Genomic DNA, 72,089 nt, shown 5'->3' with positions numbered 1-72,089 from the left:
ACGCTTTATGACTTGATTTTCATCAGTTTTGACCTTTATGAGCATAAACTCATAATTCTATCATGAAATTAAAAATGTTGATATTGGGAGTACTTTTAAATATGTGAACAATACCCTTTAAGTCAGGTTATATTTTATTAATTTTATTAACACTTGTTCGTGTCCTAAAAATTGATTTTTTAAAGATCGTGCTCAATGTGCGTCCTCATTACCAATCATAATCAGTGATTGCGCATAAGTACCTTCTTTTTTGAACTGGAAAAATTATTTTATTTACTTATTTACTATTGGGGAAATAAAGTCATGTATGAAAGTAATAAATGAAAGTTTGTAAAACAAAAACAATAAGTTACATTTTATCATAAGAATAGCCACCTGTTGGTAAGAGTATGAACAATATAATCCAGATTCCAGTCCTCATCACTCTGCTCCTAAAACACAAAGGTTGAAAAAAGAAAAGTTTAAAGGAAGGATGAGAGAAAGAAAAGGGAACCTGAAATTTTTGAGAACGGAGGAAGAAGGAAAAGAAGTTAAAACAAAGAAACAAGAAAATAGGAGTATAGAAGAACGGAAGCGCAATAAAGAAGGATGAAAATGGAGAATGAAGATGACTGAGATGAGATTTTAAGGAACACCAAAAAGTGAAAAAAAATCACCTTTAAAATCTTGATCCACATATCCGGTACTGCCATTGCTAGCCTGTAATCAAACCCAGTTCCCCCTTCAGTTACTGGTCTACAGAGTGCTGGCATACCACTAAATAATTTCATTTCTCTAATGCTTAAAAAGATTTTTAAATATCGAAAATTTAAACACCTAGAAGTGTTAAAAAACGTTTAACACAGCACATATCTTAATACGAACATTTGTCAAAAAATTTTTGACACTTTTAGTGTAAATTTTGTTTAAGAAGTTGTTTTATCATAGGTTTTAATGAAAAAAAGATAAAAAAAATTTAAATTAGATATTCTTGACTTTTGCAAAACATTTTGTCAAGCTATATTTATGTAAAATTCAAGCCGTACAAAATATTGAATTAGTAACCTGACATCCTCTGCAATAGTAATCCCATCCTCAAGACACTTGTGTACTGTGATAAATTAACAATATGTATTATGCACTATCAAAGCTATTGGATTTAAAAAAAGAAAATTTGAAAGAAATTTGAAAAAAAGAAGATAAGAGAAAAACGTTTAAATTGTAATTAAGGAGTCTATATAAATCTTCTATCCTTAGTGGTTTAAAACAAAATATGAAACTAAAAACTCAGTCGCAGCCAATGATTGTAGAACCAAAAACGGGCTTGAGGGTTTGTTTACATTTTACTGTGCGGTATTGGAAGAGCTTATCAACTAGAAACAACAGCAAGAATAGCAGAGGCATATGGTGTAACGGAGCAGTAAGCAGGGCAATGTTCCTAATGTTGATTGTTTAGGTCACATTAAATTGATAACAAACCCAATCCATCTCTCCTTAGTTCCAGTATACCTTGATCACAGAAAGGTATTCTCAAGTTTTCACCCCCCCCCCCCCCCCCCCCCGTTTCTCTCAGGTTCTCATACCACCTCAGCACAAAAGAACCAAAATATGTTTTTCTGTATTAGCGTATAAAAATCTTGATATATAAAATATATATTAAATGCCTAGATGGTTTGCTAGCATGAGGTAGACGAGAGCCTCTGTATCTGTATTTAATCCAAAGTATTCATTATAATCTCCTGAAAACCCTTGTCCTAAACCTCGGTTATGATAAAGCATACTCGTCACACCGTCAAACCTAAACATTTTAAAGTAAAAGATTTCAAAATTAAAAGTAATATTTAAAATAAAATTCTAATCAAATCTTAAAGTGAGTGTTCGCGAAAAATTAAAGGGGGTATAGGCTTAATGCGATAAAAAGCGTTTTGATCGCTACTAATCTTACTTCTATCTGTTGCGTCTATAAGGAGAAAATTGTTAAAGACGTCTCATACCGAAGAACGTAGCGCCCATACAAATTGAGAAAATTGCAACATACGACTTAGACCGTAAAAAAATCAATTTAATTTCAAATAAATCATTCCCTTTAAAAAACAGTTTAAAAATTTCACCTGAATCCATCAAACCCGTATTCTTCAATCCATAATCTCAGATTAGAGAGCAGAAACCTGCAGAACAGTCCAGATGTATGAGAAGAAAAAAGTAGAAAATATTCTGGAATTTGACGAATTTTAGCTATTAATCTCGTTTTTCTCTCAATAATCTAGCTTGGAAGTCTGATAATCTTTCATTTTCTTACAAAGGTTTTCTAATATTTCGTCTTTTCATTTTAGTATAGCTATATTTCATCATTTCAAAGGTCAACCCGTTAATCTTCCGTCTGTGCATTGAAGAATTTTTGTTACAATTTTCGTAAAAGTCTAGTCCTTTCTCTTCATCCTAGTACGAAATATCAGACAATTGGGAAACATAATTTAGACAAATTCAAACAAAGATATTTTTCTATCAATAATCATCAGCTGTTCTTATCACCGGATTGATGTTAGAAAAACAATGAAAATTGAGGCAACTCCAGAGTTATTTTACCTTAGTGTTTCCCAGTTAGTGTAGTTGAATAGCCTGGAGTCCCAAAGCTCGTGATTACCCCTGAAATATTTAATGAAATATCATTTCGACTTCGCATGCTTTGCAGTGTTACCAGTTATTGCCTTTACAGTTCAAATTTACTCATTCAGGTTGTCTTTATTTAACTTTCCGTAGATAAAACAGTTTCCTCAAAAACCAAAGTATTTTAAGCCGCACTGTAGGAGAAAATATATCGTTTTATACTCTAGTACCAAGTTCCACTATGGATACATTACTCTAGTACCTGGTTCCATTATGGATATATTACTCTAGTACCTGGTTCCACTATGGATTTATTACTCTATTATATGGTTCCACTATGGATATTTTACTCTATTACATGGTTCCACTATAGATATATTACTCTAGTACCTGGTTACACTATGGATTAGCCTAGTACCTGTCTGGTTCCACTATGGATATATTACTCTAGTACCTGGTTCCACTATGGATATATTACTCTAGTACCTGGTTCCACTATGGATATATTACTCTAGTACCTGGTTCCACTATGGATATATTACTCTAGTACCTGGTTCCACTATGAATGTAATACCCTAGTACCTGGTTCCAATATGGATTTATTACTCTATTACATGGTTCCACTATGGATATATTACTCTAGTACCTGGTTCCACTATGGATATATTACTTTAGTACCTGGTTCCATTTTAAATATATTACTCTAGTACCTGGTTCAACTATGGATATATTACTTTAGTACCTGGTTCCACTTTAGATATATTACTCTAGTACCTGGTTCCACTTTAGATATATTACTCTAGTACCTTGTTCCACTTTAGATATATTACTCTAGTACCTGGTTCCACTATGGATATACTACTCTTGTTTCTGGTTCCACTTTAGATATATTACTCTAGTACCTGGTTCCACTTTAGATATATTACTCTAGTACCTGGTTCCACTAATGATATATTACTCTAGTGCCTGGTTCCACTTTAGATATATTATTCTAGTACCTGGTTCCACTTTAGATATATTACTGTAGTACCTGGTTCCACTTTAGATATATTACTCTAGTACCTGGTTCCACTTTAGATATATTACTCTAGTACCTGGTTCCACTATGGATATATTACTCTAGTACCTGGTTCCACTATGGATATACTACTCTAGTACCTGGTTCCACTATAGATATATTACTCTAGTGCCTGGTTCCACTATGGATATATTACTCTAGTACCTGGTTCCACTATGGATATACTACTCTAGTACCTGGTTCCACTTTAGATATATTACTCTAGTACCTGGTTCCACTATGAAAATATCCTGCATCACTTCCATCCCACATATTCAACCCATCACTAAGTGCAGAAACAATAACTTAGAGAAGATTGAAGTTAAATATTCACAAAGGGTAAATTAGTTAAAATTGTGGTCAGTGGCTCATTAACGACCTCTTCCTAGGTGCAACTTGGTATTTTGTGGGAAGGGGGGCAGAAAAAATAGAATGGTGTAAAATTCGCGATTTTCTTTCGAGACTTTCAATCTTACGTGGTTTCACGATTTGTAATGCATTTGCTTTGTATATTTTCCTTTTTCAAATTTTTTAGAGGATAGGGGGGCTGTCTCACTAACCTAATTGCATCCCTCGACGTTTTAGACTTATTCTTTTGTCTAAAAAAAATTAATGCAAGTATTTGTAGAATTTAGATGAAGACTATTAAATGTCGTCTTAAGTGTTTCAGTATTCTTTATTTAAAAATGTTAATGTTTCGCTGCCTAACATTTTTACTGGCATGACTATGGACGACGTCAAGAAGAACAGTGAGGCCTAGGCGATGTGCTTCATCAACAAGAGCTTTCAGTTCGTCAGGCGTCCCGTACCGGGAGGAGGGGGCAAAAAAACTGGTCACCTACATTAACAAATTTGTTTTCACCCAGTTTACACAGGTTCTAAGGATAACTTTTTTATTGCATAAAAAATATTTGTTTCATTAATAATATTCTGTATTTTGTAGAGAATATATATATATATTCTCTACAAAAAAAATGGAAACCCTAGTTCTGCCCCGTCTCCTTATACAAATACTCGTATAATAATTCCTGTTTCTTTGCCTTTGATTATAAAAACACTATTTAAAGGTCTAAACTGAAGAAATAAAACTTAGGGTCGGATTCTGAAGTAAATCTGGTCTGTTTTGCACTCTTGCAGCATTGTTTAGCTTGTATATTTCACTCAATAATTGGCAAAACGTACTAGAAAAAGCATGATCTTAAAAAAGATTTCATCGTTTTATGCTCAAGATAATATTTTCAATGCTTATTTTTTGTGATATTCTACCATTTTTGGAGCTTTGAAAAAAATCACTTCATGTCTGCCAATGACATGTAGAATCCGACCTTATAGTTTTATTTGTTCAGTTTAGACCTCTATATGGTGTTTTTAAGAGAAATTGTTAGGCAAATGGGAATACGGAATTATTAGATGAGAATTTACATATCAAAACAGGGGCAAATCTCGGATACTCAATTATCTTTTTATGATGTACACAAAATATTTCGTTCTTTTCGTAATTATTTTGCCTAAGGTACCTGGGAGAACCCTCAAAGGTTAAATTTTTTTGTACAATTTAATTTATCTTAAAACCCTACATTTGACTAGTGTGATGTTAAACCTCATATTTGGATTTCTGAATGTACATAGATTGGTTTATATTTCCAGTTCCTACCTGATATCCAAAACTACCATAGTACGCATGCTCCATAATAGCCATAAGTTGTATCGTATTGTACCCTAGCTTAGCTATCCGTGGCAGTACATTCTAAAACCAGAGTTTCATCTAGTGTTAGAACAAGAATGTTGTTTTCATAAAACACAGGATTTTTCAATTACAATCTAATTTAATTTTCATTAGAAACACTGTAGATCATTTTTGAAGATATTTTATTTTAGTATTTCTCAATTGTACAAATGTACCGTTTTTGACTCAGTGTTAAAGAAAAATTAATGTATTTAAAGAAGAAGTACTTAATGAAGGAGTACTTATTGAAGAAGTACTTAACAAGTGAGTACTTAACGAAGAAGTATAAGAAGTATTTCAATAAGTATGTTAAGCAGTATTTTAATAAGTATGTAAAGAAGTATGTATAGAAGTGTATAAAGAAGTATGTAAAGAAGTATGTAAAGAAGTATGTAAAGAAGTATATAAAGAAGTATGTAAAGAAGTATGTAAAAAAGTATGTAAACAAGTATGTAAAGAAGTATGAAAAGAAGTAAAGTATGTAAAGAAGTATTTTTAGAAGTTTGTAAAGAAGTATGTAAAGAAGTATGTAAAGAAGTATGTAAAGAAGTTTGTAAAGAAGTTTGTAAAGAAGTATGCAAATAAGTACTTCTAGTATTCTTGAAGTTTTTAAAGAGTATTTAATGAAGGAGTATATTTTGTAAGAACACTAGAATAAAATTTCCCTGCGTAAAATCAGTATAAGTGTTCACTTTTCCCTCACATGAGGAAATTCCAACATGGCTCTCGTAAACTCTGCAAAAAATAACATTTTATCAAATAATCAAGACAATGATAAAGCCCTTTAGTTACCTGATACTCTTGTGTTTGTGAGGTCTAGGATGTTTGAACTTGTAACTGGTTTCAGGATTCCAGAAATGTTGAACATATGATACACCTATAAATACACAATAAAGGTTGGGAAAGAATACACGATTGATAACATTTTATCAACGATATATTCTTTTTTTTAATAAAAGGGAAACAATCGTTTCGAATGTTCATAACGACTTACAACAAATTTAACCTTTCAACGTTTTTGCTGAAAACTCATATAACAAGGAACCAAATGATTTAATCAAAACTTTACCTTCAAAATCTTGTTTTTCTCTTGGAGGTTGAAGAACATAGTTTGCCCAAGGAGAGATTCTGTCTTCATTATTCACGAGTATCTTTACTTTCTATAAAAATATTGAAAAATACTGTGTGAATAGAAAAATGACAGAATTAACTAAGTTATTAGTTGTGTATGGAAATAATAAAATCTGCAGACTGCAAAGGCATGATTTCAAAAATTACCAAAGACTAGATTCCCACTTCCTTGAAATAATATTTACTTGGCGGCCCCTGGATAAATAATATTTACTTGGCGGCCCCTGGATAAATAATGTTTATTGAATTGTCTGTTGGTAGCAGTTCATTCAAGCAATTGAAAGATTCTCATAAAACTAGCAAAATCAATCTTTTATTACAATTTGACACAAACAAAAATCATTACCGATTTGACATTTTCACTTTTGGCAGTGTCTTAGAAAGACCAATATACATTGTAGTCGAGCGCTTTAATTGCAGCAAATACATTGAATTCTCCTTTTTAATATTCAATATTATACGGTTTACCTGTAAATGTTTAATAGCCGGGGATCCATCACTGTCTGGTTTCAATACAAGCTGCCATCTACCAGATAAAATATATATCGATTAGAGATGCCATATTAGGTTTTAGATAATAGAAATCGCTCTTCGCTAAACGTGTATGGGATGCTGCTGTGTTCTTTCGAGAGTAATTTCGAGAGCAACTGTTCAATTTAAAATTAACTGACTCCATTGAATAAACTGAGAACAGAAAAATCATGCGATTTAGTTTACATTTTTTAACTATGCGATTTAGTTCATATGTATTTCTCCCTTTTTAAGATAATGTTTTTAAAGGTCGTCATTCTTAATGTGGTTTTAACTTGCTACATTTGATCAAACGTTTTTCAGCTAAAACTAATGTACCCAATTTTTAGCGTCTCAAAATGAACAATATTTTTTAATAGATTTCAACAATTTTACTTTCCTAAACTAGCTGATGTACAAACGCTGCGTACATGTATTTAGACAAGGTCATTGTAACCATTATACGGGAATTAAAGTAGTTGGAATAACACAAAACATGCAAAAAATTGGCAATTGGTATTCTTTGCACAGTCTAGTGTACACTTTAAAAGCTGTATTTGCACTACTGCCAACTGCGAATATTCAGTACCTGCCGAAATCTAGTTTCTGAAAAGGATGTGAGGTTCTATTCCACTCGTTGAACTCTCCATAAAGATTAAGGGAGTGTGCTGCAGGAGCCCACTCTAACCAGGTTATACAACCAACAGAGGGAATATTTATCTACACAAAAACATTCAACATTTATTTATAGATGAAACAGTAGATAAATAAAAAGTTAAAAGACGACTTATCAAGAATGAATGAGTTAACCATGTTTTTTTTTTATTGCGAGTTTTCTTAAAAAGAGACTTTTTGATTTATTCTATATACCTGAAATAATGGAGTAAATTGTTAGAAATAAACACTTTTTTTATAATAATAATATTGTTAGCACGGGATCGTCGCGTTGTGAATAAGTTAAAAGATAAATTTTAAGCTTGACCGAGATTAAGAATTAAAAAAAAGGGATTAAAACATAAATTAAGTTTATGAACAAGCTTAAAATTGATAAATCGAGTTATTAAGAAATGGGAATTAATTCATGAATATTGCTTAAATATAATGTTGAACGTTGTTGATCAAACTTAAGAGTAGATGTTGATGAAAATTTGGTTCATGCATATTGAGATAAAAGTTGAGATATTTTGAATTATATCAGAAAAGTACCTGTGGCCCGAACTGTTTATATCCTGAGGAAAAATTATCCAGTCCTCCTTCCACTTTTTCTATCTGAGTTAGAAAATCTTCGAAATTTCCATACCTAGAAAATGTGTAAGGTGAGTGATTAATTTGAAATATGTATTTATCATTCAAATAGTAAGCCAAGACGTAAAATGACCATTTCTTTTCTATATTTAGAAGTTTAAAAAGTTTAAAATCTGACAAAATAGATTGCCCTAAGATTGACACTTTTTTCTGAGTAGTTTAAAAATATTATGAGAAACCGTGATATAGAAAACAGAAAAATATCTTGAAAACTATACTCCATCCCGTTAACCTCTTTAACAATATTGGCTAGCTGGAAAACTTTCTTGTAATCGGTTTAGCATTACTGGCCTAGTTTATCGCTAATTTAATCATCTGTATTACCATTATAATAGCGTTAATGGCTGGCCCATTTGGGAGAAATTAATATTTTAAAATTTTACGTGCTTTTAACATCTGACTGAATTAAACAATGTCTTGCAAGTTGTAGTTGGGGCTTTATAAGAAAAATTTCCACCTTCGCCTGATCTCACGTTCATGATCCCTAAGGTATCCGTCTCTCTCCAGGAGTAGTTCTAGATCAGGAACCTGGACCTGACTAGCTCCTCCCTTCTTCTCCTGCAGGGGATCATACCAATCCATTTTTTCTAAAAATTACGAAGAAATATAATTTGAAATGCAGTTAGATCAGATGACGTATATATAAGAAGCTATCCCGATTTTTACAAGAGGATTAAGTACCATAAGAGACGAAAATGCAAAAGGGGGCGCCAAATCTTTTCCCCTCGCCCCTCCATTTTGTCTATACAGGCATAATTTGCTTCCTCTAAATTACTATTATTTGATAAAAATGAGTTTGAACAGAAATTTTTGGAAGACGACTTTCAAAGAAATCGACTAATTGTATCCCATAGTTGTACACTATGTAGTTGTGTATGGACATGATGCAGTCTATTGAGTCTATTTCATTTAATTAATTGATAAGATTTGTATTTTATCTATTTCAGAGGACCAACACATTCACATGGATTTGCTTTAATCTTGAATGAAAATATTGGTAACACTTTTTGTCGGCATATTACAAATATATAATTGCACTTTGCCATGCATGATCCGTAATTACGTATGCATGCTAAACATAATATATATATAACAGTATACCAGTCTCACAATGATCATCATCGACTCTACAATCTTTGCGGTGATCACTGATCAGCGATGAGAAAGTATCCTTTGATCTTGAAATAAACTTGAACTTCAGAACACAAATATCTACCGTTTACTAGAGAATATCACGTTTTCTTGAACATCATACAAATCTCAAAATGAAGTCGACCGCCTAGCAACACAATCTAGATCCTTATTCTTGTCAAATATCATTTGATCCTGGAACACATTTACACCGACTGTACACTAAGCAGGTTAAAAACTGTGAAAGATTTTCCCCTGTTTCTAGATCTTGATTCTGCGCTGTTGCTCAGCAAACCTCGAACTTAGAGTATTGAATTTGAGCTAATAGAGATACAGGGACCTTAATGTACTAGTTCATTACCTGTTGTAATTCAATCACATTTTAAAATTATATATATAACGTAAGTTAATGGGTATTTCTATGTATGTAATTCTCTAGAAATACTGAGGTTGCCAAGAGCTAAAGAATGTTTCTATAAACTCCAAGTACTATATATATGTCCGGTTAAACTCGTTTTACAAACGCAGTTCACATAACAGGGACTTAAAAAATAGGGGGTTGATACGCAGGGGTGCAGTTGAGAAAACCTATGAAATTTTTAGAAACATAACAAATCTTATCCTTCCCACATCAATCCTGAAGGGGGAAAATCGTGGGGCACTGGGACGTTTTGCCGTAGAAAAAGTATGAATAAAAATTGACAAGTTGTGTTGCATTGGAATACGATATTAACACATTGGACAGTGTCACAGTAAGTTATTTTTTGCCATTTGACTTCTTGTGATGGGTTACGGGTTATAAAAGAATGTTTTTTTGGATAAGGATTAGCAGGGGCGTATACAGGACTTAAGTGAGGGGGAGGCTAGATTTATTTCGGAACAAAAAAAATCCAGATTTAGGAACAAAAAGGCGAAAAACAATTTTAAGATTTTTTCCTGTTTTGCACTAGGTTTTCTTCCCCCCCCCCCCCTCCCTGAATCCGGTAGGGGGGTTCGAAGGTCCTGCCACCCCCACCCTGTATCCGTCCCCTGATGATTAGGAGTTAACTATTGGATAGATCAATGAATGAAAAGGTATTGACTTTTGAGATATGAATATTAAAAAAGATTTACAGGGTAACCAAAAATACCGGGAATAGGGTTTGTCAGGCCATTTAATGGTTTAATCTTTAACAAGGCTTGAAAATGTGCCTGGAATACAGTTTTTAAGTTTAGAGGGGGTGTAAGAAATTCAATGCTGAGGGTTTGCGTCGTAAAGCTAAAATGGATGAGAGGATGAGAGGATATGGATGAGAGGATGAGGATGAGATTGATGATGAGAGGGTGAGAGGATGAGGATGAGAGGATGAGGATGAGAGGATGAGGATGAGAGGATGAGGATGAGAGGATGAGGATGAGAGGATGAGGATGAGAGGATAAGGATGAGAAAGGGTGAAGGGGTAAGTACGGTGAAGTTTGGAGAGTTTAAAGAGGTTGATGGGTGGTCCTTATGGAAAGTTTGTGTGTGCTTAAATCACGGGGGGGACACACACAAGGACATCATTGAACATACAATATAATCTGCATAATTAGAGGTTAGGAGAAAGATAAGTAGAGAGATACAGAGTTATCCACAAAGGAGGAACCTGTAATGACGACAAAAAACTTATTGAACTTATATCAATTTTAGAGTTTTTTGGACGTCTTTCTGAATTAATGTCTTTGATGTGACTATTTAATGATTATTAAAACGAAAAAAAAGACATGTACAGCTGCTGGAAACTGATAAAATACCCTACAGTCGTCTTTGAAGTCTCATTTTTTGTGGGGTAACTCTTATTTCTTTTCAATTGCCGCATTTCATAAATTCTTCTTCTGAAGTTTTTTTTTTACTTATTATCAGTTTACATGTTACATTCGACTATTCAATTTACGTAAGAATTATGAACAAATAGATATATCACAGTTCAGACTTATTTAAATCAAAAATAGGGTTCATTATTTCTTTTCTGTTTAGTTTACTGCTCTAAGTCTAATCTTTCCAAGCTGTTAGAAATTATGTCATTTTTATCAAAAAAACATTTTTCATCGGGTACATATTCTAACTTCTTGTATTTACTTACATCCTTGATTGTTTTAATTTATCTATTATTCTATCTTTTAACCAATTGTTTTGATATAAGCGTCGCATGAGTTTAAATGCCCTTTTAAACCGTGTAAAAAATAGACTAATCAGAACTCCATTGTTAAACTTTCCTTTATAAGTCTTGTCATGGTTGGTATGTATGGTTACTAGTAAAGGTTTGATTGCTCATTATATTTATGAATGCTCTGTATTAATTTTCCATAGTTCATATACCAGGTCACCTTTTGCTAAATAATCCTTCACAACCAAACAGTCAGTTCTTCGTGGGGTCAGATGGTCCCTGCAAATCATGATTACTTTTTAAAAATATTTTAATCTTAACCCCCATTTGATCTCCTTCTCGATCCAACCTTACCCCATCATTCCTCTGGGAAAATTATAGCCTTGTCCTACCGAACCTAAAGTTCGCATAATGTTAAGGAACGTCCTGTAAAATCTGAAATAATGATATTAAAAGGTAGCAAACTTATTCATTTCATCTCATGTAAATTTGCTTATAAGTCAGATAGGTGTGAAATTGGAAGTATATTTGGACTGTATAGAGAGTATATTGAGTAGGCTGTTACATGACTTTCAAACTTCCAGTGATAATCTGGACTTAAGTAGTTCATTCAATGACAGACTCTTTCTCTTCATCAAATTGATTTCTGACGTATTTCTACACTTTAGAATACCAAATGAACAATTTTAAAGAAAACCACAAGTGTGTGGGTGGTGGACCTGCATACTGTCATGTTTCGTGGGACACCCTGTATTTAAGTTACATCTTTATAAAAAAAAACTTGTTGCGTCTGAGGCTATGATGACGACCTAAAACTCTTCCAATATATATGACAATCTAAAGATTGAATTTGATATTCTACCAAAAAAAAGTCTGCAAATAGATAAGTGAATAGGTGCAAAGAACCATGAATGTAAGAAAAAACTGAATAAATTCCTAAAGTTTACAGTGTCCATTTTATGATGCCATCCATACGAATATGACCGTTAAGATAAGTTCTGAATTATTTAGTAATCAATCTTGTGCGTTGATCGAACTATATCCGGTTGTTCCCTATACCTTATGCAAATTAGTGGCTGGTATAATGTATATAGAGCGTATGATATGATGACTATATACACAAATTCCTGATTCTCTATGTTAACAACATATATGGAGTCCCATATTTAAACTATTATAATACGCGCAGTAAGCGTATTTATCTATTCAGGATCAAGGCTATACACTGCACTTATGCACAGAGAATTATTGGCATAAGGTGTGTGTGTGGGGGGGGGGGGGATATTTATAAATTATAATGCACAATTTCACGGAGATGTATATTTATAAGAAGTATGGAGTAAAGATGAAATATTATAAAAGAGAATATTTTTGTATAAATATTGTCTACGCAGCACAATAATATTTTTTAGGGCGTATAGGTTATAGAGTATTTGTGCAGGGAGTAAATGTTCTATAGTGGACGGAGAAGTATTTGTGTAGGGAGTAGTGACTATACAGTGGAAGGAGTATATAGTATTTGTGCAGGGAGTAAATGTTATATAGTGGAAGGAGTAGTATTTGAGTAGGGAGTTATTGTTAAATAGTGGAAGGAGTAGTATTTGTGTAGGGAGTAGAGGTTATATAGTTGAAGGAGTAGTATTTGTGTAGGGAGTAAAGGTTATATAGTGGAAGGGGTAGTATTTGTGTAGGGAGTAAAGGTTATATAGTTGAAGGAGTAGTATTTGTGTAGGAAGTAAAGGCTATATAGTGGAAGGAGTAGTATTTGTGTAGGAAGTAAAGATTATAAAGTGGAAGGAGTAGTATTTTTGTAGGAAGTAAAGATTATATAGTGGAAGGAGTAGTATTTTTGTAAGAAGTAAAGATTATATAGTGGAAGGAGTAGTATTTGTGTAAGAAGTAAAGATTATATAGTGGAAGGAGTAGTATTTTTGTAGGAAGTAAAGATTATATAGTGGAAGGAGCAGTATTTTTGTAGCAAGTAAAGATTATGTACAGTAGAAAAAGTAGTATTTGATTTGAGAGTAAAAGTTAGTGAGAGAGGAGGATAAAATTGTTAAGGCCAGGAGTAAGGGTTAGAAAAATTGATTGGGTAAATGGTATGATTATATTGATATTGATCAGTGTGTAAAGATTAGATAGGGTGGTAGGGAGTATTTAATGTAAAGAACAAATTAATATTAAGGGGGAGTACTTTAATCCCTTTGAACCGATATGTTTGATAACGATGATTTTTGGAAAATTCTACACCAGGCGGGTTTTCATAAATTCTTAAATAATTAAAACTAAGATATCTCCATCACCATTTTTTATAAATATGTTTAGCAACTGATATTCGAAGGGGGTTAGGCAAGCCACATAATTTCTACTTCCAGGCCATACAGATGGTTCGGAAGAGATGATATAATTAAAATTGTTCTAGCAAAGAAAAAAATGGTCACAAAACTATGTTTACTGTTTGGTTTAGTATTTATCTTAATCAGAGGATAAAAATAAGATAAAACAAGATTAGCAAAATATGAATTATCTAACACAAAGTAGGTAATTTGAGGAGGGGAGGAGGGAGAGGGAGGGGTGGCAGATTACAGATTATGCCTATTATCGTGAATAACTTTTCTATTACATAATTTAAAGAATTTGAGATACGTCGCTGAACTACCTGCTGTCGGTTCAAATTTGAACCACTGATTCAAATTTAAATGTTTGACGCCCAAATTAACCCTATAGCGATAGGAGGGTGCCCCTGTGGTTTTTCGTTTTAACTTAAAAACGGCTTACACTAGAACGCTCAAACTTCTTCACTTTTTCAACTTCATAGTTTTAAACGAATTTTTCAAAAAAAAATTATTTTTGATGTACAGGCTAGGGTGGAGGGGGTCAAAAGGCTGGTCGGCGTTACTAAAAAGTCACTAACTTTTTTTATTAATTAAGGTACAGATCTGAAATATATGTAATTGAAAATCCTCGAAAAATGGTTGAATTAACATGTGTCACATAAGTTTTAATATTTGTCAAAAGTAAAATAAGTATTTTTCAACATTTTTCTGACATTGCATCCCTAACAATAAAGTTTAGAGGTCTAGTTTTTTTTTTATTTTAACTGGCCTTGAAAATTTCGAATTATCTGAAAGGGACTGTAAAGGAAAAATAAAAGGGGTTATAGAATGAAACCTGAGAATCTCAGGCGTTGAATGATACATTAAAGACATCTATCTGATGTTCCTTTCTCGATAAATTAATATGAAACTGTGTCAAAATTAAAGAAAATCTATATATATGAAATTTTGTATATAAGTAGTAGGTTTAAATAGATTATATTCAGCAAATATGCAAACAATCTGAAAACGATTATATCCCACAAAAACCTGAGAATCTTAGGTTTGCTCCCATTATACTTTTTTATTTTGCATTTTTAATAGATATAATTGATATCATGTTTTAAGTGTCCGTATTACGTCAAATGAACTTCCACCAATGATACTAAAGAGAATAGAATATATATTAGAGTGGAATTTAGACAATCCCTTGGTATGGATTTTGTCAGTCCCTTTCAGCCTGAAAGGGAGGTCAAAGTGTACATATCATGTAAATGTTCACAAATTGTATGGAGTAGAGTACGTTAGTACAGTATGTTCCCAAGACCAAGGTACTAATGTAAGGAAAGTTATTTCAGAGGTGTACACATTTTTTGTACTGCAGTGTACTGTATTTGGGCGAAAAAGTAAACACAAGACGGATGTCACAGCCTGACATGGAATCCATTTTCACAAAAATAATCTATGAAATATTCTGGTCAAAAAAAACTATTATGTGAATTATCAAAATTTTCAAAATTCAATGCTTAAGTGTATACCCTAACCTGCTGCCGACAACACCTCTCGCTTTCTGTCTCCAATACTAGAAATTCAGCTGACCAGCTGAGGTATGGCGGGAAATTTACTTCCAACACAATGAAGACCATTCACCAGCTCCAAGAGTTATGCAATGTTGGTGTAAACGCTGGCCTGGATTTGAAGCTTATTCTATGGACAAGGGATGGGGACGAGTTTTTTCTTTTTCTCGCCTTCCTGGATCCAAGCATTAGAAAACCAGGACTAGGAGCAGAAGATGGCGAAGTTTTGGAGGGGCGAGAAATACTCTAAAGGATGTGAGGTCCCCCTTACAGGCTGCAGGACCCTCCCAGGTGCGTGAGAGGTCCCATCTGCAGGTAGCTAGACCCCGCCAAGTGGATGAGAGTTCCAAACCGCAGGTAGCTGGACCCCCCAAGGTGTGTGAGAAGTCCCAACCGAAGGTAGCTGGACCCCGCCAGGTAGATGAGAGGTCTCAACCGCAGGTAGCTGGACCCCCCAAGGTGCACGATACAGGGTGTCCCACGAAACATGACAATAGCAAGACGACTTGAAAGTCGTCTTTGGTATTTGAATTTATTTGTGACATTTAGTCTTCTATCTACTTTAACATGTATGATTCTTGAAACAATTATCACATAAATTCTCCTAGCCCTGGCATTTCCAAAAAGTGGTCTGCGTTTTTTGTGCTTTCAATATTACCGGAGATATAAAGAGGTTGGTTCAGATTTCAATTTTGTTAAATAAAAGCAAAATTGTCGAAATCTGAACGAAATTCTTCATATCTCGGGCAATATTGAAAGCACAAAAAAGGCAGACCACATTTTGGAAATGGCAGGACAAGGGAAATTTTGTGATTATTATCTCTAGAAATTTACTTCTAAAATTAGGTTGACAAATAAACGCAGCAAATAATATCAAAAATCAAGACGACATTCAAGTCGTCCTGCATACTGTCATGTTTCGTGGGACACCCTGTAGGTCCCAACTGCAGGTAGCTGGACCCCGCCAGGTGGTTGATGAGTCACAACTGCAGAAATCAGAGTCCCCTCAAGAGAATGAAAGAAATCCAGCCCTGACTGTGAAAACCCCCTTGATGGAGGAGAGAATCTGCAGGAAAGGGTTAAGGCGCCGTTGCAATGATACAAAGTACTCAAATCCTCTTGTAAGAACCTTTCACTTCTTTTACACCCTCCTCCTTTATACCTCAGTTGGACGGTGAAAATGAACTTGATCCTGAACTTGATCCTGAACCTGATCCTGAACCTGATCCTGAACCTGATCCTGAACTTGATCCTGAATCTGATCCTGAACCTGAACAAAACAGCGAACCTAAACCAGAGCAGACCCTGAAACCCCTTATTAAAACCATTCCACCTGAGCTTAACCCGCGCCTGGCCTGAATCCTCCATCCAATATTGTGAATCCTATGTTTGGATTTTGTCAGGACACTACGTGTTCAATATTTCCCGATAAAACCACGGAAAAAATCGGAAACTATATGATGCCTGTTTTCCTAGCACAGATAAATCAATACCAGGATGTGAACGTGTACACTGGCATTCTAAGAATCAAAAAAACTAATATGTGGTAAAATTTCTTTGAGATAATTGTAAAACTTTATGAAATCTTTAATCTTTAATCACTGAAAAAATATTTAGATCTTAAAATTTCATGCTTTCAACCTCCTCGGATACTAAACAAACACTGATGCATCTATTCTTGTTTACAAAGTCCTCCCAGAGAGAACTGGTTTCAATATGTACGCACTACGCAGAGTATACGCGACCGCAATTAACTTTCCTTACATTAGTACCTTGCCCTAGACTATCCATTTCAATTTCGAATTTTTTAAATCTGTTAAATAAACTTTATAAAATGAATTAGGTGAATAAAAACATCATTTGATTTATAGTTATAACGGAAAATCATCGTTTGTAAAGTGAAAGGCATAGAGTCTATGTGAAATGATCATTGGTCNCTTAAGGAAGGGAGGGGGGGGGCACAAAATCAGACAATCCCTCTTAATACTGTGGTGTAAGCTTCAAGGGATGAAAAATATAGATGGAAACGTTTCTTAAAAAATATCTTTATTTTCATAGGATTGATACATATTGTATAATAAATTATAATATCAAATATATATTTACACTGAAGGCAGTATTAATTAAAGCTTTTTTAATGAAACTTTTTATTTATGGGCAAAAGTGAGATTTTTTATTTTTTTTTTTTTCTATAAGATGTAATTATACTTAAATGGAATACATGCGTAATTTCAAGTGACCCTCCATTTAAAGAGTGGCATGTCTGTCATAATGTGATATATATATATAATGAAACCGACCATAACCCCCTCCCCTTTCACACCTCTATCATACATCATGTTTATCTATACAAATATATTTATAAATCAATTAATTTCATGTTTGAAGATTTCACAAGATAGTTAGTTCCGCATTTCTTTTCTTATTGAGAAACCTAAACTGAAATTCAAACTGTTTTTATTATTTATAAATGTAATGTACAAAGCAAAATGTACATTTTAAAGTGTAAACTGTGAAGTTATATTAGTTTAAATGTTTTCGAAATATACCTATCTATATTTCAATTAAAATCAATCAGAATATAGTTTTGAATTAATTATGCATTTAAAAGTATTTTCTGGAAACTTTTTCATCGATTAACCATCGCTATAAGTGTTTTTTATTAATGACTTTTTAAAGTTCATTGCAAGTACTCTGAAATTTAGATGGAATTTAGTAAAGAAAAATCTATTTAAAAAAAATTGACGATGAGATAAAAAGTTTTTTTTAACTCTTTAAAAGATGTAAAGGAACTGAGTTTTTGCAACAAACTCAAATTTTTAACTTTAATATCTTCACAACCTGATGGTTAAAACCTTTGATATTTCAAACTTAGATTATTTGATCCATGACAGAATTCAAAGTTTGAAATATCAAATGTCTACAATATTGGGTTGTAAAGATATAGGGATTAGAAAATTCCTTTGAAGCCGAAAACATGGAAAATAAAAGGCTTAAGATAGAAGAAGAAAGCCAGCACTTCTTTAAGTTTAAAAAAAAATATTTTTTTTCCAAAATTGCAAGAAGGGACAGTCAACAAAAGAAGAAAAGGAAAATATGATGATAAGAAGTATAATAGAATATTTCTTTATATGATATGTACTCAATAATTTTAAAATGCATAATTTAATTTAAAATTTAAAAAAAAATAAGACTTTTTATCTAAATATTTCTACACCCTATTCAAATTTGATAATAAAATATTTTTGAAATGTCCAAAAATCGTCTCCCATGTCTTTGCTGTTGATGTCAACAGATTATTTTGCTCATATTCTCAACTTTTGATATAATTATTAACAATAAACTTAATTTACTCTTTTCAGGACGAAATAGGTTTAACCATTGATATAAAACATTACATATATTTTCCGCTATTCTTTCCCCCAGTGTTAAAATATTCAATTGAATTTCTTTCTCTCCTCTAATAATAATCAGACTGTAAGTAAACTATTTTTTTGCAAAAATAATGATCTTTGTAAATCCTTAGTTTGAAAATCTTAAACCTTTCAAACTTGTTAAAAGAGTTTCTGAAATTTCTCCCTTCGGAAAAATTACATTTACAGATTCCTTCAAAGTTTTGAATTGTAAAACATAAAAAAATGGGAAGGAAAAATCAAAAAACAAAAACAAAAAGGTATTCAGTTTATCAACGGATAGATTGGTTTCACAGTAGCGCCACCAACCTCTGATGCGGACAAGGTTAGAACTAAGAGAGGCACTTGCAATCTGCAGTCAGTCAGTCAGTCGATAGTAGGCCTTTCTGTTGGTAGCAACATAGTGAAGACGGTTCAGGCAGTATTTGTGTAACACAAACTCGCGCCCCCCTCTAGTGGAAAACTGAATTGATTCATAAAATTATTCTTTTTTGTGAACTAGAAAAAAGAAATATATGATAGTTGAATATATTGGATTGTCACCAACTAATACTCATATTTATCTATATATTATGATTTTTGCACAACAGTGTTATGTTGTATGATAAACGTCATTGCTGATCTAACCAAAGTAGTGCGTCAGGTTCAAATCTTACGCAGATTGCGTATCATAAAAACAAGGTGGTGCAAGAGAGTGGTTAATTAAAGAATGATTTCAATATAACCCCCCGGGATAATTCCCGTGGAATTAACTTGATAACAGAAATATGAAAACTTAGGCAAACCTTTATAGTAATATGATAATCTTTCACCAAGACTTTTATATTTTCGGAGAAACCGACATCAAAGACACAAAAAATTTCAAAAATTCAAAATTTAAATGCAAATTCTTTCTGTCCATTATTTATAAGCCATATTTTTGATTAAAAAAATGTTGACACATTTTAAAAATTCCAAACATGAATTCTAATCTAACTGGTTTGAATTGAACAGGAATGGCCCAGTCTCCCCCGCCTACCAGCCACAGGCTGGGCGGCAGATGCTTAATAACTGCCGACAATTTGGCGGACACTAAGAAGACCATGGTGGAGAATAGAATTAAAATGGCGGAGTCTAAAAGTAGAATGATAGATCCCACCACGAGACAGTTTGTTGTATCTGCTGAATGGAGTGCCTGTGCTCTGGATAAGCAAGGTTGCTTGAGTTTAGAACAAATATTAAAAAGCTTCTCTGCTCCAATCTCTGAAGAACACGCCTGGGCAATTATTCATCAGGTCAGTAAACGTCTGGTCTCTAATTCATTTATCTGAACAATACTCTTTTTACTATTTGAAACATATGTTTATCTGTATGAATTATATATATTTTACTAGCTTGGGAACCCAGATTTGACTGGAAACTGAACTTTCTCTCTAAAAGTCAAAACCGTCAAGTTAAAACTTTATTCAGCCTAACTTAGAAAACTCCTGTGCCTCTACTGGGTTACCCAATCAACATTTGAGGCAAATCGGTCAAGGGATTCATGAGTTCTGATCAGACATACAGTCAAACAAACAGAGACTGCAATTTCATAGAAACCTGCGAAATAATAAATTGTTCCTGTTTAATAGTTTACAAAGTAAAGAATTTAATATTTCGGTGGCAAAGTTAACTTATTGGAGAATTAAAAATGAGATTTTAAAAACCTATATTATACTTAGAATAAAAGATTTATAGCGGGATATATTTAAAGTGCTATTTAGTGTCTATAATATTTTAAAAACCTATATTATACTTAGAATAAAAGATTTATAGCGGGAAATATTTAAAATGCTATTTAGTGTCTTTAATATTTTTAAAAACTACAATTGATTGAATATATCTGAAATAGTTTTAATCTTCATTCTTTAATATTTCCTTCAAAGAAAATACATATTTGTTGTGAAATATTTAGTTGACAAAACACTTCATTGTTCATTGATTTTAAGATTTATAGACAAGTCGTCATTATCTATATATAAATTTGGCTTGTCTGTCTGTTTGTCTGTTTTGGTGTTTGTTTGTTTGTTTGTATCCAATAAACGTCAAAACGGCTGATCGGGCCCAAATTTTTTGTGGGACATCTAGGGACCCCAGGGAAGGTTTATGAATGATTAAAATTTCAAATATTTTTCTCCATCAAAATTCGATCTTCATTAAATTTTTGAAAATTTTGAAAATCCACGGAATTTTTTTTTAAAATCTGCGAATTATTTTTGTTTTGTTTTACGATGTACACAAAGAGAACATGTTCACAATTAATTTAGAAGATGGGCGCGAAGCGCCCTCTAAGGCTAGTATTCATATGTTTACCGTGTTCCCTGTATAGTTTTTATACCAAGAATAATGCAAGCTTTATAATTCAAGAAAACGTTGATTCAATTCAAATATTTCCAAACAATGTATTGCATTTGGATATATTTAAATAATCTAAAAATGGAAAAATTATTTGTATGCCTGATTTACAACATGCAACGCCATCTCCCCCTTTCAGCCTTCAACCTGCCTGCATCTTAAATGCAGAAAATGGGAAATTAAATTTTTTGTGCAATATGCACGTATAAACCTCCCTTTATGATTTATTAAACTTTTAGAATATATAATGTTAACGGTTTGTCTTATTAAATGCAGTTTATTTTTACTCATACGGACACCCAATTGTACATGCTTGATATGGCTTGAATCATGCAATGTTTTTATAAGAAAATACATGTGGTGTGAATTTGATGGACTCTGCACTGCTAACCTTTGCTCGCATATATAGCTCCTTAATTCTTTGCTATTGTATTTCAGACTGTATCCATCTAATCAAAGTTGTTAGAGAGGGGTTTTAATTTGTGTATTTTATAAAGTAAACTTTTGTCTATCTGTTAATATATCTATTAAGAATATTTCTATCTTTCTATCTAACACGTTATTATGATGCCCGTTCTGACCGACTAACCCTGTATTTACAAACTCAAATTATTCCTTTTTATTTTGCAAACTTTGGAAAATTGCATATTGTAGTGTAAAAATAAGCAAATTTAAGTCTTTATGTGCAATATATTCTAAATTAGGCAAAAAATTTAAGGAATTTAAGAGTCCACACTTAAAAATACAGAAGCACTTGGTGCAGCGAATTTATCTTGCATGCATACTTGAGCATTGAGCCTTAATGCATATTGTTTCAAGACAAAAGTTATTCAAATATGAATATGTAGATTACCTTTATTTAATTCACTTATGAAAGTACAAAAATTGAACCGATTATATACACCTAGTGCGATATGTTCATAAATGGTAAATCAGCATGCAACATGCAGCAGAACAAACTGTTCTAGGTCTTTAAAGACCAGTGTTTTTTATAAACCTTGGAAGTAAATAAAATATGAGGTGTTGCAGTTAAAGAACAAAGTCTAAGCACTTGTATGGTTCATCATACTATTTAGGAGTTGGTATTTTTTAGACACCATGCATGGTTTGGAATTGTAAAAGATCTAGTTTTCACTTTAGATTATTATAAAAACATGGTCACGGATGATGACAATAAAAATAATAACAATGGCGGGTTCCATGTGACACATTCTTTACGTCGGGCTCTATATGGTTCCAGGGGATAAACCACAAAAAATGGTTTAATCCCGTTTCTTTAGTCAGGAGGAGGAGAATGGAACTTTGTGCAAGGCAGGGTGTCCAAGGAGCAGGGCTTAGATCAAAATAAAACTCTACTATAATTTTTTAAATTCTGATCAAGTAAGAATACTAACTTTGTGAGTTCTGTAATTTACATTTTTATACCAAAATAAAAAGATACGATACACGTTCTGTGGTTGTAAATTGTGATTTTTTTTAAGTAAAGAACTTTTTGGAAGGGTAGATAGGATGAAATATGAATAAAACGAACATTAAACGTGTTCCGGGGTTTAGGGGCTAACATTGTAAAGGGGAGAGGGGGTGGGAAGGATCGGAGTGAAACTATATCAGTCGAAGTGTTAGAAGGTCAAAGAAATAAAAAATCGGAGACCCCAAAGCACCCTCGGGAATCATTGCCTTGGGACCTGTCACGATTCTTGGTTTACGCAAATACACAGAGATAAATTCTCAGTTACGCAGATATATGAGTAGAGAAGAATATTAACTCTTCAAAATCAATAACAATAAATCTTAATTTCTCGTTTTTAAAGTTAAAATTGCTCAATTTTAATATTTGGTTTGGTAAAGAATGTTTACGAGTATGAAAATACGAGTTTATGTTTTCTCTGAATTTATGTGGGTGCAGAGATTGGTATTTAAACAATACTCTATACACCCACTTCCCCCTCCTCCACTCAGTTCAAACTTTTCACTTTTGTATGCCCCCCCCCCCCCCNATCAACCCTTTATAATTCTCTTGATCAACCCTTTATAATTCTCTTGATCATCCCTTTAAATTCTCTTTATCATCCCTTTATAATTCTCTTGATCAACCCTTTATAATTCTCTTGATCAACCCTTTATAATTCTCTTGATCATCCCTTTAAATTCTCTTGATCAACCCTTTATAATTCTCTTGATCAACTCTTTATAATTCTCTTGATCAACCTTTTATAATTCTCTTGACAACCCCTTTATAACTTCCTTAATTAACCCTTTATTAGTTCCTTACTCAACTCTTATACAATTTCGCTAATCTCCTCTCCCTTGTACGTAGTTCCGGTTTATTCCGGAAGAAGATTTGTGATTTGAAGAGACGTATATCCTGTAAACCAGGAACATGAAACCAATACTTTTTGAATTTTCTATGGGAGTGGCTTCTTTATTGCACAATTCATGGCAGGGGGAAGTTTGAATAAATGTCCATGCAAAGGAAGGGGTAATCTATTGAGAGAAAATTATCTGGAAAATGATCAATAGTTATTTTGGTAACGTAAGAGATCTGAATAGAATAGTATAATAAAGATTTTTACAAGGTGGGGAGTTGATTAGTTCTAAAAAGCCCTGAGATGGGTTCAGTTTCCTTGATGAAGATTACAATAGATAAACAAAGAATTGATTAACTGTAATTAGTCCTTGGACTAACCTTGCAAGTTCAGCTTTGCATTTAATTAATAGAATAAAAATATATTGGCAATATAAATCTCTTTTGTTATGAAGGGACAATTTTACCGTTCTTTTATCGTTCTTTATTTTAAAACCTTTCAGTCTTTTAAAAAACGATAACTTTCCGAATTTTCTCATCGTATCAAACATATTTAATAAAAAATGGTTTTTTAACAAACTTGGTCTAGGTTTGTAAATATTTGTATTCAGTTCTATAAGGAAAGCAGGATGAGTCATGTAGCCACGTTACTACTGGAGTAGAACGAACTTTCAAGGTTCTAGAACAAAATAGAATCAATAAACGTCCCTTTGTTTAGCTTTTTTCTACCTTTTCTCTGCGTAAATCATTGATTTTTTTGACAAGTGTTACACTCTATAAATGTATATATGGTGTTGTAATTTGATACAATTTATCTTATCAGATTATTTTTGTTACAAAGATTTGCATCATATGCCATATTAACAATTAAAACTTTTACCTTTCAAAATTCTCCTTCAAAACATTCTGATTTTTTATGATTTGAGAGTTTCTTTTGAAAACATTTATTTCGGTTTGATAATGAAGACGACATTTTCATATTTTCCAGGAATGTTAGAAAAATCCAGCGCCAGCCGTGAAAACAAGTTGTAAGCGAAATATTAATTTTAAAAAAATCAAAAATATTATGAAATATCAATCATATACGAATGCGTATTATCGATGATAATAGGTTGTAATATCTGAATTATGTGTTTGGAATTAAATTGATTTTTTACGACCCGAGTAGAATGCTGTAACTTTCCGAATTTGTATGGACGCAACGTTCTTCGATATGAGTCGTTTTTAACAATTTTCTCCTTATAAACGCAACAGATAGAAGTAAGATTAGTAGCGATCACCACCGATAATATTTTGCCAAGTTGCCAACACTCCCTTTAAGACTTTTTATGATATAGAAACGAAGTTGTGGTTAAATATTTGAACATATTATTTTGAGAAGCGATGAAAGCAGTAAAGGATTGATAAGTACACAGTCAAAAAAAACGTAAAGTTTTTTTGACTGTCTATTATTGATTGTCTGTTTATAGCTTACATGTTTAAACCCCTAAGTCGGGAACTTTTGAATTGAAGGAACTGATTTTAAAAGATTAGAATTAGTTGAACTAATTCTATTTTCGCGGGGATTAACAGATTTCTCACTTTATGCAATTCTCCAAATTTAACCCACCCAGGAGAAAATGGCATTTTCTCATTTGAGTCTGATTAAACCATTTCCGTTCATACAAAAGTTGCCAGCTCTGCCAGCTCTATAATATATTCCGTATTTGTATTGTGACTAACAACGTTTTGAAGTCGGTATATAAGTAAACAAGCCCAAAACAGGTGTTTTCAGGTATTATGCATTAGGCTGAGAAAGGGAAATATTTACCTTTTTTCATCCTTGGTGTTCTATTGTACTAATATTTTTCATCATAAATAGCGAGGGAGCGGAAGAGAATATTGGATAAAGGACGGAATGAAAACGATAAAATGCATCATAAATTTTAACAGCATCTGTTTCTATGTTTTCTTTAAAAGAAAATGAGTCTTTGTCACATACTCAAATTTTTCAACCCCTATATCTTTGCAACCTGTTATTGTAAATTTGTGATATTTCAAACTTAGATTACTTTATCTATCAGAATTCATAGTTTCAGAATTCAGAATTCTAAGGTTCACGACATTGGGTTGCAAAGATATACGAATTAGAAAATCATAGTTTGTGGCAAAGACTCAATTCCTTTACATAAAACGGAAAGGTCCTTGTTATAAACATCAGTATTCTCGTACTAATAATGACGGGAAAAATATATAGAAAATGTTTTCTTAAACACTTAAATTCCTGGCACTTAAATACCTTCTTAACACCGTCTGCAAGAAAGTGTTAATGGTATGCAGAGGACAAACTTCAAATATTTGTCTATTTACGATATTTACAGTACTATCGATCCTTTAGCGACTAAATGCTCGTAACCTTTTATACTTGTATTAAAATGTTAATGAGTAAATTTTTCTTCTCTCCAAAATTAGTCTTTATGATTCCTAAAAAACTTGAAATGTGTATATATGTTTTTTGGGTTTTCGATGCAATCTGTATTTTGGACATTTAGTCAATCTTTTGTTCATTAAATTCCATATATTTTTTTCTTTTTAATCGTTGTTTTATATTTATTTTCTTTTTGGTCTTCACATATTGCTTCATTAAACCTTGTCTTATACTTGATTAGGTTTCTGTCTCTTCATTTATTTCTTTAATTTTAGAGTTTGGTTTGCTTATCCCGTCTCTTGGAGAACCTGGTGTCAAACCCTCTTCTTCATCTCGTTACCTCAACCTCGGATATACTTCTCAGGTACCTGGTTCATGTACATATATTCTTCTCAAGTAGCTGGTTCATATACAGATATACTTCACAGGAACCTGGTTCATATAAAGATATACTTCTCAGGTACCAGGTGGTATACTTCTCAGGTACCTGGTTCATATACAGAAATACTTCTCAGGTACCAGGTTCACATACATATATACTTCCCAGGTACCTGGTTTACATACATATATACTTCTTTGATACCTGGTTTATATACAGATATACTTTTCAGGTACCAGGTTCATATACATATATACTTTTCAGGTACCTGGTTTACATACTTATATACTTCTCAGGTACCTAGTTCATATAGATATACTTCTCAGGTACCAGGTTCACATACATATATACTTCTCAGGTACATGGTTTACATACATATATACTTCTCAGGTACCAGGTTCACATACATATATACTTCCCAGGTACATGGTTTACATACAGATAAAATTTTCAGGTATATGGTGTACATACAGATATACTTTTGATGTATGTTTCTCCTAGGTTTATATATTGCTATATATTTTACCTTACAAAAAATGTTTGTTGCTTTAGTTGTTTCAAAACCCCCCCCCCCCCCTGGTAAACAAGATCATGAATGCCGGCGTTCTGTGTACTCTATATCTTAGCATTCTATCTTGGTACACAGCTCTGTAATTGACATCTAAAAATAACTGCTTCTCCTGGTATAAACAGCTACGTACTAGTTTATCTATACTGTATGCTGGTCAAAATATGCACAACTGAGATCTGGAATCGAGGGATGATTGTGATGTATTGATTATTTACATTCAGAACTTACAGAAAGTTACTTCAAGTAGAGCTTAAAGATACAAAATTTACAAATTGAGAAAGTTTTTAAAACTATTTATTTTCTTCAAAGAACCATCAACCCCAATTTTTTTATCAATATTTAAGCATAAATTCATGATCCATCAGATCCAATTTTAAATTTTAATAGCGTATTCGTAAAAAGAAATAAGAAACAAACCTTTTTTATTCAAATGGGAAAAAAGTAAAGTTTTTATGATATATAACGCAATTAATTGCGTTGTAGTCTAGCCGCTTAGTGCATTAACAAAGCCTGTTCTCACCACTTAGAACAAAGAATTTTGTTACAAAAAAAATATGATTTATCAACGAAAATAAATCTATACCATGCATAAATATCATTTTTATTGTAAGAGGAATTTTTTATAAGTGTTACGACACCGAATAATTTATATGGATTTAATCATTGAAGTGTATAAACTAAAAACATTAAAAGCATTGAAAAACATTATTATTTTCATTAGAAGCTCCATAATTTAGTTATAACCATTAACGGTTTTATGTGTTTTTTTTAAAATGAAAATGATTGAACTATTTTTAATTCTAGTTCCGATGGAAGTGTGGACGAGAAAACCTACAGTTTACCAGGAAACGGAAGAAAACGAGCAGTACGAGAAAACAAGGTGAATAGAATCTTAAATCAAATTAAAACCAGATTGCACAGATAAGACATCACACATGTGGGGTGATAAGCAGAATTTTACTCTAAACGGTTATTACGCACAAATGTTACACAACTTATACCACAATTATCTTGTCCAAACTGCTTTATCCGTGTCCGATATTTAAATGAGTAATATGAAACAAATATCTATTTCGAAAAACAAGTATAAATGTTATCTCTAGTTGCCATGATTGGCAACCTATAAGAAGTATATGTTTAGTCAATCATTTGCTTTTTCGTTGTTTTATGAATAGGTTTTTGTTTAAGAAGTAAATGAAATTTTTCTAAATCTTAAATACTCCAATCCTGATTAATGATACTAGGTTTATTATTGATTAGCTTGGGAACCCGGCGCTGCCAAGGTTACTAACAGTTACTCAAGCCGTATATTCGCACTTGAACGATTTTACCGGGAATTTTTTTTTTCGCTTTTAAAGTCGACCCACTCAACTTAGAATTTCAAACCCAAGCTAAGAACATTCCTGTGGGTCTCCCGCGTTCCCCAATCAAAATTTGGGGCAAATCTGTCCAGGGGTTCCTAAGTTATGATTGGACAAACAAACAGACAAACAGAGATTACAACTTTATATATATATATACTATACTATAAATATCAATAATGAGAATGATTTGATGGAATGCAATGCAAGTCCATGAGTGGCAGAATATAATATTTACATTTGATTTTTTGTTGTGAATTGGAAATTTTTCTATTTGAATGCATGGAAGGTCATTTGAAATTACGCGTACAGTCCCTTTAAGATTAGGAAATGCTCTCTTTGAATAATGGATAATATAAGTTTCAAAAAAGACTGGCCGAGATAATCTTTAAAAGCTTGAAGCATGCTTCGCTTCATTGAATCTCATTAACTCTAAATAATAGGATCAGATACAGACTTGAAGTAGAGGGGTTTAATCAACCAGCTATTACTTGTCTAATCGGATAAGAGAATGTGAAACAAAAAAGTTAAATTTTCACACCTTTCAATAGGATAACAAACAATATATATAAGAAATAATATAATCTAAAATATGGAACATTTTAGGCTTTAAGATTGTTAAAACTCTGATTTCTAAAATCAAGATTTTAAAAAGAAGCAAACTGTATGTTCTATTAAAAATCTAGTTCATTAGAAACATATTGTAGAAATAAAAATTTGGCTCTAAAGAAAGGTCTAAAACCTACATAATAACAACCCCCCCCCCAAAAAAAAAAAAAAAAAAAACACAAACCGAAGTTTAAAAGTTTAAATTTTCTTCATGTCCCCCCCCCCTTACTCCCCTCTCAAGGTTCAGTGTTAATTATGAAATTAGCTTAATTAAATCACCTCAATGTGAGAAAAAAATGAAAAAAATTGCAAAACTAATTTTGTCTTGTATTGTTGTTACGTTTAAATATTATAATTATAGATAAAAACGCCATTAAGGTCAAACCAACATAATGTTTCATAAAATAGAAAATTTGGATTTTTTCGTTTAATTTAACATCTTCACACTTAAACAATCAGCACCTATCTCTCTACATTTAAACAATCAGTACTCGCCTCTTTACACTTAAACAATCAGAACCCGCCTCTCTACACTTAAACAATCAGTATCCACCTCTTTACACTTAATCAATCAGTACTCGCTTCTCTACACTTAAACAATCAGTACCCGCCTCTTTACACATCAGTACCCGCCTCTTTACACTTAAACAATCAGTACCCACCTCTTTACATTTAAACAATCAGTACCCGCCTCTTTACACTTAAACAATCAGTACCCGCCTCTTTACATTTAAACAATCAGTACCCGCCTCTTTACACTTAAACAATCAGTACTCGCCTCTTTACACTTAAACAATCAGTACCCGTCTCTCTACATTTAAACAATCAGAACCCGCCTCTTTACATTTAAACAATCAGCACCCGCCTCTCTACATTTAAACAATCAGTACTCGCCTCTTTACACTTAAACAATCAGTACTCGCCTCTTTCCACTTAAACAATCAGTACTCGCCTCTATAGACTTAAACAATCAGTACTCGCCTCTCTACACTTAAACAGTCAGTACCCGCCTCTTTACACTTAAACAATCAGTACCCACCTCTTTACACTTAAACAATCAGTACCCGCCTCTTTTCACTTAAACAATCAGTACTCGCCTCTATAGACTTAAACAATCAGTACTCGCCTCTCTACACTTAAACAGTCAGTACCCGCCTCTTTACACCTAAACAATCAGTACCCACCTCTTTACTCTTAAACAATCAGTACTCGCCTCTCTACACTTAAACAATCAGTACTCGCCTCTTTACACTTAAACAATCAGTACCCACCTCTTTACTCTTAAACAATCAGTACCCGCCTCTTTACTCTTAAACAATCAGTACCCGTCTCTTTACTCTTAAACAATCAGTACCCGTCTCTTTTATGTTTTCACATCTTTCATTAATGTTGTTCAACTGCAAACTGGCCAGAAGGAGAAAGGTCTGGGACATTACTTTTTGACGTTTTGTTTTTCGATCGATTTATACAAGAAAAGTATGAGTAAAACAAAATTATTCGGTAAAATATTAGAAATTCAAAACATATTCTTATTCTTCTTTATAGCTCTTTAATAATAGGAGTCATGATTTTGTCTCCAATTTACTTGAGTTTATCGTGGTTGTTGGGATCCAATAAACCTGAACCGATCGGAACAAATTCAAAAGATTTAGATTATTAAAACATTATGGACTTTTAAAAACAGGAAATAAAAAAGGTTAGTTTATATGTTTTATAATGTGCAGAGGTAAAGTTAAAACTTGAATGTGTATTAAGGTTTAAGAACCTTGGTATCTAGTATCCACTATTTCCTTGTATACCTCGCAACTAATCTTTATTGAGAGGAATCTCTCTCAAGGTGGGAATTATTGACGCATAACCTTGAACTGTAAAATGCGTAAATATATGCACTCTACACACCTGGACGCGTGCTTAATTAAAATTGAAAATTAGTTTTGACATTTAAGACTTCCCTCTAGCTTAGTGATGATTTTGCGCCCTATACTTTATATATATATGGTCACTGGTTTAAAGTATGTAGTATGTATGTGCAATAAATGTGTATATATATATATACTTATATATATATGGTCACTGGTTTAAAGTATGTAGTATGTATGTGCAATAAATGTGTATATACATATATACTTATATATATATGGTCACTGGTTTAAAGTATGTAGTATGTATGTGCAATAAATGTGTATATACATATATACTTATATATAGATATGGTCACTGGTTTAAAGTATGTAGTATGTATGTGCAATAAATGTGTATATACATATATACTTATATATATATGGTCACTGGTTTAAAGTATGTAGTATGCATGTGCAATAAATGTGTATATACATATATACTTATATATATATGGTCACTGGTTTAAAGTATGTAGTATGTATGTGCAATAAATGTGTATACATATATACTTATATATATATGGTCACTGGTTTAAAGTATGTAGTATGTATGTGCAATAAATGTGTATATACATATATACATATTTTTCTAAAATTTCTTTTAATTTAAGTAGTTATATTTTACATACAAAGGATATTATGTGTACATTAGATATGTATTTACACGTTAAAGTTTTGGAAAAGAATACAAACGTTATGTAAATAAACAAAATTACTGCAACTGAACATAACTGTATTTTTTATTATTTAAACTACCCATGGTATTGTATAAATTTATCTGATATCCACGCATAAATTATTAATTCCAATAATAATCTGCATAGATCCATTTTAATTGTTTAGCAACACCAGCGTCGATTAATTTATATTTGACAGTGGAGCACACTAAGTTCCGTTTTATTTGTGAATCTATATTCCTCAATATATTACACATATTTATTAAATGCGATAGTGCATATCAACATTTGAGATACAGATTTCGTAGGAAAAAAAGCAGATAAATAGAGAAGAAATTTTATACATAGATAGATATAAATAGATAGATAGATATAAATAGATAGATATCTTATACGATGCCCATTATTTAAATGACAAGAAAGCTTTGGAAGATCAGAATGACACGAAGGCTAAAAGGCTATAAGCTATAAGTTAATTTGTATGCTAGTTTCAAACGTTTAAGTGATTGCATGTAACTAGTAAGGTACAGAAATAGTAAATAAAAATGTACAGATAGCTTAATATTCAGAGATAATATTGTTTTATGGACTTGGACTTGTTCCAGACTGGTGTGGGAGTATAAGAAGGGTAGATATGAGAAAGTTAAGATAAAGATTGATTAAGACGAGTAAAAGTTGATGAATGTGAGAATATGTAATATTTATCTTTCGACAGATCTGTGACCAGTATACAGGATACAGGACACAGGATAGATAGGATACACCCATATATACAGGGTGTACTTAACTTTGGAATCAGAATTAATTCTATGGGTCAGACATTATACTACTTTTTATAATTTGATTATTTCAACCATACTAACCTAACCTTAAAGGTGACTGTCGAAAAAAAGTTACCCAGGACCATAAATTTTAAGATTTGGAAACCTTATCTATAAAGAAACCCTTTAAAACTTCGTCCGAGCAAAAGTGATGGAGATATTTTTTTTTAATCTGTAAAATTGATCATCCTCAATTGTGGTTTAAAAATAAAGAGTACTAGGCGGAGATATTAAAGAGAATTTGCATAATTTAGCACGTTTCAAGAAGGAAAAAAGATTTATTTCTCAGTGTTGCTTCCGAAAGACATTGTTGTGAATACACCGTGCATTGCAACTACACATTTTTCGGGTCACTTGGAACTACGTTGACTGCCCCTCAAACCTACCTTATATTATCATAATTAGTCATTTTCATTTTAACTAACTTCTCAGTCTTTCCAAAGAAAGATACTGATAAATGCTTTCATTTAAATCTTTCAGCAATTTTTTCTGAGACACCCTTTACAATAAGTATAATTTACGTTAGAACAAGAATATTGGTTTTGAAGGAGTAGATAACAATCTTAACTCTAACCTTCCAACCCATCCCTCCCTGATGATTGCATCATGCAATATTAAAACCAGGAAACCAGAAGATTATCATTATACTTTAGGTTTGACATTTGCTGGGTTAGATTATCTACTGTTATTTTATCACCATGTTTGAGATGGTTTCTTAAAGTTAAAGTTAAAGTTTGAAAAAATTAACCCACGAAAAAGTTTTTTTTAACGAAGTACGTGCAGTTAGTCAGCTGATACCTGAATACCTCATTTTGGATTATATTATTTTATATGTTAATATAATCATCAATTTTTTGATTGTAAACTCTATCTGTATACAGATACATTTATTTTAGCAATAAACGTTATCTTATCTTATCTTATATATTGCATCGATTCAATTTTACTCATCTTTTTTTGTAAGAGTAAAATAGAAAATTGTTGCCAGCTAGTTAAATAATTTGTATATCTGAGCTGAGCTAAATGGCTAAGCCAATCATTTCTTCCTCAAAGCATAGTGTCTGAATAAATACATTAGCTATCATATCTCATCTACAGCTTCGGGCAAAGGAAGTTTTTGTTTAAATATTTTGATTTGTCTATCCAACATCTATAGAGTTATTTCCTTTCTTGCTTAGTATGGCATCTATCTATCTGTCTGTAGCTATCATACAATCTATTTGTATCTTTAAACTGTCTATCGGTATTTAACTCTCTATCTATCGGTATCTAACTTTTTATCTGTCAGTATCTAACTCTCTATCTGTCAGTATCTAACTTTCTACACTGTTAGAAAAACATTTCTTCCAAATCTGGTAAAATGCTGTCGAAGAACAAATAGGTTCCATGAAAACCACTAAAAAAACCTCCCATTACTTATATTTATTGTCACACTTCTTATAATTAACTTGACCAGAAAATGTTACTGTCACAGGAAATATATTNGTCCTGGGCAAAAGTTAAACAAAATTATTTTTAAATCCTAATTTGTAGTATCCATATGAGAACAAGAAGATTTGGAATGAAACTATAGCCAAAAAGTAATACTCTATAATTAGTTAATTAAACAAAGGTAAAATATTTTAACTAAAATAAACAAGGAGACCCCTTAGGTACTTCTGTAGATAAATTACATTTTGTATTTTTTTATTTCTTTACAGACCATTACAGATTTAACACAACCACACCCTCATTCCTCAGTCTAACTTCTAACCCTCCCATCCCTTGTTATTTCCCTCCAGCTCCGTCCTCTACCCCTCTTTTCTACCATTCTCTAGACCTACTTTTGCCTTCCTTCCTTTAAACATCTTTACCATTCTTTCACCATCCCCTCTCATTCACCTTCCATCATCCTCAATTACCTTCCTCTTTTTACCAAATCTGCTAGTATCTATCTAACCTCTTCTTTTGCTCTTCTTAAAAATTTACTTATACCCCTACTCCCCCCCCTCTCTACCTTGCCCTCTACTTAGTACACCCCTTGTCATTATTTCCTTTCAAAACATAGAGCGTCCACCCCTATCTACTTCCTGTTGACTTGTTGCTTCCTTCCTTTTTGTTCGACAACCATCTTGTTGTATACAGTTAAAGCTAATGGCTAGAGAAGCTACAGAAATATAATAAATAAAGGGAAAAAAATGAGGGATGAAGTAAAAGAAGGAAACTATGCTACCTACTACCCTTATGATACCCACCCCCACTTAATTCGAATAAATGAGACTGTAAGCGTCATTTCAAGAGACCCTCAATAGCAAATATGAGAACGGTTCCAAACCTTTATCTGATAAATAAAATCGAAGAAATTGTTGTTTTTCAAGGTTTAAAAGTGTTGAATTGTGATAATTCCTAAATGTTTCTTGCAGTAGAAATGTGCAAGTCACTTCTGCAGAGAAACCACAATTGAAAATAATAAATATTCAAAATTATAAATATTGATTTCTAATTCATACTTGTAAGACAATTCTTTGGGAATCGAGCATTGTCATATTTGCCCTTCCATGCGTTTTCTCCCAAGAAATAAGGATTGAAAAAAAAATTAAAATATCAGTATTCCTTTTCACTTGTATAACTATTTTCCAGTTCTCTCTCCATGAAGTAATTGCTCATCCTGCCCCCTACCCTCTCACTATTACCCTGTCATCCCCCCCCCCCATATAAGCATTATACATACACTCTCTAACCCCTGGGTAAGAAATCAATGAGAATAAATTATTCTAGGAATTGTATGAAATTACAGTTTAATACGTAGACACATACAAACATTGAACATTAATAGATAAATAGATAGATGAATAGTTAGATAGTTAGATAGATGGATGAAGAGTGACCATGTTCATAATAAAAGAAAAATATCTTCAAAGAAAGGTTTATGTAAACTTATGAATGAAAAGAAGAATATTCGTGTAAGAAAGAAAAACATCCATGTGACGTACGATCAGTCTAACATAAACAAAACTTTTTATAATACGATGAATTAAATATATTGTAGATTGTCGCTGAGCTTGGAGTTGTAATCTTTAATGGGTTAGATTACGGTCTCAAACTAGATGAGGAGAGACAACTCAGTCCTGCCCTGGAGAATATTATCGACCTAATGACCTCAGCAGGTAGGTTTTATAATATTTGGTTATTGGAAAAAAATCCAAGTATTTTATTTTTTAAGTCATTTTTCTAGATTATAATTTTCCAACAGCAACCATTTATTAAATGGCAAAGTGGCAACTGTAAAAGTACAGTTTTGTATTTAATAAGTACAGTTTTGTATTTAATAAGTACAGTTTTGTATTTAATAAGTACAGTTTTGTATTTAATAAGTACAGTTTTGTATTCAATAAGTACAGTTTTGTATTTAATAAGTACAGTTCTGTATTCAATAAGTATAGTTTTGTATTTAATAAGTACAGTTCTGTATTTAATAAGTATAGTTTTGTATTTAATAAGTACAGTTCTGTATTTAGTAAGTACAGTTCTGTATTTAATAAGTACAGTTTTGTATTCAATAAGTACAGTTTTGTATTCAATAAGTACAGTTCTGTATTTAATAAGTACAGTTTTGTATTTAATAAGTATAGTTTTGTATTTAATAAGTATAGTTTTGTATTTAATAAGTATAGTTTTGTATTTAAGTACAGTTCTGTATTTAATAAGTACAGTTTTGTATTTAATAAGTACAGATTTGTGCTGAAATATGTGTTAAGCAATGATTTACAGAAGTAACACGAATATGCATGAGCACAATAGTACAATTACGAAAAATGAAGCCAAAATTTTCTCTCGGTGAAACATCTAATTTTTGCCTGTTTTTGTTTATTGACTAAATTGGTCTCCTTGTATGGTTTTCCTACTATTTATAGCTTTCGTTAGTTGGCATTTATTTATAAAGATGGATTGTTGAAATAAAATCAATTTTAAATTTGCAAAGATTTCCAGTGTTTTGCCTAGAGCTGTCTGATCCTTGCAAAAAGTATGCAGAGAGCCTGGAAAGGTCTGCAATTACTTAAAATTATACTGCTGCCAGATTTTAACCGCGAAATTTACAAAATTCCAGTAAAAATCTTCCAGCTTTGAATTATGTCGGACCGCGCCAAATCTGTTCAAGAATTGACTCGTAACAAAAAATCAAAATTAGTATTTTGATTTTGTTCTATGTAAATATTTGAATACTTAAATGTGAAAAAATTAAAGCCGACTTTTTAAAAATTAATACTTTCAAGTAATAAAGGACCTCGTGACCTCCTTACCATTAAATGCAACCCTTAGTAAAAATGGAAGATTTAAGACAATAAGACAATGAATTCAAAGTTCCCGCAATCTGAAGAGCAATTGTCTAAGCCCTTTATTGGCCCGGAGCTTTTGAAAACCGGTTAAAAATTTGCTCTTTTGTCTAGCGCCATTTTTTAGTATTCAGGTCAGATGTGCAGACAAAGACAGGCCGGCTTATTTTATTCACAAATCTGCAAAATTGGTCTGCACAGTTTAGGCAGATCTGAGAAAAGGGCGNGATAAGAATATACAATGTATATTTATGAGTTCTCAGTATAGATTTCTATAAATAATTCATCTGGATAATACAGTTTTGTCCTGGATTAAACCTGTAATACAATACTACACCTTGTAAATAAAGATGTCTGATCTATACAATGCTAAACATATTTTCTTTTAATTATATAAACAAGACGTCCTCAGTCTCCAATATGTTTCCTAATATTAGGAGTAAGAGATAGTGTATTTAGACTGTTTAATGATTTTAATCAGATTTGAAGAAAAACTATCCAAACTGTCAAGATTAAACGTACTCGAAGTATTTGTGCGATCTATCAAGATTTTCCAATAAATCGGTATTTTTAATGAATATCAAAGATTTGATACAGGCATAAATATCGTAATAATCGTTTAATTCATGAAATCTGAGTATCATTTCATTAAACTTTTTTAGACGAAGGGTTGGATGATACCTTTGATACTGACGATGAGGGGATAGAACGAGATGAAGATGACGCTAAAGGTATAAAATATATATACATGAACCCTAAACAATAACAAACCAAAAATTATCTAATTAAATTATTGTACATATTTTTCAATAATTCAGATGTTTGTTTAAGTCCTAAATTTCTAATGTAGCTCAAGATTTCCTTCGATTTGTTTCGATTTTTATCTTAAATTATCTTAAAACTATAAATACGTACAATTCTACATTTTAGATAAATCTGCTGCATTTACAGATAAATCTGGAACCAGTTTAACGCTTATTAATCTGTGCAGGTAATACGTCATTTCTTTTATTAAACATCTATTTATAGTCTACTTATTTTATAAATGTGTGTATTGTACACTGAAAAAAAACTGTTTTCATCCAAAAAATGGTACTTAAATGGTGCTCCAATCTCTGCATAAGAGAATATAAGATTATAAACTATTGTTTTTTTTAAATTTTCGACCAAAAACTGCAAAAAAAAGCATTGATGATATCTTTTTCGTATTTTCAATAAGGATTTTTTTAAACATGTAGTTTCTTCTTTAATTCAATGATTTCTAGAATTTGATTTGATTAAATGTATCTGTGCAGGAATCATCTAGCATTGCCGACTGAGTCTGAATCCCACTTTAAGGCTGTTTGCAGAGCTTTGGTATCTGAAGCTCTAGAATTATCATTTTTCATGGAGAAGGTAAACAATGAAAATATTTACATATTCCACTACAAACTATGTATTTTATCATAACTCAAACCTTTTTTATGAGCTACTTGAACCTAGAGTTTGTTTACAACTTTTTGTGGTACATTTCAAACATCAATCGAATAGCTCTGATTTGTAATAAGAAACTTGTCTGTCGATAAAAATTAGATATTTGTTATATTTATGCATCCTCACTGCCTCAGTATATACACTATACAGTCTAAAGACTTTAAATTTGTTTAAAGCTAAGAATAGTAACTAAAGAATTGGTAAAGTAGATGGTGAAATATAAGAAGATAGGACCAGGAAAGATCCAAGTGAAAAGTTGAACCCTGATCCATGAAGTGCAACGGTTTTCAGGCCAATAAAACGTTTTGTCTAGGTTTCCCGGTCTAAACGAGACACAGCTGTAGATAGTGAACTAGGAGAACTAGAGCTTCAAGACTGGGTGAGATAATCTAACTCCCCTCCTTTCATTTATAAAATTTACAATAATCGCCTCTTGCAGTTTCCTAGCCGCGTCTCCTGGCCAAGAAATTGTCAGAAAAATCTCATTAATTGTACAATTTCTATTCCGTCAGTTCCATTTATTATGCACGTTATAGTATGTATCAAAAACTATCTTTGGTTAAGCCTCCTCTCTTATCTTGTCTTGAATTAACACCCTGAACCCTGAACCTTTGCTCGCTACTCACGTACAAAAGAAATGATATCCAATTATTTTCTACACTGAAGAATAGTGTTGATAAATTTACCTTCATTATAATTCCTGGTATCATAGAATACTAATTCCTCCACATATATCTAGTCATGATGCTTTCTTTACTTTCATTTCCGCATTTTTATTAAAAAACGCAAGATTTTAAACTAGCATTTTGGATATCAAAGATACGCAACTCCAAAAATGATTTTATGGAGCACCCCTTTGCTCCCTGCACCTCCCTGATACACAAAATGTCTGATTGAAAGTTGATGATTCGTCCATGCTTGGAGTTATGATTGATTATGTTCAGGCCCGACTCTGGGTTCAAGTTATACACGAGCTCAGGAGTGGATTAAAACTGAAGAAAACAGAGTATACTAAAACCCCAATAGGTAATATTACATGTACAATTTACAACTATATTCACGTCACCAAGATTGTATTTAACCATTTTCTCTTATAATGTTTCATAGGTCCCAAGGTTTGTCCGTATTCTTTTATTGAACTAGAAAAGAATCGTAATTGCTTCATCATACAGGGTTACCCACAAAAGATGAGACTTCAGCGACGACTGTACCGAAATTTAATGGTTTCCTGTTCTGGTTTAGTTGTAATCTTACTTCTTTTCTTTCTTTGGCAAAATATTTAGTTTAACATTTATACGAGACTACATTCAAGATAGAAGGTCAAATTCAAAGTTAATATTGAAAGAGATATAGGTCGCTATTAAAGTCTCATCATTTGTGGGTAACCCTGCATCTTTTACGGTTTTCTTTTAAAACAAAGTTGTTACCAAGCTTATAATATTTGCTTAAGCATCTTGTTTTAGAATATGAACTGACTCCCTATGAGATATTGATGGATGATATTAGATCACGACGGTACAAACTAAACAAGGTAATCTAGTAAATTTATTCAAAAATATTTCAGAAAAGACGAAAAAAGGTTAAGAAAGGGTCCCTTCTCCAGCCTTTTTAAAAATAAGTACCTGCCAAAATAGACTTAAACTAGAAGATATAACCTGATGGTGTAAAATAAGTACCTGCCAAATATAGACTTAAACTAGACGATATCACCTGATGGTGTAAAATAAGTACCTGCCAAATATAGACTTAAACTAGACGATATAACCTGATGGTGTAAAATAAGTACCTGACAAATATAGACTTAAACTAGAAGATATAACCTGATGGTGTAAACCTTTGACATTTCAATATTAGATTATTTGATATAATATAATTCATAGTTTAAGATCTAAGGTCTACAACATCAGGTTGCTCAGATAAAGGGATTAGAAAATCAGAGTTTGTGGCAAAGACTCAATTCCTGTGAACATCAGCTTTTGCGTATAATCAAAATATCAATTATCTGAAAATAAGATCTATAAAAATATAGTTTGTTCTAATAGCCTTTCAATCCAATAACCCAATTTTGTGTGTGAACTTTATTATTTATTAAAAGTAATCACATGATCGAAGATCAAAGCAAATATTTTCACGCTTGAACTACGATAGATGATTGTTATAAAGATTTTATGAACGCATATTTAAAACAACAACAATCCTTCATTTAATGCACATTTAAATTCATGGATTTAATTTCTTCGAATTTAAACGTAAAACGTTTCTATTGAAGTTGTTTAGAAGAGTGATATGGATAAATTTACTCTTTAGCATGGATAGGGAACCACCNGGGGGGGGGGTGTTGAACCAACGAATGTACATTCAGTTTTTCAAATGATAGATTTAAAATCTTTCCAAACAATGATAAACATTCCAAGGAACCAGTACTTTATGGTTTCCATGTTACATCGTGTGTGTAGGTAGTATATACATGTTGGTATGTAGTTGGTATATAGTTGGTATATAGGAGAAACAATTACAGTTAAAGCTTAAATTGTAGTGTTGTATGCTTTTACGCAGTGTTGTTGTTTAAAAATGTTTCGTTCTAGATTTCAACCTGTTGGAACTAAGGCATGGCACGTTCAGACTTTTTTTAAACCGCTCGTTAATGGTTAGTTTAACTCGTTCAAAAGACAAACATTTCAGAAATCGTTCTTTCTTAGTTTTCAAAATTAACAATGTTTGCCGTTCGTTCATTGAATCTATCTTCCGTTAATATTCAAAAACGTACCGTTCATTATGGGAACGAAACCCAACACTAGTTCTAACTAGGGTTACCAGCGAAAAATGTAGATCGTTTCGCGAAAAAAAATTAATTTCGCATTTCGTTCGCTGGCAAAAAAAAACAAAAATTTCGCAAAAAATGCAAAAATTTTGGCGAAAAAAATACGGAAGAAAAATTATTTATTTTGATTTACTTAAAACTTCTAATGCTGATCTGTCAGAGCAGAGAATTCCACAAGTTTTTTGTGCAATTAATTGTTGCAGCTATGGTTTTCGCGGATTTTTTTTCGCGAAAAAGTTTGCGAAATGTAAACGAAAATTTTTGCATTTTTTCGCAAAAGTTTTCGTTCGCTGGAAACCCTAGTTGCAACATTTGATGTAAATGTGTGCAGTGGAGAATTGGAAAAAACAGTAATGGGACAGTTTACCTATTCAGAATTACGAATGCAACTCTAAACTTGTTGCTCACTGCAATATTACTGTTATATCTGTAAATTCAATTTTGCTAACAGAACTTACAGTATAACTGTTTTATCTGCACTATTATACATAGTTGCGTTGATCTGTAATGTTGCTAACTGCAGTAGCCTCGTTTCTTATTGCATTAAAAATGTTTTTAAATGTAGAAACATTAATATAGAAAAGTGGGATTTAACATCAGTAGAACTAAGTAAGAACTAAGTGCTGTGTTGAGTGTAGATGATGAGTTGTTAAATGCAGTTGAACCAGTGTTAACTTAACTGGAACATGTCATTGTCTCAAGTAAAGATAACACATCTCATAGTTTCTTCCATGTGTGTCTGTAAAGACTTAATTTTGGTTTTATACTTTCTTTACTTTATTAACATAATTTTACTTTATTAACATAATTTTACTTTATTAACATAATTTTGTTCAACTTGGAAGGTTTAATTGGGAGAGTGCGAGCTGCTTAATTTTAATGATACATTGGATTCTTTTTGCAGAATTTAACATGTCCGAATATGCCCTCTAAAACTGGTTTTAAACTTTTATCGGACTCTAGTTTTTTCATCAAAATACATATTTGAAGAGTAATCCATCATACATCACTCCAATTACATTCCTGAAGCGCATCATTATAGACTAAATTATATAGGATTTTTGCCCTTTTGTTCTTAACAAAGAGCTGAAATAAAATGTACATTAAAATGTTTCTATTTTTGCTAATCCTTTTATAACAGAGTGTTTTAGTATTCTTTCAGGGAAGAGAGACTTTTTTATCTAAAGAAAGATTTGAGGAATCCTGGTACAGTTTAGTACAGTACAGTATAGTACAGTACAGTACATTTTAGTACAGGACAGTTTAGTACAGTACAGTACAGTTTAGTACAGTACAGTACAGTACAGTACAGTACAGTACAGTACAGTACAGTACAGTACAGTACAGTACAGTACAGTACAGTACAGTACAGTACAGTACAGTAGTACAGTACAGTACAGTACAGTACAGTACAGTACAGTACAGTACAGTACAGTACAGTACAGTACAGTACAGTACAGTACAGTACAGTACAGTTTAACGATATTTTAACTCTTTATCTTTTATCTAGGTGTTTGTTGATGGCAGGTTACCCCCAACACTAAAGAAGGATGCCCATGATGTTATTCTGGATTTCATAAGATCTCGGCCCCCACTGAAACCGGTAAAAATTTATTCCAGTAAAAAAATATTTATTTTGGAAAACTCAAATTATGAATTATGATTGTGATTTCTATTTTGAAAGCATAGTTTATGCTTTTGTTTTGTTGGTTTACGAAATAGAAATTAGATAAGACTGTCTGGTTTTGGTGGATGGAAAGCTAAGAAATTATTAATGAAAAATTCTACGAGGAGAACAGATTTTGAAGAGTAAATCAGTTCCGTAGATCTTGGTTTTAGGCTTATTTATCAAAATACAGTTTTACTACTTTCTAAAACTTAAGTGCTCTGTCAAGTTTTTGTCTAGTTTATCAATTCTTTTAGATATCAGCAACTCATACCTTGATTTCAGTCTAATTCTGTATTTCGAAACCAAAGAACTAATTTATGTTAATATTATCAACCTTAGACAATCTTCAATAAAAATTAAGTCTACAATTATTTCATTTTTTTCGTTGTTTATTTTTATTAAATACTTTATGATTCAATTTCACTCCGAGCATCTCAATCCATGGTTCATGATATGTAATATATATAATATATATACTTGCTTGGGAACCCAGCGCTGCCAAGGTTACTAAAAGTTACTCCCGCCGTTCACCCGCACTTAAACGATTTTACCGGGAAACTAAATTTTCGCCATTAAAATCGACCCACCAAGCTAAGAGCATTCCCGTGGGACTTCCGAGTTCTCCAATCAAAATTTGAGGCAAATCGATCAAGGGGTTTCTGAGTTATGATCGTACAAACAAACAAACTCCCAAACAGAGATTACAACTTCATATATATAGATATGTATTGTGTGTATCCTGCCTATAGTGCACTGCATATCCTGCTGATTTCATTTATTATTACAATCTACTTGCATGCTTGGAAATCTTATCTAACCATCCATCCATCAATCAATCAATCAATGCGCCAATCAATTAAGTCATCCGTGAATACCACAATTTAATACTGACCAACTTTCCGCTATGTTTAGGGTTTCCCAGAGTTCGTATATAGGTATAATGATGAAACAATTATTGTTTTAAAACCAAACGAGGTATTGACGTTGGTCTAGGGTTAACTAATTGCTATTAATTATTGCTTACACGTCTGCACACACCACGTCAAAGTACATTTACTTACAAGTAATATTTGTAGCTTTGTTATGTTTGGCTGTGTTTTTGACACCATCATAAACAAGTTGTTTTCATGTTTTACATAATATATTACTATTCAGAACCCTCTCAGACCTTACCTAATCTTCCCCTTTAAACATCCGTTCGTATATTAACCCCCGACTGGAAACCTTATAAAACTCAAACCGTCAAAAATGTTATTTAGTTCAGCCATTGTTTAATGCTTACTTGGAGTAAACAGTTTAAGTTTCCTGTATTAAATTTTCATCTTGTTTGTGAAAGCAATCTGACCCCCCCCCCCCCCTACTCTTTTGTCCATTCCAGTATTCCTTCTGAAATGCTTCACCTTCCTCCTACTTCTTTCTTCTCCTACTTCATTCTTTTCTTTTCATCCTTCTTTCACCTATCCCCCCGCTCTCTTCTTCCCCTCCTTCACCCTTCCTTCATTCCATCCTTTTTTCACCTTCCTTCCGCTAAATTCATTCATTCTTCACTTCCTCCACCACCCATCTTCATCCTATCATTCCTTCACTTTCCTCCCACTCCCTTCGTCCCATCTTCAACCCGCTCTTCATTCCATTCTTTTTACCCCCTCCTGCCACTCTTTTCCTCCACTCCTCCACCCTTTCTTCATTCCATCTTTCTTTCACCATCTTCCCACTCCCGTCTTCCCCATTTCTTTTTTACATTTTCCGCCTTCTGTCCCCTTCATTCTCACATTTATCCCTTACCATCATTTCCTTTCTTCCCCTTTCACCGATTTCCTTTCCCACAACTTCCTGCGTGTCCCTCCCTCCACCTTCCTTCCATTTTCTTTCCCTAAACCTCCTTCCTGTTTCATTCTTTCCTTCCACTTTTTCCTCTTTGCACTTTTCCGTCTTTCCCTCTGCCCTCTCACTTATTCCACAATTTTCTTATTCCACACTTTTCTCACTTTTATTTCTCTCCTTTTCCCTTTTCTCTACCCTCAACCTTATCCTGATACCTTTCCTAAACTCCCTACTTCCTGCCCTCCTCCTAAAATCTAACCTTACTCCTCCTAAATATTATTTTTAATTTTCTCTCAACTTTTTTCGCATTTTTCTCTCCCTGTACTACATTACTTCTGGTTTGTCCTAACTTTAAATCCGAAACTTGAAAATTACTTTTCATTCCTAGCTTGACATGACACGAGAATAGTAAATGCATTCTTCCACTCAGATAGTTTCAATGGAAGGTTTACAGTCCACATTTAACTGGTTGCCCTGGGTTCATATAAACCACAGGAATGTATTCTCATACCAATAGCAATTATTCGTTCAGACATTGTATTTTGCTATTTATGAGAACAGTATGATAAATCATTTTACATATACATACACTTTTAAAATTTAAAAAAAATTTAAGTACACCTTTTCTTGCAAGAAGAACTTCTTTCCTACGATCCACTTCTACTCGATTCTCTTCTTTATATATTGTTCTAACTGATGGGATTAATTAGTATAATGACATGAATACAAAGCTGCATTTATATATATATATAATATATAGTGCATTTATATATATATATATGTATATAAGTAACCCAGTATAAAAACCTGATTAGTGTCTTTTCAAGATTATGACATCATATCAAGGGATAATTAATCATGATATGCGTAATATTTTTATCGCTATAGACGCATCTACAGAGGGGATTTTTCGATACATTGAGGTCCATTTTGAGGTCCGTTTTGAGGTCCATTTTGAGGTCCGTTTTAAAACGGTCAAGGAAACCCCCCCCCCCCCCCCTCCTCCTGTTGTCTCATCCAGTTTTACTTTTATCAGCGTTTAATGTTTAATTGGTTTATAATAATGATTTGTTTTTTATCTACATTGACCCATAATTCAAATTTTACAGTGGTAAGTGGTTATGAAGACGACTTTTTTATTCAAGATTTGATTGTCAACATGCTTTTTTCGAATTACAAGTTTACAAGTAATCCAAGAGAAGCTTTTTTAATTGACAGTTTCTCTTGACTTCTATGGTTAAGTGTATTCATGCTCTTTAACAGCTTGATTTAAATCAAAATTAAAATAGAAAGTCGTCTTCATTGTATTGTTATTATAGCTTATCACTGTATTAACTTAAATTGTAATTAAAAGCAATTTTTGGTTGAGAACTATATTAAGTATGCATTCACATAATCCCAATACACCACACCTACATACAACCCCAAGCATACAAATCAAATAAATGCAGTTAAATCTATGATGAGCATTCAAAAGTGCACTATGGAAGTTTGTTTTTACCTTTTGTGTTGATAGTGCACGCGAAGTTTATGCGCTCAATTTGTGCATTCTGTGTGTTAGGAATGTGTGTGTTTAGTCGTTGTGTTGGTGTTCTTCAGGTTCAAGGTCGAGCTGTGGAATGCGCTCAACATTTTTAGTGGAAAATATTCTTCATCAAAAATTTCATAAGCTTTTTATTTATAAAAATTGTCGAGAGTTTGAAATATTAAAAAAATCTCTTCTTCTTTCAACTCCCCCCACCCCCCATCTGAACCCTGAAAGAACGGTACTGGTACATCTGTATCATCCATTCCTCGGTCTATAATTTATAAGAAAGAACGTTTTCATGATTCGAGGTTTCGTGAGTACATTTAATAAAAATCTACTTTGTGTTTATGGGGGACGAAGGGCATGAAGGGTAAACATGAGTTTGAAAATTATGAAGGGCGTATATTGAGTTTTGAAATGTAGAAGACGAAACACTAGGCTATAGTGTCTGACGAAGATGGTATGGTATTTATACGATGAATACACCATATTAAAGGTTGGGTGGGGTGGGGTGGGTTGGAGGAACATGACCTAAAACGTATAGACAATCTTGCATATATTACTACAATAAAAATATATACATGCTATGCTAGCTATTAATAGATTTTTTCACATTGTGTTTGAAATAATTTATTGAAAATTTATTATTTCTGATATTGCAATTTAAATTATTCCATTCCAGTCACGCTTTTGTTACCATAGAGAGAGAAGTGTTTATTTCTGATGCATTTTCTTCAAATTTTCTCGTTTTTTCTTTTCTTTCCTTTTAATTGATTTCATCAATCAATCTGGTTTTTATTATTTTATCTATTTATCTATTAAGGCTGGTGAGAGAAAACTACAGCTTAAACCAAGAAAACAATCTACTCCAGTTGAACTTCTTATGGAGTCTATTAGGTCGGTTTTATTGTTATTATGATTATAAAAACAATTAACATACTTTTATCATTATTATATTGTTGTTTTCCTTCAGATTATTATAATTATTATTTTTACTGGTAGCTTAAGTATAATTATTATATTATTGATTTAATTATTACAGGTCTGATCAGAGCAGAACAAGACTAAGAAAGACAGCAGGGCCGACTCTTCGACCTATAGGTAACAAAATTAGAAGCTAAACAGTGTGAAAAGAGAAGAAAGAGTAAAATATTGAATCATCTATTCACAGTACGTGATTGCACGGTCTCTAGACCTGGCTCAGATTTATTAAATCCGGTCCTTAGTCCAAAAGATTTATTAAATCTGGTTCATAGTCCAAAAGATTTATTAAATCCGGTCCCTAGTCCAAAGATTTATTAAATCCGGTCCCTAGTCTAAAAGATTTATTAAATCCGATCCCTAGTCCAAAAGATTTATTAAATCCGGTCCCTAGTCCAAAAGATTTATTAAATCCGGTCCCTAGTCCAAAAGATTTAACCGCATTGTTCTAAAAGCAGACTAGTATATTGGTATTTGATTAAATTTGGACTAAGTATTGTTTCAGAGGACTGATTTTTCTTTTTATTGTGGACTACTGTGTTTTGATATTTAAAAATGCATGTTGGTCAAAACTTGCAATAAATAAAATCTTATAACTTAATTAACATTGAAACATCGTCTCATTAGCTCAAAGAGTGATTGCACGAAGCGCCGTGAATTCCCATAATGTATAAACCATCTATCAATCTGAAAATCAACTTCAGCCTAGAGGCAAAATCTGAAAAGTGACGGATCTGTTATTTAAGTTTATAAAGAGATTACTTTTAGAGAAATTTAGGGCCATAGGGAGATCATCAATAGATTATCTTATCATTTTCTTGAATATTGAGTTTCAATCTTTTGCAGCAGAAATGAATCTCAATCCATATCTAAATTAAAAAGCTAGGCATGCCGGTCAAGCTTTTATTATGCTTCTTCTTGGATATCAGGGAACATTTCTTCGCAAATAAAACATTTTGATACTTTATCAGGGTTGTCCAGCCTTTAAAGCTTGTTGTGACTAATATGGTTTGCTCTATGTTGATATATATTTCTTGTTTAGAATGTACCAGATTAGAAAGCAGTCGATGTAATTTTCAGGATTGGGAGCCGAGTCCATTATCAAACAGGTTGATTTTGATTCAATATATATGTATAAACCATAATCATGTTTTTTTTTATCAACCAATATCATGTATCATGCACCCTGTATTCAATATCAACCAATCTCCCATATCCTATATTCTATAAATAAACGCATCTCCTATATTCCGTATTCTGTATCCTGTATCCTAGGCGTGTGATTCAACCTGACCAGGATCTGATGGACAGCCTTCTCAACTTTAGTGAAGACGAGGTAAAGGGGGACTTTTTATGATCACTAATAAAGAAAATTGATCATAAGAAATGTTCAATTTTAGATCAACCAAATCAATTTAAAGAAAATGCTTGAAAATAATGATGAATTAAAATGGAGTAACAGCACGATTTTGCTATTCTTTTAAAATTTATAGTACACACAAAATATAAAAAGATTCCAAGCTTTGCTAATGAATTGTATATTTGATTTTTAAATATTACATAACAATTATACTATAAAACATATTATATGTATATTATGTATGTTGCTTGAATCAAAATTATCCCTGGTACTGTGAGGTTATATTAAAATATGATTAGGATGAAGAGGATGACGATGATGAGAGTGACGATGGAAATGAAGAACGAGAGAAAAAGAAGAATTGGCACACAAAACGTAAGATAATGCAACTTAATCCAAATCCTAATCCGAGTAAAGGAGTCAGGGTTGGGGTTTGCTGCGAATGTTTTCAAACTACAACATACAAAGTGTCTCAACAAACATTAGAACAACAAATGTTGTTTTATGAAAAGGCGAATGCAAGGGTTGATTAAATAAAAATCCTAGATTTTTCGCCTTTTTTATTTAGCAAATGTAATTTCGAGTCAAATGTAAAAATTTGATCTCAAAGTTCGCAATTCATAAACATAAATTACAAATATAGTAGATAAAGCAAGCAATCAAAATAAGTCCAATTCTTATGTATTGTATTAACTTCTATAAAAGGTATTTTCTATATTTATATTTATATATTTCATAGAAAATTTAAAAACCAACGTATTTTTGAGTTATATTTTTATATACTGAATGATTAAAAATGCACAGTCAGAAAAAGAATGACTACAGAATTTTTAGATAAATTTTTCTCTTTTGTGAAAATATACGACTATACAAATGTACAAATGTACATTTTGTGTTCTAGTTCTAAAGGGAGAGAATATGGGGAACGATGAGGGTGAGAAAACCTGTTAGTTTTCTTTGGTGTTATAAATTTTGTCCCTCTTTTAATGCTTTTTAAGTTTTTTGTTTTCGTTTTTTAAAATCTTTTCTGATTTAAAAGAGCTTTTCTATTTCAGAACACATATTTTCAGTTTTCATTATTTGGTCAAAAAGGATTTTTAACGTAATTTTTATTCTTAGCGTTATTCATTTTTAAGATTAATTACTTTATTTTTGAATGGATAAATCTTTCTTGCTTAACCGGTTTATGGTCCCTAGATACTTTGTAGAAAAGAAAAAGCCAAATTTGCAAATTTGGTGAATTTACAATTACCCAATCATGATTTGAATCGCTTATTAAATGAAGTTTCAAATAAATTACGTTAACAGTCCTTTGTAGTCATCATACTCATCTCTGGGTCAAGGGTTATACTTAATATATACGATATCATAAGTTCAAGAGTGGTTTATTTGTCATCTATATAATAAAACAAGACATTCGTATATATATATATATATATATATATGTTGTCTATAGCCGGCCAAACGGCTGGACCGATTGGGCTGAACATTTTTGTGGACACTTATGGGTGGCCGGAGGGTGCTATAGGTTTTAAAAAAATATAATTTTTTGTCATGGGCAACGCCGGGCCATTCAGCTAGTTAAATATAAATAGAGGCATACATTAAGAAATTGATTACTCTTACTAATTAATAGCTGTAGAAACCAGCTTTGCTAGGAAACTTAAGTTTTCGCTTAAAGTCAAGGGGTTCATGAGTTATGATCGGACATAAAATTAAACAACCAGAAATTACTTTTTAGGGAACCCGTGGGTAATCTGGGAGGTAGCATAGGTTAAAAAATTAGAATTTTTTTCCCTTAAAAATATGAATTTTTTCTTTTTCAAAATTCGATTTTTTAAAATTTCACCAAGTTTTCCCCGTTAAAGCCAACCCACTCAACTTGGAACTTTAAACTAAGCTAAAAATATTCCCATGTTTCTACCGAGTTCTCTAGTCAAAATTTGAGACAAATTTGGTCCAGGGGTTTCTGAGTTATGATCAGACATCCAAACAAACACCATTTACTACTTTATATTTTAAGAAGATAGGATATATAGATTGGTACAGTAAAAACTCTAATTATTTTATTATCTTTTTAATTTGTGAAAACGGGAATTTTTTCTTCTCTCTTTATTTTTCACTTTAATTTATAAATATAATTTCTGTGAAAAAAATTATTTTCTTTTTAGTCGCCTTGGATTTAATTCTTCATGGACCTTCCCTTCTAAACCAGGAGAGGAGACACAGTGTATCTGTTTGTGAGACTCCAACTCGTTCAACTACCAGGGGAGAATACAATACATTAACTTTAAATCAAATAATTTGTTTTTATATTATTTTGTCAGAGGAAATCGCTGATTATGCTCACACAGTTTTTAAAATGATAAAATTGATTTTTGGTTACAAACAATGAAATTCTAGTGATGAGGCTTGTCTAGAACTGCATATATCTTATACTCCTGCCTTTTTTTGATAAGTTAAACTTTAAATATCTAGAAGAATTGTTAATTAATGTATTGCACCTGGAGTAGTACACGGAAACTTGGTCCTGGTAAACAGTTCTCTCTAGATTTGAGGAAGAAGGATAGAAAACCTGGAGTCCGGAAACAGCGAATCCAAGTAGACCTGGAGCTAAACTCTCCTCATTCCGTCCTGTCTAGTAGTTCGACATCGCTGGTAATTTCAATTTAATATTACTTTGTATGTAAAAAAGAATACATATAAGTTTTGGGACTTCCTAGTGTTTCTTTTTCTTTACACAAAACAGTAAGATTTCAATTGATGGGGAATCCGAGGTGCTTTTTGTTTATAAAGAAACTGAGTTTTTGCCACAAACTTGAATTTTCTTTATCATATTAAAGGTGTGCGACATTGGTTTGGTTTTATAAATTAGAAAATCAGAGTTTGTGACAAAAACTCAGTTCCTTTAGTGGTTTGTGCAATCGTAATATGGTCCAATAATAACAGTTGAAAAACTGTTTAGGATTCTAATGTGGACCCTGGGAATGATGAAGAGGAAGAAAATGAAGAAAATGCTGAGAAGATTAGTATTGATGAAAATCCAGTTTACAACATCAATACGGACACAATGCACGCCAAGCTACACTCGGAGTTTATCAAATCAGTAAGTTTTTTTTTAATATTTTTTGTGGATAAAACCTTATGCATAGGGACGTTAAAGAAATTGAGTTATCCTCAAACTCTGAGTTTGTAATCCCTTTATATTTTTGCAACCCGATGATCAAAGGTTTATGCCATTACGTCGCAAAGATATAGAAATTAGAAAATTTGAGTTTGTAGCAAAACTCAGTTACTGAAATTTTATCAGAAAAAAGTTGTTGAAAAAATTCTTAATTTTATAAAATATGAAAAAGTATTTTTTTAAAGAATTTACCCATGCGGTTTGATGGTAAAATGCTGCATTTCATAAATACACAAAAATAAAGTATTTTTAGAAATTAAAACAATGCGACAAGCATTGTAGATTTTTTGCCAGAAACCTTGAATATAATGAGAAAGCTTTGCATCAACTTAAAGAAAACCTAGAAGTAAATAATTAATCATGGATGAAAGTTTTTAATATTCTAATTTTTAGGAACACTGGGTTTCAGCTTTACAGACCATAGAACTCAGTTTAGAAGAAGTTGTTCATATAAGGTAGAAAATTGTTATAAAAATATTTAAAATCAAGAATAACGTTACCATGCATATAATTTTATTTCCTCTATATCTAGGATATCATTTGAACCATCCTATCCGTGTTTATCCAAGAATTAGCTCTTATCAGATTAATATTCTATTCTATTCTTAACTTCAATTCTATTCAATTCTATTCTATTCTTTTCTTTTCTATTCTGATCTTTATCACATCATTTTCGTCTCATCTTTATACATTATACATACTCACACGCCGTCACAGATCAAAATTATATGCACTTTCAAAAATAAAGTAGACCACCCTAACTCTAGCCTACAGACATACAACTCCCTCCCTTCCCTACAAATAGCTGTTCTTTGACCCTGCGTCCCCCTTTCCCCTGTCCCCTGTCCCCTGTATCACCTGTGACCCACGTCTGGCATTGTCGAACCATGATGTGGGGGTTTTGTATTATCCGTTAATATACTTAAATATCTGTTCCAAATTTCCGTTTCCTCCATATTAAACACCCTCCCCCCCCCTCTCCTCCTCCTCTTATCCTAACCTGTTCTTTGTGTCCACAGTGGGTGTTATATATCGGGTTTAATATCATAACTGTTTTATTTTCATACATTGCAGCAATCCTTATTTTCCCTGTCCAGATATATTCCGTTTGATTTAATAATTTTACTTAAAATACTGTCACCTAAGTTTTAGTGACCTTAGAATCAAATAATGCTTTAAAAGATTAAAAAGCACCTGAATCTGATAAAAAATCGTTTTTTTAATCTGGAATTAAAAAATGTTTTGTTTTTCGTTCTTGTAGAAACTTGATGATTAGTTTTCGAGAAAAATTACGATTAAAAATCGTAAGTTCGTAAATATGGATTACATCAGACATTTTTTTATCAAAAGGTCAGTTAAAATTTGTATAGCAATGTCTTATAGCTCATTTTTTCCTGCAACAGTCACTTTTATTTATTGAACTAGCTATTTTGGATACTACAACTTTCCCATCCACTGTGTGTGTAGTCACCCCCCCCCCCTCCACCTTAACCCCACATCTGACATAACCTGAGTTATAATTGGTTTGGGAAACCTCGTCGGCATGTTTAGAAGGAGATCTTTGCTCCATGTTATACTTTTCAAACCCTCGACCTCATTACAAACTAAAACATTTTTACTTGAAAAAGACTCATATGAATAGGGTATTATTGTGTACTGTCAGCTGAAGAGATACAATAATTTTTATTCATTATTATCTCGTTAAATTGATGTTTGAGGATCAAAAAAGTGTCCAGATTTTTTGACACGATCAAATCCACTAATATTCAATGAATAAAATATTAAACCGTCTACCATTCTCCAGGTCTGTGCTGAGTAGAGCAGAACTTGAAGCTATTCCTCTAGATAACAATCTCAAGGAGGATGTAGTGAAGGGAAAGGTTAGTGTGTTTTATATTTTCTCCTGTAGTTCTCGTTGTATGGGTTTCTATACCTGAACTCTGAACAAGGTTTTATGAGCTGCCATGAATTATGCTTGAGTTTCACAACTTCCCATTCAGTTTCAAGAATTAGGAATGTACGTGTTCTAATGGTGAACGAACTGTAACTACTTGTATTGGAACGACATTTTTTGCATTATTAGATAAGATTTTAAACAAAGATGGCTTGGTCCTTACTTATCATAAGTAGCTTATAATAACCATAATTAAAATTAAATCCGTCCTGAAAAGGTTAAATCTGTAGAATCTGTAAATATGATTAATTTTACAAACATAGCTAAAGACGATCAACAAAAATATATAGAAATTAGTTAAGCAGAAAAAATCTAGAATTGCTAAAGGAAGTCATTATTTTGAAAAAGGTTTCATAAAAGGGGGGGGGGGGGTAGTTAATTGTGATGTTTACTATTTATTTTACATTGCACGAGCTTCGATTTATTTTCTACTTTAAATATTTATTTCTGTCACTGATTTCACACTCAAGAAAATATCGATTGACTCAAACAGTTTCAGATTTCTAATCCAATCTTTTCAAAGTATCATTTCAATATGTTGATATGATCCTTCGTTTATGGTATAATCTTTAAAACAGTCAAATAGCCAAGCAAAAATGTTAATATATCAGTGTTTTGGTTTAGTAAGAATTCAAACTCCCATTTCTCGNAAATCTTTTTAAATTTCGTAGAACATTGTCTATACTTTACAGCCACGTTCTCTAACCCGGTTTAAAGGGTAAGTTTGCAATCATCTGAAAAGTTTATTCAATTTTTCCCTCTCAAGTAAAAGCCAGCAAAAGGTTTCAACGAAATAAACAAAAATTTTAACTATATATGATTGTTTATCAGTATAAATATTATATATAGATAAGTACATTATTGCAACCAGTCCCAATATTCAACCTATGCATCTTGGAACAGTTTATTCTTCTTGCTCGCTCTTTTTCTATGCCTGGGGATTTTTAAAACTAGAGGAACCATGGTTTGTATGGAAGCACAGCTTGAAAACTCTAATGTGCAGGGAAACTATGCACATCAGTATACAGACAGGGACTCTCAACAAACATGAACAGGGTCACCAATTATACGAGAAAATAAATCATATCTGCATGCAACAGACGTTTGTACAAAAACGAGACAATATGTTTATTTTTCTGGTGTTTTCCTGTTTTTTTAGAAAGGTTCACTTTCAAATACAGCGTTAACGAAACGTCTTAGCATCTTCATGTAATCCCAATGTTTGTGATAGATAGTAAAAATTATAAATATATGAATGAATAATTTAATATTCAGAGAGATATCTAGAAAGATACATATAGTCTAGAAAACAATGACAGATAGACAATAAACAAACATATGAGGTAAACTCTGCAAAATATTTTGCAAAATACTTTGCAAACGGGATGAATGCAACCTGAGCCAGAGTATCTGTAGAGGGGTGTGGGAGTAAAAATATAATAGGCCAAAGAGTGGGATTAACTAGGGAGTGGAGCATAGTCTGAGGTAGGGAAAGAATACAGAGTCAAAGAAAATATAATTATATCATAAGAATATCCCGGTTCTAACTTGATTGGAAATTGGAAATAGGTTTTAAAAACTTACAGAGATCGACTAGAGTAAATTCTTTGTCTTTTTCTAAAACATGCTTTTCTCTAACTCATCAATTATATGAGAAGGAATTGAAAACAGAGTGAAGTTGTATTGTTGAATATCTAAATCCTTTACTTTTTCCGCATTCACAACTTTAGTATGTTTACAAAGAAAACAGTTTCTTGGCTGTTAGATAATGTCATTAAAACTTTCTCTACAGTTTATCCAGCCTGCTTTATAACCTTAAATGCAAGCAGTTTAATTGAGGAATGTAAATTACTGTATATACTAATAGATGTTGCAGAATATATCGGAGTTAAAAAAATATGAATATTTCTTGATATGATAACTAAAGTTCCTGTAAATCCTGAAATTACCGGAAGGACGTATTCCAAACAAATTCTTTTCTTAGTTTTTGTTCAAATTAACCTAAATTTCTCTCAGTTTATGTTACTGGTGAATTTGTATTCTATATTTAGAACTAAATACAGGTTTATTGATCTTATACTGTAGAGTGTAGATTAATCAATTGCTGGAAATCTGTTTAGGATTCATTCTCAAAGGAATTGGTTTATTTTTAGAATCTATTTTTAGTTTTTTTATTGAAGATTGAAGGGAAATTTTCTAAATTCATGAAAGGAAAACCGTGAGATTCAATAATGTTTCATTTTACAATAAAAATATGTTTAACATTTCTAAACTCTGAAAGAAAATATCTTTCAAGCTGTTCAGAAAACAGCTTAATAGTTTAGAACATATTTTAACCTTCACACATTTACTTTCATGTTAGATATATGAAACTTACACTTTTTGAGGACAAAGAGTTTTTCCAATGTTAGTATATCATCATTATTTGAGTAATTTCTACTTTTTCTATTTTTCAGCTCTGCTTTCTGTGCATGAGAACTAGGTTTTCTCTCCTGGTCTGGGGAGTTCGTTGTCAGCTCTGCTCGCAACAAGTTTGCTCCAGGTGCTCCAACAAAATGAGGATTCCATTGGAGCACTTCTCATCCGTCCCAGCCTTTGCTCTTTCTCCACATACACCGGTACTTTCGCCTGAACCTCAACAGGTAAAAAATAAGCATATGTATTAGAGTTCAATCATTTCTCTTTTTCATCTCTAATGACAACTAACTGTTTAAAACTTTTGAAACAACCCACATTTCATTTAGGATGGAGTTTCAAGCTCAACTCCAGACATACCATTTTTCCCTGGTGGAGGAAGTGCTGGCTCCGCCCCAACCTCCCCGAACCCTAGACGGAGAAGCCAAGAAGCCTCAAGGGAGGGTGCTAGAAGTTCATTTGCCGGACCAATTTCCCTTCCTATGTTTACAAGTCAAGGACCTACAAAAATCAGTGCTAGGTACGTCTAAATGTTGCTTATATATATCTATTGACTTTAAAAAGTCACTATAATAAAATAAAGAGATCTAAAATGGATATTTCTAACATTTATTTTAAAAAACGAGTGTTTTGAAATATTTGCATTTAAGGCGGAGTTAAAATTGGTTGATTTAGAAATTAACAAAGGAATTAATGATGGATATTTGATGGTACTTCATGGGAGTGTTGTAGAGCTTCATGTTGGTGGAGCAGATCAACAGGAACTGGGGCAACAGGGCTTATCCAACCTAGTAGGCAGAGATCGCGGCTTTATCATGCTGGATTTGAGCGATTATGTTGTCTCTAGAAGTGGAGTGCATGATAAACTGGGAACCCTCGGGTAAGCCTGTCTGCTGCTAATTGAGTATCTGCGTCATCATCATAAAGGAGTCAAGAGGCTCCCTGTGTCGGAGCTGTTACTAATTCAACTGTCCTAACCTGACTGACTGGGATGTGTTATAGAGGGGTGAGGCGGGGAAAGAAGGAGCAAGGGTTACATGTGTGTACTTCATGGCGGAAATGGATCTTGTGTACACATGCATCTTGAGAAAAGGCTACGGCATTTGAGTCGGAAAAATCGTCTTCCTTATATTTCGAATTTGTTTTAACAATATCATTGCTCAGAGAAAGATTGTGTTTCGGTGTATTCAAATTATCTCTGCAACTTCAAGCGCAGTCATAAACCCTTGTAGGTTTACATTTAAACCAAGCCACAGATTTAAAGGATATTTGCAGTTTTTATGTGAATTCATCTTTTTTATTTATTCTCAAAAACGTCTTAATTTAATAAGAAAGCTTGAATTTGAAATTTATAGTCATTAATTTTAGTTTACATTGATCAAGGATGTAATGCAAGGAAAGTTATTTCAGAAGTGTACACATCTTTTGTACTGCAGTGTACTGTCTCTGTGCGATAATGTAAACACAAGACGGATGTCAAAGCCTGACATGGGATCCATCTTTCTTATAAAAAAAAAAACAATGAAATATTCTGTTCATGGAAAACTATTATGTGAATTATCAAAATTATTAAAATTTAATGCTTTTAACCTCCTGGGATACTAAACGAACACTGATGCATCTATTTTTGTTTACAAATTCCGCCCAAAGAGAACTGGTATCAACACGACCGCAATTGACTTTCCTTGCATTACACCCTTGACATTGATACTCTGTTAATGGTATTTTTTAGTTCGAATAATAACTTTATAAATTGAAAGAAACAAGAAAAAAAGCTTGAACCAACAGCTTTAGATCTTTGATCAGAAAGAAAAAAGTTTTATAAAATTAACTATTTTAGATTTGGAGAATTAAAAAGAGTTTTGTCTCGTGAGGATACAAGGAGTAGACGGGAAAGTATTGAGGTAAAGATACTGTTCAAACATCTTATATTATTCATAAGTTTTTGCCACAATCTCTGATTTTCTAACCGTATATCTTTGTAACCCAAAGTGGTAGACCTGAAATATTTCAAACTATGAATTGTGTTAGATCAAATAAGCTATGTTTGAAATATTAAAGATTTACACCATCAGGTTGCAAAGATAAAGAGGGGAGAATATTTATGTTCTTTTTAATAGAACCGATTTTTTTTTCTCAGGGTACACTGCTGACAGTATGTACGGATTGTAAGGAGATGGTTCTACAGGTAACACCATTTTTTTATCCTCTAAGGGACAGTTCTGATATTTGAAAATGAATAGCCATGCAGTTATATAAATCCTGTTTTTTTTTATAAAATCGTCTCAAACAATCAAAATCTTTGAGGAAGGGGAGAACAATTTAAACAATTCTTTTTAAATCCTTATTTTCTTTTTGCCCCCTACTTTATATATGTATATATGCACTTCCACAATTTTTTTCGTCGAATTAATTTTTTTTACATTAAACTGCATTTAAAAAAATAAGGAATTGATAATAAAATAAAGTATTATTAGGTTGTCAGATCTCAGAAAACTGCACAGAGATTGCAGATGGCAAAATCTCTATATCTTCAACTCAGCCCTGGGTATAAACAAGAGATATACTAAGATACAGGATTTAAGAGATACAGGATGCAGTGAAGAGAAAATAAGATGCACTATACTTTGAAGAGATTAATGGGATACAGGATACAATGAGCAAATCACAAGATACAGGATACAATGAATAGCCTTCATGTGAATATGAATGGTTCCGATAATATACAGGAAGTGAAAGAAACTGAAACAAAGCGTGATATGGAATGCGTTCTAAGCAGTACATGTCAGTAACCATTGTGAATTGTGAACTTTTAAAAACAAAAACATGATCTTTGACCCATCTGAACCCATTGTGTATCCGTCTTCCAAATCTTTTCTTAAAGTTTTATTATTTTACCCTCCTTCAAATATGATAAAGTGTGTACTCAAAAGGTCGAAATATTAAAGTTTTCTATAAATGGTTTAAAATTTAAATTCTCTTATATTTTTATTACTACGGGTTTTATAAGTTGGGATCATCTTTGTTTTTGATTTCTCTGGATATCTGCTAAATTCTGTGATAGTTCTTCTAAATAAGTCTGCAAGCTGTAAAAGACTAAATACACAGATTACGCGCACAGATAGGACAAACGTTTAAATCTATTTTCGTTTTAGCACATACGTTTATTCTTACCTTACCATTCTAATCTGTATCAAGTAACCTTTATCTTGGTTTCTTAATTTCAATTGACTGGATTCTAAACTAGGTTACTTTGCATTATTTTTACTAAACTTTTCCTCTCTCTCTCTTTTGTCCTATCTGTGTTTATATTGTTTAAGATTCTCAATCATTTACGCATTTTAAATGCGTAGCGTGGAAAAGAGCGAGAATGGTTGCAAAATACTTTAAGAACAAATCACCCGTATGTAGACAGAATTAAAAAGCAGCCCAAATTAATTTTGAAAAAAGTTCCAATTCAGTCCAAATCTTTTAATTTGATTTTGCCTTATTATAAAGATTCTGTTTTTAATTTTAATCTTTGGTGTTTTGCTGACAATGAATTTAAAAAATGGGTGTAATTTTTAAAGTTTTTTTCAACCGCTTTGTTAAAAACTTAATTGTTACTAATTCAACCAATTTCACTACCACTAATGTATGTAATGGACAATGGTATGTGATCTACATATTTGACCATATTGGTAAAAACCAGGCTGTGAGACTTATCGTAGAAGTATCTTTCTTCACAGAAATAAATATTTTAAAGTGTAAAATATTTACTTATTTTCAATAATTTTCAAGACAACCTGACTCAAACAAGTTTATCATGAGTTAGTCAAATACTGAGCTAATCATCACTCTAACCTTATATAGGCATATTTGCACAAATGACGTCAGTAATGTAAAATATTTGACTGAAACCGGTTCCTCTAAATGAAATGCGGGAACGCTTTCAAAAATTGTATGGATAGCGTGGGCGAAGAAGCCGCAACTCCATCTTTGGTGATTTATCAGAAATTGAAATAATTCTCAGAACAAAGATGGGATCAAGAGTTCTGTATAATATAATTGAATATGAGGAATATTGCAAATTTTGAAAACATGTTGAGTAGATATTTATTACAAATCAGCATTGAAGAGTAAAGTATTCTAAAAAGAAACTAATTGACCAAAGGTTGGAAATTTTGTGTTCGTTAATCTTGAACGTTTGATCTCGACATCCAATATGGACCCTTTTAAATTTGAGGATAAATGGTTAATCCCAAATGTTCTGCCTTCAGAGGGGAAAACCTTTGTATCTTAAATATATTTCTTTTTGGTATAGATTTTTTGTTTGGATTTTTATTTGTAAAATAAGATCAAACATGATTAGTTTGATTTCCAAGGCACAGTTATCTAGACAACTATAAAAGTTATTCATCAGATTTTAAGACCGTGTCGACTTTGAAGTGTCACAGAGATTTGGGTTTTTGGTTTACCGCACCAACTCGAGCATACATTTTTTTTAAGCCTTGGACAGGCACATTTCAAAACTGCAATTTGATAGGCGTTTTTTTGCAAAATCCTGTTGGAATTTTGCTTTAGAGTTTACTTATTTGGGTTTGCAGTGAAGGAATGATGAAGCAAAATGAAACAGCAATTTAATTTCTGCATTGTCCGAATACATGCTTCGATCTGGTCAAGCTTATTGTTCCATTGTGAGTTTATTTGAGCAGTTTTAAATGTAAAGGATATTTAAACACATTTATTATCATATCAAATTTTTACGACGTGTTTTTCTCATTGCGAACCAACTGAAACTTTCTTAAGCCAGTGATTATTCAGGTTTGAATTGATACTTTACATTTTTAAGATCTCAATCTTAGGATTTAGAATGGACGGTTTCTACACTTATAGAGATGGATAAGCCGTAAAAAGCCTGGGATTAAGATACAGAATTTCAAAATATACTTTTAAAAGAAACCCTAACGAAGGAGATAGGCCTTTAAGGGTATGTTAAAACAGGCATAAAATTGCTCTTCACTACATCTCTAGTTAGTACACTATATCACAAATTCTTGTTTATAAAAATATATTATGTATATTTCTACAATGGAGCTGCAATCTGATTGTGTAAATCTTTTATATTTTATAGACTATTTGATCAAACATAATTCGGGTTGTAACGATACAAGCATAAATGAAAATAAAAACTCTTAGCGAGTGGTCTCTTCCTTTAAAAAAAAATAGAATTGAAAACTTAATAATTTAAAGCATACATTTTAAGGAAGTTAAAAATTGAAGAAAAAAACACCAGTGAAAGATCGAAATGAATTTCTACAAATTATATTAAAATAGGTATCAAAAGCTGTAATTTCAAGCCGTTGAATACTGTTCACATTTTTTTTTTTTTTTTCATCGTACTTTTAAATTGTTTGATTAATGGCTTCAATACAAAAATCAGTTGTTCGTCTCATAGCTTTAATTGTCAACAAATCCCTGTGAAATTGACGTTGCTGAATTTAGTGTTTCAAGACAACCCTTTTGATACCCGGACACAGGAAAGGAACTCCTGCGTAGGCTCATTTACAATTCATATAGTTACGTACACTTCATTAATTACTCTTCCTATAATTACATTTGATAAAATTTGCATTTACAATTCATATAGTTACGTATACTTAATTAATTACTCTTCCTATAATTACATTTGATAAAATTTGCATTTCCAAATTCTAAATTGATTTTACATTGATATAGCCGCAGTGCTCGGCCCCCTAGTCTGTTCTAGCCGCAGTGCTTGGTCAGAAATTGTCATAACCTAACCTAACCCAAAATAAGGCGAGAGACATTTAACATTTAAAGGGGGTGGTAGTGTAATTTCAAGTGACCCTCCATGAAAACATGGCAATGCCCGATTTACAATTTGTACAACGGTATCCTTAAAACCTTTGAGTTTTCGTCGAGTACACAAATATGTGTGTGTAAACTTATCGAAAACAACAACTTTAAAGTTTAATGCCCACGATAGTATAATAAAATTAAGGGTTTATCTGTTCAAGTAGAAAATTTTTTAATATATTGTAATATTCAATATAGTGTATTTAAATTTATATATGATACTAGCTGAAGTGCCCGGCGTCGCGTCGCCCAGGTTACCCGTAGTTACTCCGCCGTTTACCCGCGCTTGGTATTAAAAATAGTCAAAATAAAGCCATATGATTTTATAATAATAAGAAGTGTACATTAATAAAGTTATTGTTTGTGTGTAATATCGAAAAATCTGTAGAATTATGGTGTTTCACCTATACCCTCCTTTAACATATTGCAAAATTGCACAATTATTCAGCAATATTCTTGGTATGCAAGGTGTAGTGAGTCTTTGATATTTATTAATTTAAAAACTCTAAACCTTTCACCTTTATTCCACACCTCAAATATTTCAATAAATACCGTGCAACAATCAATTATTACTAAACCAATTTGTCAGAAGTCTAATGATAATAATCTTACAGTCTTTCTTGTCAAAATGTTTCATTGTCAAACTTGTCAACCTTACAGCCTGTCTCTCACCTAATCCTTGCTCGCCATTCTCTCTAATTTCAACTGTAGCCTTTTTCCTATCTTCCACCCTTTCTTGTCAATCTTTCTGTCCTAATTGTCTACCAGCATTTTTCGTTGATCTACTATCTTTCTTTTCATGCGATCAACTTTTCTTGTTAACATCCTATCCTATATTTTTGACCTTCCAGCCTTTCTTGTCAACCTTTTAGCCGTTCATGCTAAACTTTCAGTTTTTTCTCTACAAGATACTTCGAGGAATGTTGAGGTTTAAACATTTTTTTTTGAAGAAAAAATCGTTTTTTATTTTTTTGTGTGTAAACTATACTATTGACCAGAGTGACCGTCAGGGTGAGTTGTTCCCCAGGTCTAATTTTTCTTCTTCATTACTTAGATATATATTAGTAGATACCATTTATACCATTTAGAACTTTTGGGAGGTTGGAAAATGTAGCGAATAAATGGTTTGAACAAATTTAATTTAAAAATAATTTCTACTATCAAAATGATTGAAATCCGTAAGAAATGCGCGAAATTTTGGATAAAAATCCGCGAAAATTTTCAAAACAGTACACAAAATGACGAACTTTTTGCATAAAACATGCGCAGTTTGTCTCACACAATATGGTAAAAAGTCGACTAAAATTCAAAAGATTACTCCTGCTATTGAAACCAAGATCAAATGCTTCGTCTGGAACCAGTTTAGTGTACAAGCGGCCAACTATCCTAATGTTAATTGCAACAGCTGTCACAGAAACCTCTATGATCTTGACAAGAACAAGGTGGAATACCTGGGAAACTGGATAGAGAAAATATCAAAGGTAAATATAAGTTGTTTTTTCAAGTATAAGCACAATTAGATGCTTTTAATATATGAAGAAATAAAATAATAATCTCTGTTTGGTTATGTCCGATCATAACTCAGGAACCCCTCAATTAATTTGCCTCAAATTTTGATTGGGGAACTCTGTAGAATCATAGGAATGTCTTTTTGTGGTTTAATTATTTAAAGTTAAGTGGGTTGACTTTAATTTCCAGTCAAAGAAAGGTTCCAAGCTAATTTCATATATAAGTATATATTTAACTTAACTATATATTTGAGAATCCAGCTTGGCCTAGAGTTTTCCAAATAAAAATCAACCCACACAACAACAAAAAAATTCTAAACCAGGCTAAGAAAATTCCCGTGGTTAAAGCGAGTTTCCCAATTCAAATTTGAGTCAAATCGGACCAGGGGTTTATGAGTTATATTCAGACATACAAACAAACAAACAAACAAACAGATAGACAAACAGAGATTATTCTACTTTATATACATACATAGATGACGTTTCTCTTCTGTTTATAAATTAATCTTTCTTCGAGTATTTAAAGTCTAAGTATAAGTATTTGCTAACTATAATTGTAAACTAAAAAAAAATTTATTTACTGTGTTAAAAAAATATTGGATATCATTAAAATACTTGATATGTTTAGATTGACAGATCCATGGTCTTAGAAGATCCTCAAATATAAATCTGAAAGCTGAATAATTGGCTTCATCTAATGTATCTTTTCCTAAACCTGTAAAGTCTTCAAGATTATGTTCAACTTGTTGTTCTATTGCTCAGTTTATGGCCTTTGTTTGAGAGCTGGTTGAGCTCAAATTACATAATGTTCAGAAGATATCAAGGTGTAGGATTAGATGGAAATAATGCAAGTAACTTTCTAAAACTGACAGACAAGCTTAAAGATGATTTAAAAAACGATAAAAAGTACAACCTATTGCCAATTGTTCACTGTCTGAAAAAGTTTCAAAAACATCAAGCAGAAACCTTTGGTATGGTAGTTGGAGAAAATGTGGAAACTGCTGTTCAAGAGTTCAAACAATCTTATAAAGATTTGATCGAATATGTTCAATACACATTTGATGGTGTTGAACTGAGTGTCACCTGGAAAGTTCAGAACATGGCCTAGGAGTTTACTGTGAACAAACAGGAGAAGCTATTCATCATTAGTTCAAAAAAACATGGAACAGATACAAACGAAGAGTCAATTTTTACATTTTTTTATTTTTTTTTTTTATCGATTTTGATGGTTATTATATCGTTAAAACTGACGAGGGTCAACCCAGACCGAAATATATTTTCAATAAATGTGGAACTAACATCTACTTTTTTACTCTACAGAGGTTCGGTCCATCACCATCACTGAATTTTAAATCGAAGAGTCAATCATGAAGATTATGCAAAAGGGTTAAAATCCAGTGTTGTTGAATTTGCAGCACATAATATTAATTAGATGTAGCAGTTAAAAATGTAAATATTTCATGTTCATTAGTTTCAGAATATAACTTATCTTATACATGAGTCGTATTTTTAAGTATAAAACAACATTTAACGTTTATGATGTGTTATATAGCTTATAAATACACTATTATCATTAATTCTAAAGAGAAATTTCGTGGACTTTTAATTTTCGAAAAATCTTAAAATTTCCAACCTCCCAGAAGTTCTAAATGGCATAAATGGTATCTACTAATATATATCTAACTAATGAAAAAGAAAAATTAGACCTGGGGAACAACTCAGCCTGACGGTTACTCTGGTCAATAGCTAGCTTCAGATTTATTTTTACCTACCTTTTCACAGTTTGTGGGATAACTGGGTTTGTTTATATTGTTCCCAGAGGGCAAAATTTAAAAGAAATCTTTCGGGTATATCAAACCAAACCTAGCCCTAATACGTTTTAAGAAAGCGAAACCCAAACTCTGGCAAACCCGGGTTTCAGGAAACCGGTAATCGAAGCGAGTTTTATTATTTTATTAATTTTTGCACTCAGAGCCCTGAACTTAAAACAGCCGGTATCGCTAGCTATGAAAACCAGTTTTGGAACCCGGGTTTCACGAATGGGGTAAGGCCGTTTTGTGGATATGAATATCTTAGTTATGAAATATTATTTTATTTAGTTTCTTCATATTCTCCATTTTTTTCGAATCTCTGAAATCAAATCTACACAAATGTTAAGACCCCGAAAAGGAAACTCGGGAGGTTCGTCAACGATACTCTTTTAAATTTCGGGCTCAGATATATACACAATTTGCGTACATTTCAGTTAGGCGTTACTAGTTTCCTTGGGACCAAAGCGTTAAGAAACGCCAACCATTTTCTTAAAGGAATTGAGTCTTTGCAACAAACTCAGATTCTCTATTCCCTATATCTTCGCAACCCAATAACGTAGACCTCAGATATTTCAAATATGAATTCTGTTAGATTCAATAATATAAGTTTAAAATATCAAAGATTTAAAATATCAGGTTCATATATAGAGGGTCCGGGGATTAGAAAAGTTAGGTTTGTGGCAAAAAAAAATCAATTCCTTTGCATTGTGACAGAATATATCCAAGAAATCATTTGAATTTTTTCCCTGTCTTGAACGCGATAATCTTCAAGATTTAAGCAACAGTTCTTCATAAACGCCCTCCCCCGCCCCCCTTCACAGAAGAATTATGTTTTGCCCCTGAATTCTTGTTTTGATCTCATTCAGTTCCCACTGCGGAACCATTTTTTGACGCATTAGACACGGTGGTTCCCAGTCAATATATATTTCTTGGTTTGAACTAGGAGAACTGTTACTGTTACTGTATTGTTATTTAAGAGTATACTCTAGGTCTGGATAAACACTGATGGATCATCGGCTCAGAAACCTGTAAAAACCAAATATATCATTCCTACACATGTATCTGTTATTCAACTGTCAACAGATAAACACACAGTGTTCTAACACTCAAACACACGCATAGCCAACAAGCGGGGAATTTGTAAAATTACAAAGTATGATGGTTGGCAAAGAATTTATTCATAAAATATATATAAATATTTAGGGTTACAAGTACAAGTATGATTAAATATTATATACAAAAATGAGAGACGCAAATGTGTATGTAGTAGGGTTTCCAACGAAGTTTTCGCGTGAACGAAATTCGCGAAAATGAACAAACGAAACTGAACGAATTTCGATTAAAATTTAGACGAAATTTTCGTTTATTTTTTGTTCGATAAAATCTAAATTTATTTCCATTTCGCGTCAAGAAGATTGTCGGCTTTCTGAGTACTGTCTGGTGAAGCCCCTCATGGTAAATGTGTCGCGACATTTTCATGTTATTTAATATATAAGGTAAGCTAGCAAATGATCTCAGGAAAAAAGATAATTCCTTAATATATTAGTTTCAAACTCTTATGCATGAAAATAAATAAATAAATAAATTGTTTATCAGTGATTTTCTGCATTTCTATTTTCACGCCTAGTAAGTGTATTCTGTTAGTGTTTAGTGGTGAATCTTTAATATACAGGGTTACGCACAAAGGATGAGCCTTTAATGACAACCTATACATCTTTAACTATGAAGATCTGAAGGTTGAAGTTGGCTTTCTGTTTTGAATATAGTTCGTCAATGATTTGATAAAGAGAAAATAAGCTTAAAGCTGCAGGGAACATTAAATTAATAAACAAAGACCCAAAACATTCTGACTGTTGTTATTAAGTCTCGTCCTTTGTGGATAACGCTGCAATGTAGAATGACTGGTTCATGATTCTTGTTAAAAACAAAAACCCTATCCCAGCTGGGCTATTTTTGTCTAATATAGGTGGGGGTTGCCCCCCCCCTCCCCCCTATGATTTTGCCCAGAGTTGAGATAGAGAAGTGTGATATATGTTCTTAGTCAAACTTTTAAAAGCCTGCTCAGTGCTCATAACAAAAATAGACCTCAACTTTTATGATTTTCATAACTGTATTCATGTATACATTTTTCCCTAAAAGGTTCGTGCTGTTTCTGATGACAGAAAGTTTTTATATTTACAAATATGTTTTTTAGTGCAAGGTTTCGTGAATCTTTCAGTTTATATTCTAGCAGACATCTTGGTATTTCATGAATTACAAACACAACAAATATTAACCTAAACTATGATGATTAGTGTCTATAGAATAAAGATTGGGCAAAACAAAAACAATATAATTATGTATTCATCATTACATTATCATTTACTTGGTCACTAAATTACTGAAGCCAAATCACAATGTTTTGTATTAATGATAATAACCCAACAGAAAATTATGCAGTCCCATTAACATGTTTATGAACATGATAATGGGACTGTAAGCGTAATTTTAAGTGACTATCCATGTAAAGATGGCAATGCCAGATTCACAGTGGTACCCTTAAAACCTTGACTTATTCTCAGTAATAAATATTATTATTATTATTTATTATTCTCAATAATAAATATTTTCTTTGGAATATTCGGAAACAGCTTTTAATATAAAATATTCAATAATTAATGTCAAGGGACACAAGTAACGCATTAGCTGTGTTGAGTTTACAACCGCGTTTTACTGGAATTCAAGTGGTTTTTAAGATATTTAAACCTAAATCTCTCTTTACTCGATGAACAGTCAAAGGTTTCAAGGGTACCATTGTTAATCGGGAATTGCCCTCTCTGCAAGGAGGGTCGAACTAGGACTGAACATAGGAACCGGAACATAATTGGAACTAACACCCTGGGTATGAACAACATCAGTTTTGGTTTGGGTTGGGAGGATTAAACTGCATGAAAGAAGACCTATTATAAATACATACTTGTTCTAAGTCATCATTTGCTGGCGAATCCTTGACATTTTTTGAGTAAAAAGTTAAACTTTCCGGAAATAAGTTGGTTTTTTTGCTCACTTGTGTGCGATTCCATTAGCGCCTGATCCAATCAGGGTTCAGTGATGTGTTTGGTGTCTATTCTGAACCAATAGAAATTGCATGGCAGTATCATCTATCTTCTAATCTATCTCATTATTCAATTAGAGATGAATCCTTATATCGGGACTAAACAGTAAATGGAAATATTTACTTCTACTGAAACTAGTGTTACTAAAATATGTGTTCTCAAAGACGTCCAAATCTTCTCCCTAAACCCTTTCTGCCCCTTGTTTCAAAATTCAGAGGCTAGATTCTGAGGAATGCTTTTATTTCGGAAGAGATTTGGAAGTTGTGTTTTTCTCAACCCTAGCATGCACTCTTTCCCACACTGAACAGTTTAGTTTTTAAGTCATCCCTGGATTTGATATTTGGCCCCTGCACCACAGTTGAGCTGCTGTAAATACTACGTCATCCTTGTTAAAATCCATCTGCATTTTCCTGACCTCAAACATCCCAATAATTCCCGTCCTCGAACCTCAAAGACCTTTGGAGACTGTATTTCAGACATAGGAATTTTAAAACCTTTGAAGCTATATTAAAGGTTTAGTCATTTTCTGAGATATGGGTATACGTGGCCAAACTCAACCCGCAAACCTTTTTGATTCACTATACAAAGAAGTTTTAAAAGTGACAATAGATTTAGGAAAACAACTAGACAACCCAGGACCCCTCTTGTAAAAAAAAATTGTTAAAACCTTTTGCAATTCACTTGATGAAATAAAATTGTAGAATTATTTTATGGTTTAGTTTCTTTAACCTTTTTTTGAATAAATTTCACAATTTCGATGTTATATTATAGTTGGGACAGTATTTGAATGATAAAGGGTAAGGTTTGCATGGTGAGGGTAAAGTGAACTAAAGGGGGGGGGGAGGAAGACCGGGAGGGGGGTACAGGAGGGTGTACAGAGAGGATAAAATTTCTCAGGGTTTCTCTTCCTGTTTGACCCGGGACTGTATAGTTGAACAGGGATAAATAAACCTTGTCTTTTTATCATTAGTTCAAACTTTGTTCCCGTTCCGAAACCTTCATACATTTACACACATCCTCCTCATAGACATTCCAGGCTCACAATTCCCGTATTCTATACTTTAGGTACATAAAAATCATTCGTAGTAACATTTGATATATTTTTTCTTGTCTACGCGTCTTACCGTGTCACATAGATCTTGTCATTCTATATTTGTTGCATAAAAATGCTGGGTCGAATTTACACTGGGTAGTCTAGATTAGTCAGTGCGAGTGAATGCATAAACACTATATATATATAGTACATGTTGTACCGTATGCGACGATTGGTGTGTGAAGTGTGTGACTTAATAACACCAACACTGCTAGATGGAATAAAAGTATAGTTATTTCAATAGTTTTGGGGTCACAGGGTGGCTTATCAGACACAGTACTTTAAAAAGCTTTTGTCAAAAACTTAAATTTTTCTAATCCCTATATATTTGCAATCCTTTGTCGTACACCTTTGATTTTTCAAACTTTGATTTCTAAACGATCAAATAATCAAAGTTGGAATTATAATAAAGGTTTACATCATCATGCAGGTTATGAATTAGAAAATTAAAGTTTGTAGCAGGACCACAGTTCCTTTATTGATGTGTAAAAACGTAAACCCTTCTCTACTTTTACTTTTTTTTTCTAACTTAATACTCTTTTTAAATTTCAAAAATTTAAAGTAAATTCTTTCATTCTGCATTCTTCATACTCTATGTACGTAATTCGTAAATAGTTCTTCAAGTTCATATTACTCATTGTATACCACAATTCAAAAAACACACAAACCTCCTGTGTTCCCCCCTCCCCGTCTTTATGGGGGGTGGGCTTCTGACTATACTAGGTCTCACTCTCTACTGTAAAGTTGCACGTAAATCATGATTTCTCAACTCCTATTCATTCAACTAATAGAAACTATTATTACCTCCTATATCTGCCTCGGGAATGTGTCTACTGGAACCCTAAGTTAGGGTACTTAATCCTTCATAACCTTTGTCAAGTACTACAATATAAGAAATGAATACAGGGGAAACGAAAAATTGAACAGTTCATTGCGATACAAATGATCGATTCGAGTTCTATTTAACAATGGAGCCACATCAAATACCAATTTAGTCAAATGTGCGAAGAGTGAATGAAGCAGAAACGAAACTTGGTATACACAGAACAGCTTTCAATTTATTTATACGGACTAGGAATTTGTAATAAATATTAATCAAAATGAGAAAAGCGAAGGAGAAATAATCAATTTTACACTAATATTTTTTTTGCTTTGATTACAAAATGACCGATTAACATTTTTTCAGTATTAAGAAAATTTAGATATTGTGAAAATATAGGTCTTTCTGGATCCAAGTTTTAGCTGAAAATGAATCTTTATAGAAAAATGAATCCTTAAAATATAATGTTATTTTAAGAGCAGACTTGATTCACAATGGTACCCTGTTGAAACCTTAATCTGATCAATAATGAGGGAGATAACGTCGTTTTCTTGGAAGGTCACTGAAAATTACTTACACAGGCCATTTGAACAATTGGCTCCTTAAAAATCCGTTTTGAGAAGAGAAGGTTTTAAATTTTATGCGGAGAGATTTGTTTGTATTCAATGTTTAATGTGTAAAGGAAGAAGAGATGTACAATGTACATGTAAGCCATTGATTGATAAATAGAACCTTTTAAAGAGTTTCTTTCTCTTTTTACCTGTTTTTTGAGGAAGCAAAAACCTGAGTCTTATATGGAATTGTTTCTCAGATAGGATCTCTGCACATTGCTTGTATGTGTATGTATTGTGTCGGGTTAAAGATTTCCTTTCTAAACATTCAATGGAGATTCGGTGGTTAGGGGAACAGAGAGGGTGCTGGGTGTGGGGGGGGGGGCACACGTGATTTAGTTTTTGCTGTTAAACATGCTTGTAGTATAGTTTGTAAATTTTCCAAAATGGTGGTGGAGGAGAATATTAGTATAAAATCTTCATATTTAAGAGTTGTGAGTTCATCGCCGAAAAAGACTAACAATTCACCACAGTCTTTAAAAATTTAACAATAAAATATGTAAATTTCCTTTTCCTTTCCTCTACTTTTTTTTTAGAATTGGGGGGAAATATTCCTACAACCTCTATTTTTGTGGATTTTTAAGTATTTCCTCCTCAAACACTTTATTTAGTATATTTTTGTTGTTATATTTTATGAATAAAAAATTACTTATTTACACCTTGATTTAGAGGGTGGGGGGTACTGTTGCAAATCCTATGAAGTTGATTCTGATGGATACCAAAATTATATTAATTTATATTGCCTTTTTCCTTGTTGGTTTCTTAATTTAGATCTCATGTCTCATATTGTTTCTTGTTCGCTGATTTATTTGTTCCTGTGACCTGAAGTGCACAAGGTTTACACTGATTAATACATTGTCATGTTTTCCTTCCTAGCAGTCCTAGAAGGTTGTGTTAAATTAATGAAGCTAGGAAGAGAAACCCCGAAACTCAAACTACGGATACACCCAACAGTCAATGAAGTGTAATTTTTTATCAAGTGCCTTAAAAAATAATCCCATTGACAACAGTTAAAGACGTTTTTCACTTTAAATCGATTTGTTTCATAATTATGAAACGAGAAAGCTATACCTACTTAGAGAAAGGGTTGACAACCTAGAGAAAGGGTAGGCAACCCAGAGAAAGGGTAGGCAACCCAGAGAAAGGTTTGACAACCTAGAGAGAGAAAGGTTAAGCAACCCAGAGAAGGGTTTGACAACCTATAGAGAGAAAGGGTAGGCGACCCAGAGAAAGGTTTGACAACCTAGAGAAAGGGTAGGCAACCCAAGAGAAAGGTTTGACAACCGAGAGGAAAGGTTGAAAACATAGAGAAAGGGTTGACAACCTAAAAAAAGGGTTGAAACCCTTAAAAAGGGTTGACAACCTAGAGAAAAGGTAGACAACCCAGAGAAAGGAATGTCAAACTAGAGAGAGGACTTGAGAAACTTGAGAAAGGATTAATAATTTGTATTTAAATACGTGAAGAAATTAATAACTGTAGCACCTCATT

General features: G+C 32.5%; 2 protein-coding genes across 3 annotated transcripts in view; one reads left to right on the top strand and one right to left on the bottom strand.

Annotated features, from left to right (window-relative positions):
- The window catches only part of LOC111697442 (1,4-alpha-glucan-branching enzyme), a gene marked incomplete in the record, with an annotated part of 18,344 nt that extends 9,415 nt beyond the window's left edge, over positions 1–8,929 (bottom strand). Inside the window, 16 exon segments of the mRNA XM_023467465.1 lie at positions 376–431; positions 657–756; positions 1,045–1,090; positions 1,644–1,777; positions 2,091–2,147; positions 2,566–2,625; positions 3,873–3,929; positions 4,348–4,481; positions 5,298–5,390; positions 6,035–6,104; positions 6,162–6,246; positions 6,439–6,529; positions 6,969–7,026; positions 7,600–7,730; positions 8,217–8,310; positions 8,773–8,929. Coding sequence (XP_023323233.1) covers positions 376–431; positions 657–756; positions 1,045–1,090; positions 1,644–1,777; positions 2,091–2,147; positions 2,566–2,625; positions 3,873–3,929; positions 4,348–4,481; positions 5,298–5,390; positions 6,035–6,104; positions 6,162–6,246; positions 6,439–6,529; positions 6,969–7,026; positions 7,600–7,730; positions 8,217–8,310; positions 8,773–8,897 — 1,391 coding nt within the window.
- A 10,140-nt stretch (positions 8,930–19,069) lies between these two features.
- Positions 19,070–59,310, top strand: LOC111697440 (protein spire homolog 2). Of its 2 annotated transcripts, XM_023467463.1 has the most exons (28): positions 19,070–19,656; positions 19,871–20,151; positions 26,238–26,326; positions 27,717–27,792; positions 35,310–35,427; positions 37,257–37,325; positions 37,525–37,585; positions 37,890–37,989; positions 38,381–38,446; positions 39,012–39,093; positions 39,531–39,598; positions 42,399–42,491; positions 46,733–46,806; positions 46,952–47,010; positions 47,933–47,999; positions 48,166–48,226; positions 48,550–48,625; positions 49,152–49,184; positions 50,422–50,518; positions 50,764–50,908; positions 51,216–51,356; positions 51,828–51,889; positions 53,239–53,314; positions 55,845–56,030; positions 56,133–56,323; positions 57,644–57,707; positions 57,944–57,991; positions 58,281–59,310. In XM_023467463.1, exons 2-28 carry the CDS (start codon positions 19,873–19,875, stop codon positions 58,371–58,373), a joined length of 2,574 nt encoding a protein of 857 aa, XP_023323231.1. In that variant the 5' UTR covers positions 19,070–19,656; positions 19,871–19,872; the 3' UTR covers positions 58,374–59,310. The 2 variants fall into 2 exon arrangements, with proteins under 2 accessions (XP_023323231.1, XP_023323232.1); XM_023467464.1 differs by lacking the exon at positions 49,152–49,184 and having other exon boundaries at positions 19,073–19,656.
- The last annotated feature ends 12,779 nt before the right edge of the window (positions 59,311–72,089 follow it).

Source organism: Eurytemora carolleeae, unplaced genomic scaffold (genome assembly GCF_000591075.1).
Source record: "Eurytemora carolleeae unplaced genomic scaffold, Eaff_2.0 scaffold45, whole genome shotgun sequence".
In the NCBI taxonomy this organism is placed as follows: Eukaryota; Metazoa; Arthropoda; class Copepoda; order Calanoida; family Temoridae; genus Eurytemora; species Eurytemora carolleeae.
Note: the sequence above shows the minus strand (reverse complement) of the source record. Positions and strands in the feature narration are given on the sequence as shown.

Excerpts from the sequence above, each read along its gene's own strand:
- LOC111697440 (XM_023467463.1), top strand. The coding sequence starts at position 19,873 with ATGGCCCAGTCTCCCCCGCCTACCAGCCACAGGCTGGGCGGCAGATGC. Across the intron at positions 56,031-56,132 it reads TTTCGCCTGAACCTCAACAG|GATGGAGTTTCAAGCTCAAC; the intron begins GTAAAAAATAAG and ends CATTTCATTTAG. Across the intron at positions 57,708-57,943 it reads GTAGACGGGAAAGTATTGAG|GGTACACTGCTGACAGTATG; the intron begins GTAAAGATACTG and ends TTTTTTTCTCAG.